We start from the raw sequence: 68,164 nt of genomic DNA, 5'->3' as shown, positions 1-68,164 counted from the left end.
AATATACGCAGTTTTTCCCCCGAAATATAGCAGCTATCTGTATTTATTTAATGATGGGGTAATTTCTTCAAACACCCTTCTAAAATGTTGGAATTTCACAAATATTTCTTCAAATTTAGAATATTATTGGCCCCTTAGGCCTTGAGTTTGGTATTTACGGGGTATTTGTGATTTGAACGATAGATTTGTATGTTTAGATGGATATGAATAATATTTTAGTTTCTCAAAAAAATTAAAAAAAAAAAAAGATTTTGAAAGAATATCTATGATAATTTGAAGCTTTAGTGGGTCATGTTTGAAATTGCCTCCCCTTAAAAGTTTGATTCTTCCTTTTGATGATTGTATTTGGTGTTGTGATAGTAAGCTGGATGCTTGAAATTGCCTCCCCTTAAAAGTCTGATTCTTCCTTTTCGTCTAACTAAACAGGATTAGATTTAATCTCACCAACATTTACTCTCCATTTAACTATATTTAATAAATCTAATTTGTCTATAGTAATAAAAGTAAATATGCGTACATATTAAAAGTTTAAATGGTTTTAAAACTTTTATGCATTTAGGTGGGTGATGGAGATTCGGATCACTACTGCTGGCAACGGCCGGAGGATATGACAACGAGCCGCCAGGCATACCGCATAGACGCTGAGCATCCAGGCTCCGACCTCGCCGGTGAGACCGCCGCGGCCATGGCTGCTTCGTCCCTCGTCTTTCGCCAATCCAACCCGGCCTACTCGAACCTGCTCCTCGACCACGCCAAGCAGGTACGCTCAGATCGAACCGAACCGAACCGAACTGAACCAAATCTATCACTTTTAAGTGAGTCTTTGCGTGCAAGAGTTAAAGTACCACCTAATAAATATAGGGCGGTACATGGTCGAAAATTTTAATTTCAATTAGGATTATTATTGTGTGACAATATTTAGTGATAATAAATATAATTCGGTGCCCATGTGAAAAGTTTAATTGCAAAAAAAAAAAAAAAAAAAAAAGGAATACAATAAGGCAAGGCAATCATCTATCACTTCAGACTATTATACCCTTCATTTTTTTAACCTTCATTAGATTGACGGCATTTTGGTCATCTCAATCGAAGCATCCATCTCTCGACGAAACTTTCTTTAATTTGAAGGTCAAATTAATTTTTTTTTCAAAATTTAAATTTTTTTTCTTTTGATTTAAATGCTGCAGTTATTCAATTTCGCCGACAAGTACAGAGGAAAATACGACGGCAGCATCATCGTAGCTCAGAGATACTACCAATCCTTCAGCGGATACGGAGTAAGTTCCCAATACCCCGCTTCTTCCGTGGACCAGGTCCACTGGGCCGGACGGCCGAGATCGTCTTACGTGATAATATTTTAATAAATAAATGGTTGTCGATGGTGCGATCCAGGATGAGCTTCTGTGGGCCGCTGCGTGGCTACACCAGGCCACCGGCGACCGTTACTATCTGGACTACTTGGCCAATAACGGCGACGCCCTGGGCGGGACCGGGTGGTCCACCGCCGAGTTCGGTTGGGACGTAAAATACGCCGGTGCACAGGTTCTCGCGGCCAAGGTAAATTCGCGACGATTGCACGCTTTACGAGACTAGAAGTTGTTACGAGAATCGTAAATTTCTGTCACGTCAGATTTCTGTAGAACGAACGAAAATATGAGAATTCTCAAAATGTTGTGTGCTCGTGCAGATACTGCTTCAAGGCAATGCAGCAGAGCATGCATCAGTACTGGAGAGTTACCAGCAAAAGGCAGAGTACTTCATGTGCTCGTGCCTCGGAAAGGGGCCGCAGAACGTGCCGCGAACCCCCGGCGGTTTGATGTACCGTCAGAGGTGGAACAATCTCCAGTTCGTGACGAGCTCGTCGTTCCTGCTCACCGTCTACTCCGACTATCTCGCTTCCGCCGGAAAAAGCATTCAGTGCTCTTCGGAAACCACCCAGCCCTCTGAGCTTCTCGCTTTCGCCAAGTCTCAGGTAAATTTCACTTGATCAAATTCGCAAATACAAGAAAATTTGAATGTGTTACTGTTATCGATCTAATTCGCCTTCGTCGTGTCATCGAATTGTGTCTTACAAATAGTACTGTAATGTTTTTAAGTTGATATAATATATGATTACGTATACAAGAATCAGAGATTCAAATTTAACACAATTTAAGTGTTGGTGTAATGTTTACACGGCCCCTTTTCGTCGTTTTTCAGGTGGACTACATTCTCGGCGACAACCCGCGAGCCACGAGCTACATGGTCGGCTACGGCGCGACTTACACTCAGCAGGTCCACCACCGCGGCTCCTCCATCGTGTCCATCAAGGTGGACCCTGCTTTCGTCAGCTGCAAGGGGGGATACGCGACTTGGTACGGTCGTCAGGCGAGCGACCCCAACCTCTTGGACGGCGCCATCGTCGGTGGTCCAGACGCTTACGACGACTTCACCGACGAGAGAGATAACTACCAGCAGACGGAGGCCGCGACCTACAACAATGCTCCTATTCTCGGTGTTTTGGCTCGACTTAACGGCGGAAGCACTGGATTGAGTCAGTTACTTCCTGGTAAGTTCACAGGCATTAGCGCCATGAAATATATAATTGAGCTCGTGACAATCACGTGACTTGTGACTTATTAAAGTTTAATGATTCTTTTTTTTTCTTTTTCGGTTCTCTTCGCTCCTGCAGTTGTAGTTCCTACACCTTATACCAAGCCAATCAAAAAGGAAGATCCAACTCCTCTGCCGCATCCAAATCCATCTACTTCTCCAGGTAATAATATGCATGAACTGTGCAGTAACACAGCTAGTGCATGTTTTACTTTTGTTTAACTCCTCCATGCATGCAGTTTCCGAAGAATCCTCGCCAGTTACAATAGAGCAAAAGGCGACGGCGTCGTGGGTCTCCAAAGGCAAGACATACTACAGGTACTCAGTCATAGTGACCAACAAGTCGCCGAAAACGGTGAAGGATCTCCACGTCGGGATATCGAAGCTCTACGGCCCACTGTGGGGTCTCGACAAGCACCGGTACGGCTACGTGTTCCCGACGTGGCTCGAGTCGCTGCCAGGTGGGAAGAGCCTCGAGTTCGTGTACATTCACTCGGCCTCTCCCGCCGAAATCTGGGTCTATGGGTACAAACTGGAATAAGAAAGTGAATGGTTTGGTCATCTGATATAGCAAATGCAGTGTTCACAAGAAGGTGTTTTTAAGGCCTTCTTTAGTACTACGAGCATAGTTAGTGTTGTTTAGTTTAAGCACTGGTGAGAGTGTGTGTATGAGAGGAGAAAGGAGTGAAGAGACAAGAATGGAAGTGCTCATCCTCTTTCTCCTCTTCAGGGATTTGGAGAGATGGAGTGGAGAGTTAAAAAGTGCTCATCCTCCTCCCTTATTTTATATCTGGTCATTTATTTTTTTCCTTTTTTTTTTCCCTACAATTCGATCAACAAGCTATGGTTGTGTACTAAGTATATGCTTTTGATTTCAATGAAGATGTTGTGTGGTGGTGATGCTCACCATCTTATGGTATTGATATAAATTTGTGAAAGTTTATGGAATTTTCTCTTTATTGTCTGATTAGATGAATTGGCCAATGTTTGGGTTGTACTAGTTTACTCAAAACAAATTGTAGTTACTCCTCCCTTGTTCAGTTTTTTTTCTTTTTTTTGGGTCAACCCCAAACTAACAAGTATCAGAGGATGTTCTGGAGCAGAGCTTCGTTGGAAAATTCCCTACTACTTTTTTTAATTAACTTTTTACATCCTAGTCTATCAAAGACTATTACTTTACACGCTTATCTTATCAATTTTTGTTCAATATTCAAAATCGGGTTTTTTTAGTGCAATAATCTTCTCATAAAATTTAATCTAAAAATAGATTTGTTAAATTTTTATTTATAAATATGGTCTTATAAAAGTGGTGAATGGTTTACTGCTTTTAAATACGATAAATCATTAACCGCTTTCTTTCTTTTTGTCACTTTTTTTTTTATTTTTATGATGGTAAAAGCGATGAACAGTTCACCACTTTTATTTTTTTTACTCCTAATGAGGAGTTATGAATGCGATGAATCATTTATCGCATTTAGAGATCTATTTTTATAATTATTTTTTTAAAAACTTTATGTTTACAATTATAAAAATCGATACGATTATTTATAAAAAAAATTCTTTAAAATCTGAAAAAAAAAAACTTATAAGATGTATATTCTATAATAAAGTATAGGGAGAGTATTTTTTCTAATAAGATTTTAATTTTATTTCGAGAGTTTACTTCGAAATTCAATTTCGCGCCCTAAATTTTAATCTGGTTTTTTTTTAATATCCCGGAAAACTTTAATTTGAATAAAAAGCAATTAACTATTTCTTTCAAACACAGCTAAATTATTTTGCTGAAAAACTACAAGCCCAAACTTGAAATCAAAGTTCAAACTTTCGGAACCAAATTCCTTTCGGCTCCAAATAATTTAGGAATATTTTTATGAAACTGAGGGACGAAAATTCAATATTCAAAGGGATTAGGGACTAATCTGCAAAAAGCTAGGTAGTGGTCAACGTTGATATCGCCTTGTAGGAAAAATTCTAGAATGTAACGGATATATTAATGACGTGGTGTAACAAATCAATCAAATTAATTTTTTTAAGAATATATGTCCCATCATGATTGTAAAAAAGTATTTTTTATTGTACCTTTGTTTAAAAAAAAAGAATGTAATTGGCTTGTTATTGATGACGTGATGCGAGTGTGACAGTGTAGAATTCCTCCGCCTTGTAGCCCAAGTTGCCATTCGCTGTTTATTTTCCCCACCCCTCTTCTGTTTTTGACATTTTTGTCTCCCATTTTCGCTGTAGCACTCACCACCCCCATCGTTTTTCCTACTATAGAGAGAGAGAGAGAGAGAGAGAGAGAGAGAGAGAGAGAGCGAGAGAGAGTGTGGTGTGGAGTGTGTTATACGATGTTTTCAAGTGATAGTGAGCAAATGAAACTCTCATTCTTTCTATTCATAAAATTCGGGAATAAATACTTAGGAATTGCTATTATAGTGTGGATTCTATCTAAAAATTATAAAACTTGAATTTTAGATATATACTTCAAATAGCGCAAATCATGTTTAAAAATCATGAACTTTTTTTTTTTTTTTGGTGATATGTTATGGTTAGAAGGTTATCTTCGCATCGGGATATTAGGTACGAAATTAGCTCTGCNCGGGGGAGGGAGGTTGGTGGAGATGTGCATCGCGGCGGCGAGCGCCTCCGCGGAGAGCGTGGAGAGGTGGCGGCGTCAGCGGCGGACCCTCGATCGCCTCCCCTCCCACCTTGCCGACGCCCTCCTCCGCCGCCTCCTCCGCCGCCGCCTCCTCTACCCCTCCTTGCTCGAGTCCGTTCCCCAAACCCTAAACCCCCTCCCCGCCCCCTCTCCCTCTCTCCTTCTCCCTATGAACTCGATCCCCTTTTTTTCCCGTGATTTTTGTGCGATTTAATAGGTCTTTTGGGGAATCCGTTGTGGTAGGTTGCTTAAATTGACGATCTTTTGATCCAAATGCCCTAATGCTTGCTCAATTGGCGATTTCTTAACAATTTGGATTATATAATTTAGAGTATTATGAAATAATTCGACAATTATTGGTACATCATGTTCTCTTTTGACAGATTTGCTTGGAATTTAGTGAATAGTGGGGGAGATAATTAATCGGCGCTTACTTAGGCCTTTGATCGTTGTGAGATTTAAATGTTTGAATTTTTAGTTGTTAGGATTTTGAGATAGTTCTTGTATGCTTACTGTTCTTACTCACATTTATCTGTTTAATGGACTATTCTGAGAATAAGTTTCAGGAATTTTTTTTAAAATAATATCAGAATTGTAATTTCTAAACGTATCAGTGTTTTGTTTGGAGGGTGTTACAGATAATTTCTAAACTCACACATTCAGATAACTTTTCCGAAGAAAATTATCCTGTTTTCCAGTTCAGAGTGATTACTGAGCTCACCGATCAATTTAATAGGTTTTTTTTTTTTGCCTGTCGAGATGTATTGATTAGAGTTGATGTGCAGAGTCTTCCAGTACTCCGTCGAGGAGGTTGACTTGAAAGGCGAGAATAGTGTAGATGCAGAGTGGCTAGCTTATTTAGGATCATTCCGTTACTTGCGCACACTAAAACTCGTGCATTGTAGGGGCATCAACAATTCTTCTATTTGGCCTATTTCTGGTATGTTCTATTTTCTTGCATAAATAGTGTGATGTGATTTTGTAATATACTTGATTAATTAAGTGTAGCAATAACATATTCGTGTTTAATTAGAAAAGACAAATATGGAATTTCAACTTATTTTACAAAATCTACATCTCACCAAATATCTCAATCACTTTTTTATCACCCTTGTTGTTGCGGAGAGAACTAAAATCTAGACACTATCCGTAGGAATGAGCACTTTAAAAGAGTTAGACTTGTCGAGGTGTTCGAAAATCACGGATGCTGCAATCAGAAATGTGATTTCAATCGAGTCTCTAGAAAAGCTATATCTCGCAGAGACTAGAGTGACTGCCAATGGAGTGATGCTCCTATCTTCTCTTAAAAATCTGTGCTTGTTGGACCTGGGAGGTATTCCCGTCACTAATGAGGCACTATCATCATTACAGGTACGCCCTTTGGTTTCTCTAAACTTTTTTCTTTTAAATGCATGTGGTTTGATAGCTAGCCATAACTTTATGTTCTATTTCATGTTTCCAACTTTCCATGTCATTATCTGTTACTATATACTATGAAGTTTATCTACTGGTGATGTTGACTCTCAGTTACATCTATTGGATAAATGCTACACTCAGAATCTGCTTACATGAGTTTTTCTTTCATCGCAAGTTGTAATTTCTCATTGATTATGTGTTGTAGGTTTTGACAAGAATCGAGTACTTGGATGTATGGGGTAGTTCCGTTACTAATGCTGGTGCTGCAAAACTTACGGCGTTTCCTAGATTGAATTTTCTTAATCTCGCTTGGACTAATGTCACTGTTTTGCCATATCTTCCTTCATTAAGGGTCTTGAACATGAGTAATTGCACCGTCCATTCTATATTTGATGGGGATCATAGAACTAGTATTCCTTTGACGAAATTTCTTGTTTCTGGATCTACTCTTACCGATATTGACGAATCATTCTCCTATATTGAAGCAAGTTCTTTGACATTCTTGGACATGTCTGGATGTTCCGTTAGCAACTTCAGCTTCTTGGAAAAGCTGAAAAGATTGGAGCACTTGGATCTCCGCTCCACTAAAATAGTTGATAACACAATTGAACTTGTTGCAAATATTGGAGTGTCTTTGCGAGATTTAAATCTTAGCCATGCGAACCTCACATCTTATGGAGTGAGTGCATTGGCTGGAGCTGTTATGAACATAGAGTCTCTTTCTTTAGGACACACAGGAATTGATGATTCTGCTCTCTCATATATCGGCACGATGCCTTCTCTAAGGACGGTTGATTTAAGCCACACGCATATTAAAGGTAACGATCTTTCTTGCATGCTGGTTTTACTTGTTTATTTACATTAATATACCCCTGCAAAACTATCTATTTGATTTTTCATATTTCCATTTGGAAAGGTACTTCCATACATGCATGCCCATACATTAACTTCTTTAAGAAACTGGTAATACAGAACTGATTTTCCCCCAAATTTATTTTGTAAGAAGTTGCAATTTAGAGGCTGTATCTGACAATTCAGATCACAAAGTGTAGATGTAAATAGATGATTTCGCAGAATATGTAAACTAAAAAGGCCCTTACGACAACTATGCTTAAAGTGTTTAATATTCTGTTGGTATGCCAGGTTTTATTTACTGGGGTAGGGACAATAGGGAGAGAACATTGTCGCTCTGTGCTCTTCAGAATCTCAAACATTTGGAGAACTTAAATTTGGACGACACGCAGTTGAAAGATGAAGTTGTTCAGCCCTTGTCTTCCTTAAAAGAGTTGAACTCTTTGTATCTGAAGAGTGATTACTTGTCTGATATCACGTTGCATGCCGTGTCTTCTCTCTCGAACTTAAAAGTTTTAGGGTTTCGGGGGACTGTACTGTCCAACTCTGGACTTCTCCTCTACATGCCCCCACCCACGCTTGAAGTATTGGATTTGAGACTATGTTGGCTTTTAACTGAGGACGCGGTCCTAGCATTCTGTCGAGGTCACCCTCAAATCGAGGTGAGACACGAACTCGTTGAGAAGGTTAATGCAGAACGAGGTGGATCGGTTGCTTCCTCCCATCTCAACAAAATGACCCAAATTCGATCAAAAGGGATGAATTTTCCGCAAGTTGCGAGAGGAAACACAACTGCCAATTTTGTAGGTGAGTTTATATAACTCTAGTTGATTTTTTTGTTCTTTTCTTTTTTTTTTTTGTTTTACCCCTGGTATGTTCAATGTCCTTTTTTATTTTGGGGGGTTGGGGGTGGGGGGTGGGTTTTTGTGAAAGCAGATGAAAGGGTTAAATATAGCATGGAGGAATTGATGGAGTTGAAGCATCTGCCAGTATCAAGCTCTTCGTTGCATGGTACACAGATTCCACCGGAGTTGCGGAGAACTGAATTATGTATGCATATTCATCTTGAGTAGTTCCAGTTCCTTTGCAATTTAGTAATGATGTTCCACACGTCCGCTTACGAAAGTATTTGTGCTGTCTTACTCGTTGATCCAGTTGTTATTATTCACACAATAAGTTTTTGAAATATAATGTTTCTTCGGAGATTTCAATGTAGCATTTTGAAGATGTAATTAATTAGAGTTAGAGAACAGTTAGATAAATTCTTATTTAACTAGATTCACCTGTTTGGTGGAACTAAAATCTGGCTAAATGAGTGTTTCAATGGTGTGTGTTAGTTTTGCAGGCTTTTCCAGGGGGAACAAAATGATTTTGGATCATCATCAAATAGCTATTTTCAAATACACTGGAAAAGGAAATTCAAATCTGCGAATTTCGACTTTAGATATTTTGTGCATATTGTTATCGCACTACATCGGTTGGTTTATCACACTAATTAAGTTGGTTCTTATCCGTTTGTCAAGTTAGTTTTACTTTGGGACCCAAATCAATGGGAATGATTTGAAAAGATGATATTGGATGCAGGGTGAAAAGCGACATCACGGTCATCAGAAGAACAGAAAATTTAGTAAGACGCGTTTTATAGGACAATCACTATATGTGACTCTCAGAGGAAGGTTGAGTACTAGCGGATGGTTCATGCCCAATCATCTTATAAGATGCATTCTGCGTTCTTTTTTTATTTATCCTCAAGATTGCGCCTTTCTCGCCTCCCTCCTTTTGTACTTTGATTAGCCAAGTCTCTTTCTTTGTATTGATTTATAAATGACTATTGGGTAATGATATCTAGAGAAATGTCTTTATTGTAACAGTTGCACCACATAAGATTTATTCCAAATTAATCTTCTTGTGCTATATAGGATGATAAAAAATTGGGAATACAGAGAGAAAAGAAAAGAAACATTCCAGGACAGCCAGCGCGCCAATTCTGACGGTAAAAATTGGAAGGGAAAACTTGAAAATGCAGGCTATTACTGTGCACGCACAGTAAGCACTAAACTACTGACACCGAAACATCGGTCACGATTACATCCTCGAGCTCTAACTATCAAACTCCTGCTCCATTGTCACGATCCGTCGTTCCCACAAATCTGACTGATGGTCGATTATGGTGTTACGGCAAGCTGCATGAGAAAAAAGGAAAGATAAACAGAATTCATTTTCGTCATGAGAGAGAGAGAGAGAGAGAGAGAGAAAGGGAGGGAGAAAGGCTCGTTTCTATAAGTGAATTTGTTTATTATCTAGTACGTAGAATTTTTTTAAAAAAATCAGTCTGATCGTACCGTCCATCTGATGACCCACCTGCTGCAATCTAAGTTTGGGGAGATGGTGATGTTGTGCAGCACCACGCCGCACAACCGCGGGAGGGCGGCGGCGCGCTTGAAGTCAGCTCGGGGGAAGCGGGGGGCCGCGCCCTCGAGGCAACGACATATGGTGACGCGGTCTTGCCGGGTGGACGCCGTCCGGTTCAGCGCCACCACCTCGTTGCAGCACGGCCCAAATGGCACCGCCGCCCGGTCGGTGAGGTACGGCACGCACGGCACGACCATCTGTACGACCTCGTTGCACGGCAGGGCTTCCGCGCGAGCCGAGAGTGACAAAGATGATGCTATAAACGCTACAAAGAAGGAGACTGTGAGGTGGGCCATGAGATAGAAGAAGAGTTAAAGCAACGGGGAAGTGGGATGGAACAGTTGAGGGTTTATGGTGTAATTTATAATGTAATAATAAAAGAAAAGGAAAATGATAATGGTGGAAAATTTGATTCAATTAGGACAAGCATGTTTTCTCCGTGGATAAAGGCGTTAAGCCATCGAGGACGCGTGAAGGGTTTTTCCTGACCTACTACTACTAAAAATAAAGTGCTAAAAAATTTAAAATTTATAGGAAAAATTGCAAAATAATATTTCATAAGAATGTACAAGGGTTGCACATAACACTACCTTGTTGAAATGAGTTTGTTTTGTAGTTGCATAAACCAAAGAGGACCCCTTAAGTTGTGTAAATGAACAAACAGTAAAAGAATTTTTCTTTTTTTCTTGCAGAATGCCAACCATAGACATTTGTATAACCCAAAAATTAAAAGCTAGTAAAATAAAAAGCTACTGTGTAACAGATAAGATCCAAAACATATGACTACACAAAAGCAACTTCATTCAACTAATAATTGGAGATAACAAATACAGATGTAGACCCTTTCAACATCCAAAAACTCATCTCTTAGCATTATAAATAGCTGTTCATATGAAGTCCTTGAGCATTTCTTATAGCTACACTAAGTTTACCCTAGTATTACCCCACACAAAGAACAAAATCCAAAGGATTTTGTTATGTAGATGATTTTCCAGTATCAAGAAGGAATTATAACAAGTTCTTTGTGAACGCAATGGACCCATGTTGGCACCTTATCTGCACAAAGAACAATAAAACAAGGTAAAAACGTACAAAACTTATTTGAACTATAGACCATTTTTAGTTGGTTACCCAACCTTCCAAAATTTTGATTTTACTACCAAACCTTTCAATTTATTTGATTGAATCTATCAACAACAATTTAACTTGAAAATTCAAATGCGTTATTTATCTTTACAGATTTAGTTAGTATATTTCATACACTTCTCACAACTATAAATTTATTAAAGTAAATAATTAGTTTAAATTTTGTAAACAAAGTATCGCGGACCGGCTCAAATCAAACAAATTGAAAGGTTATGTGGTAAAATCAAAATTTTTGAAAGGTTGGATAGCTGATTTAAAATGTCCATAATTCAGATCAGTTCTGTACGTTTTTATCTAAGAATTTTTTTAAAAAAAGAACAAGAGAAAGTTACGAAGAGGATATCTTTCACTAATCAGCATTAAAAAAGAGAGAGGTAACTTCTTATCCAAATATCAATTAGATGAGCTTGTTTGATGGGCCGTATACTCGTATATATAACACAATGGCATGCATGTGTTGACCATGCAAAGTTCTAATCTCTCATTTCGGATCACTAATCGATCTTCTGAACTAATCTTATACCATATAAGCAATACATACAAACATAAACCTGCATTTGCAAATATGTAGATAGATATAGAGGCACTTTATTCTGAAAGGTTTGTTTGTTTCATCAAGGAATATAAATGTGGCTCAAGAAGAAAGTACAATGAAGCGAAACAGAGTCATAAAGAATCATAAACAAAAACTTAATAATGGAAAAGGCACCTTTCACATTAGCTATAAGTAACAGCATGCTGAACATGATCATAGTTATGGAAATTAATGAGAGCTATGGTGTTTCTACTACCTGAGCACCAGATCTATCAACTTACTCTTTATCTTGCATAAAGTTTTTCATTTGATCAGCATACCAACAAGGAGCTCCTCAATCTAAACTAGTCGTTTCTGAGATCGAAACACACTAAAAGAATGAAGAGTAAAGTCTCAGGTTATCCATGGCCACAATCTAAACTCTTCGCTCACGAAGTAATTTGTATTGCTCCTTTCACATCAACTGTTTGACACACTCGCATCTAACATCACCTTTCATGCTTTTACCTCTTCCTCGCCGCGATTTCCCCGTAACAAGTTCAGCATGTATTTTAACTGCTATCGACAAACATAATTTACAAAGCATAGGTTTCAGATGCACATAAGACAAGGTTTTTCTTTGTGGGGAATTTAGTAAAAATACCTAAACAACCATACTCTTTATCAGATTGAATCCGACTTCAACTTGTATAGTTAAGAAGAAGAACATAAATTTTGCACTATTACCAAAACAATTTCAATAAGGCTTTCTCCCTTCAGATCCTTCAAAAGTACAAACTCAATAAAATTGTTATAAAAATCTACTCAAAATCTAATTTTTGTTTTTCCCTTCCAATATTAACTAAATTACATCACAACAATCCATGATTATTACTAATTGAATGCAAACATACTGTTCCAATTTCCATTAAAACACATCGAAAAGGATTAACCTAGAAAAATCATAAGAACAAGATGCTTAGAACAAAAATTACTACCTCGTTTTTCTCTTCCGCTTCGATCTTAGTTACGCAATTAGAAATCCGAGCACCGCCCACCGCGCTCCCAATCCCCGTACCGCGTCGGCTCCGGGCCCTTTGGGCCCCCAACCTCGCCGGTGAGCTTATTCACGCCGTCGTCCTCCTCCCCCTCTTCGCCCTCGCTCTTCTTCTCCGCGGTGTTGTTACCCTCTTCATATTCATATTCCTCCTCCTCCTCCTTCGCCGGGGGGGAAGAGGCGGCTCTGGAGGACTCCAGGGGTTGGCGATGATCGGAAGAGGAGAGAGATCGCCTCCACCGGGCGGTCGAAGGGGAGAGGGAGGTGCGAATGGGTGATGAGGGCGAGGTGAAGCTTCGATCGGCCATGGCGAGGGAGGGGGAGAGGAGGCGGCGGAGCTTGTTCGCCATCGAGGGTTTCGGTTTCTCTACGGGGAAGGAAGAGGAGCGGAGGAAAATAAAATAAATAAATAAATAAAACAAAAAAAAAGGACTTGGAGGCCCCACGTGGCGTTCATCTGAGATGAAAGCACACTGCACTGCTACGTCACTACTTTTTCCGCCCCATGACCTGTGTTGAGTCGTTCCGTAACTTAATTCATTTCTCAATAAATAAAACGGATAATATGCTATTTATATTTTTTAAAAAAATATTTTAAAAAATTTCATATATTTTTTTTGTAGTTTTATTTTTTTCATTTTATAACTCTGTGTTTTAAAGTGTATCAAGTTACTATCATGTGGTTTTTCACCTTTTCACTTTCGTACCCTGTGGTTTAAAGTGTATCAAGTTAGTACCCGGTGGTTTCGCACTTTATCACTTTTGCATCCTGTGGTTTCGCACTTTATCACTTTAGTACCCGATGATTTAAAAATCACAGGATACTAACTTGATACAAAAATAAAACCATTGGATTCAAAAAGCTCGTAACATCGGTCGGGATTTCTTGCTCTAGATATGCTCGAATGCAGCTTTCTTGATTGCCTCCACATCAGGAAAATTTGGTTCTCGATGCTCGAGTTGATCCTAAAGAGATATATTTCTTTATTTTTGGATCCAATCCATAATTAATCCTAAGGATCCATTGGACTACAGGGTACTAATTTGATACAAAAATAAAACCATAGAGTACTAACTTGATACACTTTAAACCACAGGATACTAAAGTGATAAAGTGAGAAATCACAGAATACTAACTTGATACATTTTAAACCACATTGTACTAAAATAAAAAAATACGAAATCACAGGAAATTTTTAAAGTTTCCCAAATATTCATAATTTTATATGTATTATTTAAATATTTGTAAATAATTTATATCACGGCTTTTCTTTCGCATCTTCCTCGTTCTTTTTTTGTTAAAATTTGTTTAAGTCGTACACGTGTGTATCGTACATCATCAATTTTTTTTTAAAAAAAAATTTAATATCACTCGTGTGATTTCATACTTATTAATTTTAATACTCTGTAATTTAAAATATATTACTTTATTATTCTATAGTTTTTTGTTTTTTTTGTTAACCTCTTTTGTTATTTTTTCAGTAAAATTAATGATAAAGTTAAATCATAGGTACTAAAATAAAAATTTGATAATTATATATTACTAACGTGAATTTTGATAAACCATAAATGAATATTGAAGTTTTTGTATATAATTTAATGGAAGTTAACGAATGTATTGACAAAAAGAGAAAAATAAAACTATAGAATACTTAAGTCATACATTTTAATCACATGATACTAAATTGAGAAACCAGAAATCATAGAAACGATAATTAAAGTTTACCTTTTTTTTTTTTTAACTATTGAAGACTCTTCAAAAACGATTAGCATTAAGCCCTAATAACACATTATACTAAATGAAAAAGAAAATAAATAATGAAAAAGAATATTTAAACTTTTTATCTTTATTTTAACAATAAAAAAAATATAAATTAAAATTAAAAAGAAATGAAAAAAAATTTAACAATAAATTATACTTTTGGTCCTCCAACTATGAAACTTGTGATATTTTTGAATCTCAAATTTTTTCACTCAAAAGTTATATAGTAGTGCAATTAAATTTCAAATCCAATTTAGTTGCGTACTAGCTATTAGGTATATGTCGGAAGTTTTTAAAATTTACTTTTTTAAAAAAAATTATTTGAACACATAGGAGTTTGGCATCTAAAGACGGGTGCATCAAATTAGTTTCATTTAAGCTCCGCTTAGAATTGAAGAACGATTATATTATTTATGATCAAAAGGTTTGATAAAAATATTTTTTATTTATTTTCGCATGTAATATAACATTCCACATATCACAATGAAACGATTACAATAAATTTTCTATGATTTCATTGGAAAATATAAAACCATATTCTTATATACTTTCGCCTCAACTTACTTTATTCTTATTGGAGCTTTAGTAGTAATCGCTTTCCCATTTTTGCATCTAGTGATAAGCTGCACTGTGATTTGGTCACTGACGAAAATACAAATCAATACCACGTGTTTACCAACTCAAGTTCAGGTAGAGATGTCAACGGGTCGGATTCGGGGCAGATTTTTTAAAAATCCGAACCCGAACCCGACTCCAAACCCGAGACCCGAATCCGAATCCGAATCCGACGGATTTTAAAAATCCATATCCAAACCTGAACCTGGCCAAANAAATTCAAATATAACATCAATTTTTTTATATATATATTATATATAATACAAAATAAATTCGGGTTCGGGTCGCGTACAATCAAAATCCATATCCGAATCCATATCCGTCGGATTTTTATTTTTTATATCAATATCCGAATCCATATCCATATCTATCAGATATTATCTGTTTTATTCGGGTTCAGATTCGAATAAAATTTCGGATATCCATACCCATTGACATCCCTAAATTCAGGGCTATGAGTTTCCCCAGTAACATCTCAAATATACAAAAAATAATAATAATAATAATAAATCTTAGTATTGTATCAAACAATGCCCAAACTGTTTCAAATGAATGAGCTAAACTACTTACATATATAGGTGACTAATGCACAAAAAACCTCTTTACTAGAGATTCAAAATAAACTCAAATTAAATATTTTGGTACAAAGCATAGCAGGATACAATTGCAAGCTTATAGATAATTTGTTTCGATATATTTCAATTTTTTCCATGTAAGAAAATATATGGGTATAAAATAATCGCAATGCCGATGATATGTTAATACTATAATGTATAAATAATTTTAATTAATTTATATACGCAATCTAAAAATTCATATTAATTCACCACTTTATTGGTAATAAATATATCATAGCATTATTTTAAGAATTCAAAATATATTTTTTANTAAAAATAGTATCTCACACTTTTTATTTATTTTTACTTTTATATTAAAATCTGGTATGTTACATCCCTCTTCTTTACATAATTGCATATTAGTCCATGATTATCTCTATAAATAGCCATTTTTGTAGCTGATCAAACTTAGAATAATTCAAATTTGCTACTCTAAACTCTCTCTCTCTCTCTCTCTCTCTCTCTCTCTCTCTCTCTCTTTCACGGTTTCACCCCGCTCCCTCACTCTTCGCCCTAACCCTTGCAAAACCCTAGCCATGGCGGTTTCCTAAGATCTAGGGTTTCCCCTTTCCCCTTTTGGTCCCCACTTCTCTTCCCCTCCTAAGCTTAAATCCCAAATCCCATCATCTTCTAGGGTTTTCATCTTTCCTCATCTACGATTTGTCCCTAGTTTCGAGCTCGAATTAGAACCCTAGGATCACGATATGGACGACGCTTTCGAGGATGAGGCGGAGCCGACGATCACGATCGGAGAGTACATCGACGAGATCGAAGCCGCGGAGCGGGTTCGAACCTGTCGTGCTTTTTTTGGGGTTTTTTTTTCGGGGGGTGTGGGCTAAAAAATTATGATATTTTGAGTGTTTCATGGTTCATTTTGTCTCTAATTGTGCCGTTGATTTGAAACCCTAGGAGGCCGATTTGGTGCTGGGAGGGGACGAGGGCAATGAGTGCACTTATGCGAGCGGGTACATGAAGAGGCAAGCGATCTTCTCGTGCTTGACTTGTGTTCCTGGTGGAAACGCCGGGGTTTGCACGGCTTGTAGCCTAACCTGCCACGATGGCCATGAGGTAGATGAGATTCCCCATTCCTAGCTGCGTTTTGTTGTGAGAAGTTCCCATTCTGATGGGATACATTTTGAAAGAGCAATTTGTTTTGGAGAAAAAGTTCAAAATCACATTTTTATGCGTTGTGAGTAGTTAAGATGGTGAGTTGTGTAGCGGATGATTTTAGTCTGCTTATGTTTTGCTTAAAAGTAGGAGAGAACAAGGGTTTTAGTGGCAACCAAATGTTTGACCTGCGACATCATATGTACATTCTGGACAAGGAAAGCATATTTAGGCACTCCATGAAAAAGACCCTTCAATTCGATGATTGCTCCCGTTTAACTAAGCCAGTTTATCCGCACCACGAGCTTAAGTTATTATCTGATTTTACTAAATTAGTTAGGCTCACTTATTTAAAGAAGCTCCTTGAGTTTGGTTGATCATATCTTTGAAACTTGGCAGATTGTTACATGTTCTAAGTTGGTTGGTTAAATCATGGAAATTCTAGAGTATGCATGTATTTTTATGCTTCATTACGGCACTTAATTTGTGGAACTTGTAATAGGCCATAATTAGCCTGGCATAGCTGATAGCTGTGTTGGCTATTTATGTGGCTTAATTATTACAGAGTAGCAGTTCTCTGTCAAATTTGTTACTTTCAGAATATTGTCTCCTTGGCTAATGACAATTTCTGTCAGTTGTGCAAATTGTTCATGCTGCTGGTTGCTAAGCATCTGAAGATTCTCCTGATTAGCCTGTTTATTCTTATCATCTCCTGCACGATACAATGCGGAGTATGTGTTGTCGATTGTCAGGCTCACTTCTGTCTAGACTCTAGACAAAAGGAATTAGAATAAAATATAATGCCTGGGAAGGCCTTTGGGAGTTTCTAAATGATTAGTTACTATTGAGTTCTCTTTTGAGAATTTTTTGGTTATTCTGCTCTTGTCAGAAGTAATATGTTGTCCGTTTGTCCACTGCCTGCATGAGTTTCTATATATTCTTCACAGAACTGATGCCAACAGCTAACTCATCGATGCGCTTAGTGAGTTGTTGTTGTCATATCCACATTTTCTTGGTTCTCAATATGATGCTTTGAATTTCTTTTGCTGGTTCTTGATACAATGCTTCGAATTTCTTTGAATAAATAGTTGCTTAATTGGATGAAATGTATTTGGACGAGCATCAAACCACATGCATTCACTTGCATCCTTCTCACCTAGTAATGATTGTTATTTAATTATTCAAGTGTTGACCTGAACAGTTATAGACTACAGATGGCACCATATCTTTACATGTGTTTGAATCTGTTGATGATGACGATGTACTTCCGATTTATTTAATTCTGATCAATTGAGTAGGTCCTGGCAAAATGTTATGATGATTGCTCGCCATTTATCACAAAGTCTACGATTCTATGCTCTACTTTATGAAGATCATAGTGATAACCCTAATTACAGTTGATTGAATATATTACGAGATAGACAACATGTATTTATTGAAACAATCATTAGATAGATTGCAACTTGTGCTAGTCAGTATCTACACTAGATAAATGCAATAATGATCGTGTACACTGACATTGAAAAATAACAGTGACCATTCTGTTATAGCATTGAAAATGTTCCAAATAGCAGAAAAGGTTAGAAAAGGAGGAAAAGGAAGACAAGAGGATAGTGTGCAAAATTTAGATATTAGAAGTGATAAGATAAGTTTCTCTGATCTGACGCAAAATAATCATGGGACATTTTATTTCTGATCTGATTGAAAATGCATAAGGTGGCAGAATTCAAAGAACAAAAATGGTAAGATGCAAGAGCGGCGTATAGGTGGAAGTTAACTTGAGCGGTTCATTTATTAAAAACTGTGAGCTTTATTTTTATCTCTACTTGCTTGATGCTGATATTGTTCATATTATTTTTCAAGAGATTTCAGATATATATTTAGAATCTTTTATGCTCATTTCTGGATAGTATTTCCTTTTATGTTCTAAATGGTGGCCTTGGGTGATCGCTAATGTTTAATTCCTCTATTTTAATAAGATCGTTGAGTTGTGGACCAAGAGAAAGTTCCGATGCGATTGTGGTAATTCAAAGTTTGGGGATTTTGTTTGCAAGCTTTATGCAAATAAAGACCCTGAAAACCCAGAGAACTCCTACAACCATAATTTTAAAGGCGCTTACTGCACATGTGGTCGCCCTTACCCTGATCCAGATACGGAGGAGCAAGTTGAAATGATACAATGCTGCATTTGCGAGGATTGGTTTCATGAAAATCATCTTGGCCTCAATAGTATTGATGAGGTAATTCGATATTTACTCCTTCTGTGTGTATGACAAAATTGCACATTATCCGGTTCACCCTCTTTGTTAGATGTAAGATCTGTCCTGCATGGAGTTTCTGCCCAGCTCCGTGCTGAAAATTAGATCTTTTGCTTCTGAGCTCAGGAGTTTTTTTTCAGCTTTCCACCAGAGCAAACATCCTAGATGCTTTACTTTGCCAAACACTTGGGTCTTGCTTTTTAAAGTAGAGAAGTTGTTCTAAAAGCTAGGCTAAGCATCCGAATAAGAGCCTATGATATCTACACCCAGTTGACATGCCTTTTTGGTAAACCATGCAAATGAGAATACCATTGGATTAATGGGGATATGGAACTCACTCCTCTCTTTCATATTATACAAATAACTCCGCATGTCAAAATTGACACTAAAGAAACTGGAAACTGCAGAGCGTCCAACTACTGATGATTCCTAACACCTCTCATCTTATATCCTTATTGTCACCTGTTTCCTATTCAACACTATCAGATATGCTAGAAGGCTACCATATTTTGTGGCCTTGATTACAGTTCTCAGCTCTTCTATACTACTTGTGGGAGTCCACTATAAGGTGGCCTACAAGATTTGTAGGTAGTCATTACATTGCATAGTGCATATAGGTTTTGCATGCACTGGCATATGGATGCTGTATCTTTAATCGTTGCATCAATTTGACTTTGCCAACTATTGTATATATAGTGAATATATAACCATGAAAAGATATCAAGAAGAGGAGGAAATAAAAACTGCATTTTGTGTTTCTTTTTCCCCTTTATTTGTTATTCATTTTCTTTATTTATTTCATCTGGGTGGGTTGGGAGGGTTGGTGACTCAATTAACTGCTAACGTGCTCTGACTTCATAAACCATGAGTATAGGCAAACCCCATCTAAGAACATTACGAAATCCAAAGGTCCTGTGTGCACTTATCAGCTCCCATAGTTTGTATAACATAATGTCATAGATAATATGGACAGGAGTGATATTTCCTTTTCCACTTTCTCATTCACGTGGACTTTGTATGATACTTAAATATTAATTCTAAATTAGACGCTGTTTTGCATAACTTGATGGTAAGTTGGTTATTACTTGCTATTTGTATGACTTCTGTTAGCATCATCTTAACAGCTTGCTTGTGTCACAGATCCCAAGAGATGATGAAGGGGAAACGCTTTATGAGGATTTCATCTGCCAAAAGTGTGCAGTTACATTTTCTTTCTTAAAACTTTATCCTCCTTCAATTTGGGCTTCTCCGAAGCAGAAAAATGCACTCCACATAAGCAGTGATGACCCAAATGTGCTGGAACATGGATCTTCATCTTCTTCTAATCCAGAAGATATCGACAATGGTGTTGTAGTCTGTAAAATTTCAGAGAATGACTTAAATACTGATTCTAAATGTGAGAATGTTTCTAATGAGGACTCTATTTGTAGTAAAATTACAGATAATAATACAACCTTGATGGAGCCCAAAACAAGTGATCATAATGTAGAGCTAGATTTGAAATGCAGTCTTGAAGTTGATATTAATGCGACGACCCTTGAGTTGGATAGAGAAGGGCCCTTGTTTCTTTCTAGAAAATGGAGAGATGTTCTATGCAAATGCCAGGCTTGCACTAACTTCTATAGTCAGAAAGGTGTTGCGTATCTCATAGACCAGGAAGACTCAATTGAGGAATATGAGAAAATGGCAAAGCAGAAAAGGGCGAAAACGTTGGAGCAGCAGAAAGGAGCTGAATTAAATTTTCTCAACAATCTCAACCATATTCAAAAGATAGAGATCTTGGGTGCCTTAACTGACATGGAAGACGAGTTCCGGTCCTTTTTGGTATGACCCTCTTTTGCTTGTAAATTTGTCCTTATAAACAAACTTCCTGCTGGATGCTACTCTATTTGTAGTAAACATGTTTTAATAGTTCTAGTAGCATCTGCTTTTAATGTTCTAAATTGTTATGTCTGCTTTACTAGCATCTTTGGATGATATTAACATCCATTGCTATATGGCAATTATATATCTGTGCTTTGCTTAAGTTTTTTTTAACAATCTTATATTTGTTTCATTTTTTGTCCTTTGCAGCAATCATATGATTCATCAAAACCGGTCACATCTGAAGATATTCGAGGCATTTTTGAGAATCTTGCGAAGAAGAAAAAACAAAGGTTCTCATAAGTTTTCTTCCATCCCTCATGTTTCGAGAGTATTTGCTGCACCTGCTGTTAAGTTGAATGTTGGGCAGTAAGTTCACTAATCAGCAGGTTGTAAAGTTGGTTCGAGATACATGTTGTGACATCAAACATGCTTCTCTAGTCTATGTTGTGAGACTCCTTTTCATATTGTCAGAGTTTCTCTGTTTTAAGTATAATGACTATTTAGTTATGTTTAGAATTAGATCTGCATATACATATCTAACTTAGTTATATTCTCCGCATCTTTTGATAGGTGTCAATAGTGTGGAAGTTGATCATATTTCCTACTTTTGAATTTTTAATTTGACATCTCTAAGCTAGAAGTGTTCTGCACTGTTCCTTAATGCCTGAATGCCATAATAGTCGCGTCTTTGATACAGTGGAGAATGTATATTATATATACTGTATCAAGGATCCTAGGATAAATCTATGCTGTGGATTTTGATACACAAATAACTAGAAAATCTTAATATATTTACAAATAAAAATGTCCTGGAATTTTGTGATGCTATATTTGATTTGCATATACTTAATTCCAAAATTGCCTAGCATAATTTTTTATCTTCATTGGACGTGATCAATGTCGTTTAGTGTGCTTGCCTTAGGCACCTGCCAACTGACTTCTTAGGACATGGTATTAGTAGCAGATCAAGTCTATGGCCATTTCATCGACCACATTGTTCCCTTTGGAATTTTTGACTGAGAATCAGTCATTCTCTAGTCTTTTCCAGGGAAGCTTCCTTTTCACCGCACGATAAATCCCGGAGTACACTTTGGACTCAAACCATATTTTCAGGGATATAGGCTGTCGGTCATCTTTGGTGCCCATGAGAGATATGCTACAAATTTTTAGTATAAGATTGGAAAGTAATTAATTATGAAGGAAACAACAATTTGATTCCTTCCAGATAGAAAATGCTTTTTAGTTGCTTGCCTGCTGAAATTACTTCTAAGAAGTCTCTCTTTATTTCTTTCTTCTTTTTTTTTTTTTTTTCCTGTGACACGAAATCTAACCTACTCTGAGGTGGTCTAATTATCCAGTTGCAAACTTTTGTTTTTTCTTTCGTATACAACTTACGACTGTCAGATACCAAATATAGGGATATGTTATAATAGCACTTTATATAATTGTATTAGTCGTGAAATTTAGTTTTAGGACATGTTCTACCACCTGGTCCTCTTGTCCTTCATGTAGAATTTGAACAGATCTGTCTCCTCTGATTTATTTTCTTAAGCAGCACAAATTTATGCCTTCTTACGATGAGTTGGTAATCGCACTCATCACACGGGCCATGCTATTTTTCTTTGCCTATTGTGATCGCGACATGTTAGCTGCCAATTTTGTCTGTGTTTAGGGACTAAGCACAACAAATTGGACTGGGTGGACCTGTGATGTACTTCTTAGCACAGCACTTGTCCTAATGCTCTGGTATGTGTATTTCTTTTTGCCGGTGGATTAATATAGAACTCACGTTTTGGACTTTGCCTTGACTCTTTGTTCTCACGAGCGTCATTTTGTGCTTGTGATTGTTCATCATGCCCCCAAAATATTTGATAATATAATGCGTAAGTACATTTCTATGGATTTTATTTGTGTCGTGCTTATCATTAGTTTCTCGTGATAAGTGTCTTATACCGTTTGTTTCATTGTATGTTAGGCTTAATTTTGTGCTATTTACAGGCCTCTTACTTTTCCTGCCTAATGCGTTCACACTTTCTAGTTAGGCTCTTGTGATTTGACATATATAATTTTCGCAATGGCATTTTTGAATAGTGGGTTTCTTACTTGAATTCTCTTAGATTGGAAATTACTTTGTGGAAAATTGTGTCTACAAAGATAATTGTGACATGGAATTAGGTATGCTTTGTCCTGTTATTCTTGAAGGTTACATTGGGTAGTCACAATGAAACAAATCATCTCGTGTTCAGTCTAAAACTTCAAAACATATTTGGTCTTTTTACTGCACCTCTTTTATGACTTTTAGAGTCCTTCCTAATTTTCATTTTCAAGCTGCCATGAAATTCTTAGGCTCTCAGATTCTACCCGATAGAGATCTAGCAGGGGACATGACCCAACATTATCTCTATTATACGTAGCATAACGTACTTCCACTGTGTTAATAACAATCCAACCTCAAAATGATGAGATAATATCAATTCTATTGCATTATTTTATCTCATTGTGCGCGCAAGGAAATTATTTGAACCCAGTCAATAATCATACTCATGTTTATTGGCAAGTGAAAGAACTAGACGGTCCAAAACAGTGGATCCTATGATGCTTTCGATTTTTCTTTTTTGAGAGATAGGTAGCATGCTATCCGTTTCGTTTATTTCATTTAGAAATAAACTTAGCTAGAAATATAAATCAACTAGGATTCGAACATGATACATCGGGTACCAATTATAAAGTTCTTTGTCACTTGCTCTAGGAACGATCAGTTGTTTCTGAATTTTTTAATTGATATGTAAGATAAATGAAGTGTAAGATGTGCACTCTACTTTTCGTACGCAATATGTCAACTAGTATTGGTATTTGGCACCTCTTATACTCTCCATCTGATCTGATCTGATCCTTACTCTGTTTGCTTTTTGGTGGTCTTGCGTAAGGCTCGTGTCATGTTTACGTCACTTAAAACAGGAGGGCTTTTGCGATCAATCAGCCTCCTCAATCTCCGGTCGGGTGCTTAAAAACACGTCGTAGTCGAACAATGTTTTTGACCACACCTGATTGCAGTTTCCAACAATTGCATTGATGGCGTCCAATCTTGACTGCTCTACGTTAACAGATTACTGATTATTTACCGTCCTAGGTTGGTCCCCCTTTCATTTATCATTTTCAATCACTTTATATTGATGGGAAAAAAAAAAAGAAAAAAGAGTAAGGGGATTCTATTTTTTCTCTTTTTTGAGTCACAGAGCATTTGATAGTGATCAGAATAATCCAAAATTTCTGCCGCATTAAATGCGAAGAAGAAACGGAGTTTCGAGTCTAAATTAGTACACATTTTGTTTATCATTCTTAGTCTTCATACACAGAAGAACTCTTATTAAGTATTTTCCTGCCTCAGCTTCGGCTTTTACTCTCAACAGTAGTGAGTTTCTATTATGTTAGGAAAGAAAAATAATTTTGATTATTTTTTCTAAGAGCATTATTCAAGCAGTACTACACTCTACAGTCGAACGAACGAATTAGAATTTAAGAAAATTGACCGTCGCGCCGACGGTGGAAAAAAGATTAGATAACTAGGGTTTCGGTTAGAAAAAAGTCGGAAAGGGACCTGAGAAAAGGGTTTCCACATGGCAAGCTTAAATTGCTTAATCAATTGATTTATATATATAGCTAGTTAGTGAGAGCAGGTGAGAGGCTTTTAATAGTGAAACTGTATACATACTCTCTCTGATGGCTCCCTCGTGCCCGCTAAGTCCAAAACATCATGAATCTTTATTGTGTGTACCCTCATTGAAAATCTCCTCCTCTTTGTCTCATACCTATATTTTATTCATTTAAGTTAACAGCATCAACATATTATGTGTTTGTGATGAGTTTATATATATAGAGTACAAGTATCAATTTATAGAGACAACATTAGCTTAAATACTTTCAAAAATATATACACTTTTCGGTGCTACTTTTTCGCATATTTAATTTGCTATGAGATTTGTGCTCGTATATCTTACTGACAACATGTACGAATCTAAAAGCAGATCTTATGCATGAAAGTGGATAGCACTGATTTTCCACTATCCTAACTTTAGAATCAGATTATATTACACATGTTTTCCGAATTCGCTGTGCATGCTTCTCCACAAGCGTGCTACGAAATGCTTTTACAAAAAAGCCATTTTACAAAAAAAAAGTTCCACACCACAACACACACATAGGACCACACAACCAAGCTTGGCCTTGATATGGTAACACGAAAATTAATTATACGCAGGAGTTGGCACTTAGCGCGTTCACGTGTAGCTATATTAATATCTAGCATGGCCCGGTGTCCGTGAGATGTGGTTCATGTGACACGAACAATTTTAGTGTAGGCCATATATATATATATATATATATATATATATATATATATACAAACAATTATGTGATGTCACGCATCATATAATACTTATTATTAACCTTTCTTATATATCGACCACCGCAACAAATTAATGGTGGAGAAAAAACAAGATCCCACCCATGCTTCAGCTTTAAAACGATTAAAAATTTTTTAAGCTGGTTGCTTGTATATTTTTACAAACTAATTAAGAAATTGCGTAATTGATCGTCACAAACTTTGGGTTAATTTTTGTCTAACCTTTTGTTGCATCTGATTTCACCATCTACTAGATATTAGGTAGTATCGATCAAGCAAAATAATCTACCATAATGTTACAGAACATTTCATGGATTATTTTTAAATTTTTTTTTAAGAGAAAAGCATCATGACTAACTTATGATAGGAAGATGATCAAACCAAAAAAAGAGAGTCTTATTGTTAAAAAATTATAAAAGATCATATATTATATTTCGATTTTTAATTAAAGCTCAACTACGTATTTCCAAATGCACTATACATGTAGTGTACGTCTAATTTGTTTTTAATTACTTAGCTGTTTTAACTTATTTGCTGTAACATTTATATATGTACTTTTCATTATTTAACAATAAGACAATACTATGAAAAGTGACTTGTGGGTGATGATGGTGAGGTTAACATGCATGCATGTGGGTCTCTACGTGTGTGGGCCTCACACTCATAGCTTTTTCTACGAGCTTTAAAATAAATCACTTTTTTTAATCCATTGCTTGAAATTAAAGCTGACGAAAAGCTAAGGATCAACTACTCTCTTAATTAACATTCAACATTTGAAGATTCTCTGCACAAAAAGTTGAAGTGAGAAGTTTTATGGAAAGGAAGAAAAATCAATCAATAATTGCATGCAAGCCTGTTTAATCAACTTAGTTGGAGCTATTTGTAGAAGCATTAATAATTTCATTAGTGTATATTCACTACAACAAAAACGGTTTATAGCGACACTTTTAAATATCGGTATAGGTTAAAAAAAGTGCTGCTAGCTAAATTACCGACACTTTTAAAAAGTGTTGCTATATGTGAGGTCGCTAGATATATAGTGACAGTTAAAGAGTGTCGCTATAACCTAAAAAAGTGCTGCTAATTTAGCAACACTTATTTAAGCATCCAGCAACAGCCGGAACTCTATCTCGTTGGCTGCGGTGACGAAGGAGGACGAGAGGGAAGGGCCCTTCGTCTAGAATTTCAGTGGATTGAGTAAGGGGAGAAGGGGAGATGGAAAATGAATTTTCTTTTTTTTTTTTCTTTTCTATTTGGAATCGGGTCAAATGGGCTGGGTTGGGTGGGTTGAGTATAGTAACATTTTATTTTTTGTTGGATTCGACTTTATATTTAGGCATTAGTAGATGCTTTTTAAAATTTTGACATAAATGGGACACTTAGACAAAAGTGTCCCAAACATGTGTCCCGATAACCTAATTCTGTTGTAGTGATTTTAAATAGATTCTCACTACACACTACAACAAAAAAGGTCTATAGCGACACTTTTAAATGTAGGTACATGTCAAAAAAGTGCTGCTAGCTAAAATTACCGACACTTTTAAAAAGTGTTGCTATATGTGGGGTCGCTAGGTATATAGTGACAGTTAAAGAGTGTCGCTATAACCTAAAAGAGTGCTGCTAATTTACCAACACTTATTTAAGCATTTAGCACCGCCGAAACTCTATCTCGTTGGCTGCGGTGGCGGAGGACAACGACAGTAAAGGCTCTTCGTCTAGAATTTCAGTGGATTGAGTGAAGAGAGAAGAAAAGTTGGTAATTGATTTATCCTTTTTTTTTCTTTTCTGTTTGTAATCGGGCCAAATGGACTGGGTGTGGTGGGTTGAGTAGAGTGATCTTTTATTTTTGGTTGGATTGGGCTTTATATTTAGGCATTAGTAGATATGTTTTTAAGTTTTAGCATAAATGGGACACTTACTCAAAAGTGTCCCAAACATGTGTCCCTATAACCTAATTCTGTTGTAGTGACACCTGACCCTATTTAATTAGCTTCTACTAAGTTTTGCTTGTGCCAAGCATTTGGGTGGTGTTATTGATATTTTGTTGAATTTTCTAAATTTGATTGAATCTATTCAAAATGTTATGTTAAAAGTTACAGAAAAAAAAAGCCCCCTCCATGGTAGGAGCCTTATATAGTTTACTTAAGTGTGAAATTTATACTCCACTAATCCAAAGATTATTATTTTCTTACTAATTTTTTTTATTCTTTTTAAATACTTAAAAAATTTGTAAACTCCTAGGTAGGAGACTATAAAATTTATACCTATATATAAAGTGTCCATATATGTGATACTCCAATAGTTTTATATCGGATGAAAAAAGAATTTTCTGCTGGTGGTTTGGATCCAACAAATTATTAATACTAGCGTATAGAGTCGTTATATTTAGTATCAAAATCGAATATTAGTAAAAAGTATAAGAATTTAGTTCTATGCAGGACAGAGTCCTACATTACGAATTTGGTGGGAGCAACGGTTCAAAAGCCCCCTTTAAAATTTCACATTTTTCGATAATTCTGATCTATATATATGATTAAATAGTCCCACATCGAATAAAAAATAAATTATAATAGGGATATGTAATATTTTGATTCAAATGAGCTATTAGTATTAGGTGGTTGGATAGTTACAGGTAGTATTTTTCTGATTTGCTAGAAAGTTGTGAAAGAGGTCATAAATGTCGCTTTCAAAATGTAATGATGAAACATTAGCGACAATGTATGCCATCCATCAAGGAATTATTTTTCATCCCTCCCACCCATTAATTAACAGTAACCTATATATCATTGCAGAGTCATTAATGGACAACGGTCATGTGTCCCCCAGACAAAATAGGTGGGCCCAAAGAGGAGAAGCGCATAATCACAATAAAAATATGTCACACCCTTAATTTCTGAATCGTTCGCTCAATTAAAATAGATAGTTGAACATTGAATGATTAAAATAAACTATATATATACGAACTTCATTTGCAATTGCGTCGATCAATTACCTAGCTAATCCTAAATTTCATTAATTTTAGCGAATAATATATCTTCGATCGCATAAAAGCCAAATGAATCAAAATGTTATGTTCTTTTACTGTTAAATATAAAAATGTTTAAACACTGTTCTCTAACAGTTTAAGTTTTTAGAGTACAACGGTTGTTTCACATGGTATCAGAGCAGGAGGTCCTGAGCTCAAGTCATGCCAGACCCCTAGTATAATTAATTTCCTCCCATTTATCAAGCCCACGTCATGGGCCGACTAAAAAGTCTCGAGCCCAGACGTGAGGGGGAGTGTTAAATATAAAAATGTTTAAACACCGTTCTCTAACAGTTTAAGCTTTTAGAATACAACGGTTGTTTCACATTTACACTCGGAGATAGTTTTATAGATATTTGAGTAGTTCAGTTCTAATCAATAGAATTTCTAATTTCATATAGCTTATCGACAATGAAATTCATGCTGTTCACTTTAACATTTGAAGATTATTGGATACTTGTACATAAAAAAAAAAAAAGAGTGGATAATTATATGTTATTAAGCAAATGTTCAAATGGGTCTAGCATATTTTTTCCTCTGTGTGATCTATTCAAAAGTTTATACAGTTGCTAGCTGTTAGTACTAACCAGCAGGATCCGGATCTTCCCTTCAACCCTGCAACAGTGTCTTAAACACCCAGCAGGTCACTCCCTTCTATTATAATTTGGACAGAGATCTAGAGAGTAAAAATTTTTTGAGAAAAAGATAACAAATTATTCGTTTTATTTATTTTTTTAAAAATTTTTAAATGAACTTAGCTAGAGAAGTGTTAAGCACCTAGGCTTCAAACTTGGTTCAACTTCAAATACCAATTATTAAATTCTTAATCAACTATGCTGCACCAGGTACGGCCTAAAAATATGAAATAACTAGACTTTGAACTTGGCTCCACCTCAGATACTAATCATCAAGCTTACTGCACTACGTCAGGTAGTGTCAGTGGGAGAGAGAGAGTAATTAGCTTTGAGCTATACATATATTAATAAGAGAAATCATATCAAAGCTCTCTTCTTGGGAGACCACCACCTACTAAACCAAAAGAAAGTAGGATTCTCCCAAATTCCCTTATTAGAGCCAAGTTAGAAGAGAGAGAGAGAGAGAGAGAGAGAGAGTCATGGGCAACTGCATGGGGTCATGTGCAACAAGGAAAGAAGAGAGAGAAGAGAGAGAAGAGGTGAAGATCATGGAAGAAGGGGTAGAAGGACACACTAATATTATTGGTGGTGAGAAGGAGAGTGGGTGCAAAGTCAAGATCTTGCTGACAAAAAGGGAGCTTCAGTGGTTGGTGCTGCAGATGAAGAGTGGGGAGAGGAGGGTGGAGGATGTGTTGGTGGAGTTGAGTGAGGAGAGGGAGAGAGACAAGGGTAGTACCAATCACTACAAAGCTCATGAAGGGTGGAGACCCAGTTTGGATAGCATAATGGAGTGCCCAGAGATCCAAACCTTTGTTTGATATTGACATATTAATTTTAACTTGGCTCCTTCTTTTCTTTTCCTTTTTTTGTAGTAATTTTGAGGTACATCTCATCTATATGTAGATTTTGCTTCGATTTATATGCATGATGTTATAATTAGCTTGCAAATTTTGAGCACCAGTTGTTAGTTTTCTCTTTTCTACTTAATTCTCTCTTCCCATGCTTAGCAGTTAATTAGAGAATTCAACTATAAAGCTTTATAATTTTTTCTTAATTAGAGAATTGCATTGGTGGTTCCTAATTAAATTATGAGGCCAATGACATTTTTATTTCGCCTTCAAATTTGAATTTTTTGTTACCAGGTAACCATCTCAGTGATAAGGCAACTTCGGGTGAGTTTGGAGGGGATTTTATTTAATTATAGTCTTAGATGTAGTGACTTTGGGACAAAATTTATAAAAAAAAAAAAAAAATGCTTCACTAATTAAGTAACTCAAAATTTTCCAAGTGCGGCATTGGCAATAAGTTTTCCTCCTAGTGTTGTTGTGTTCACGTGGTCATAACGTAGCAGTGACTAATTAAAATGTCACATTAATGCTATATTAGTACACTATAATTAGTCAAAACTTGAAAAATATGATTTAACCGCACCACATTAAAAAGTTAATTGAGCTTATTAATATAGCAAATTCAAGTTTACCGAGCAAAGTACAATTAAAACAATAGTTTGAGGATATATAGTCAATTTAATTTTACCTAATTATTTTTTGATTGGTAGAAGCAGGGGCATATATGGAGTACCTTAATTAACCATGTATATATACTTTTGATAAAGACATTTAACTTGCTACTTCTCTTTCAATATTTTCCAATTAATCCATCATTGCAAAGGGAAATGATAGGTCTGTGTCTTAATACTGCTAAATTTAAGTGAGGTAGGTGATCTTTTTTTCTTTTCTTTTTTTTTTTTCAAAAAGATAGGATTGCACCTGTTTTGTATTAAAGACAAATATAATAAATAGAACAACTACAATTTATCCAAGAAAAAACACTCACAAGAAAATGATAAAACTAGCTAGCTAATTACGTGGCGCAGAATTTCTAAATCTTTAAGAAGCGCAATTAAAAAAGAAAAAGATCTTGTTGTTGGAAGGACTCTGCAAAAAGATTCGATATCAAAAAGCTTTTTAAAATTTAAAACTCAAGATACTACTAAGCCCGTTACCATATGCCGAAACATCGGTAATAAATGGAAGACATTGAGGTAGGTGATTTATATTGATGGAACAAGCAATCTAATACATACTACAAATTTCACAAGAAAATTAACCATGGATATTACTTCAATTTCTTGCAACACTTTTCCTATATATACTGATAGTAGTGATGGCTCATGATCTTTTGACCCATGCATGCATGCTAATTTTAACTGCAAATGATGATTGGGTTACCAATATACAAACATAGGAGAAAAGTCCTAAAACTGCCTAAACTTTGTTCAAATTAGAATTTAACATATAACTTTAGTATGTTTAAAATTTTTTTCAACACCAGACTTTTGAAGTGGATGACCTATGCAAGATGTTATATATTTTATTGATATTTGCTTTTGTTTTAAGCCTTTACTATATCCTTTAGATGCTGTAATGTTGTTGACTAGAATATTGTAGTTTCTAGTCATATTCTTGGAGCTTAAGAAACTTGTACATGCAGTAGAATGTACATCTACCACCAACTTCAACTGTATATCTTAAATTCGAACTCCCAAAATTAATAGAGAGGGCTAAAATTTCATGGGCAATTAATATGTGTGGTCCCTTTGACAAACTTTTGACACAAGGTAGTTAAGGGACTATTGATCCTTTCAAAAATAAAAAAAAATTGTTATTTGAAATTTCATTTTCTCTAAAAAAAAGGTCTAGATCTTGATTGAAGGATCAAATTAAAAAGGGCTATACATTAAAGTCTTTGGCCATGTTGTAAAATAATAGTATTATCTGATGAAATATTGCCTAAGTAGCGCAATTAATTATAAAGAACACTACATATATCAAAATCTTTCTAGGTAATAACTTTTCACTCTTTATATATAGTAGAATTAGAAGAATCAAATTAAAATTTAGGGATCTCATTTGAACTTTTGATTATAATGAAAAGTTTTATACTTTTGTTTCGCCAAACATTCTACTAAATATGCCTACAATTAATTGAAAGTTCTTTTTGAAAATCCTTCTAGGGTTCTTGGAAGAGCCCTACCCAAAATGTGCCCTATATAGTATTGAGCTGGAATGATTTTAGAAGCATCAAATCCTTAGTTCTTATAAATTTGGGGTCATTGGATCAAAAGTTAATAATAATGACTAGTGATGGAACCTCCTACTATATGTATGATCCATAATCCAAGGGTAAAAAAGTTGATAGCATCAAAATTTTTATACTTCTAAGAGCACCCCAGATGGACTCGATCGTCAAACAAATTTAGATCCTTGATCGAAACATGGTGTCATCTCTAGGCCCACATGGCTTGTCTCTTTGGAACAAGGTCTCACATGGTTTAACTAAAAGAGATAAACATGAAAGCTTCAAATCCACCAAACCTCACACATTTTCAGGTACACTGATGTAATTCATTGCATTGAACCACCTAATTTTGTTAATTTCTCCCAATCAATAGCTCGTGGTTAATATAACTAAAACCCCCTCTTGTTGCATGCTTTGTTTGGTTTATTGATATATACAAGACACTAACATCTCAAATGTTGATATTTTCACTACAACAGAATTAGGTTATAGGGACACATGTTTGGAACATTTTTGAGTAAGTATCTCATTTATGCTAAAACTTAAAAAAATATCTACTTATGCCTAAATATAAAGTCCAATCCAACCAAAAATAAAAGATTACTCTACTCAACCCACCACACCCAGTTCATTTGACCCGATTACAAACAGAAAAGAAAAAAAAAAGAAAAAATTAATTATCATATTTTCTTCTCTTTTCACTCAATCCACTGAAATTCTAGACGAAGAGTCTTTCCTGTCATCCTCCTGCGCCACTGCAACCAACGTGATAGAGTTTCGGCGGTTGCTAAATGCTTAAATAAGTGTTGGTAAATTAGCAGCACTCTTTTAGGTTATAGCGACACTCTTTAATTGTCACTATATACCTAGCGACCCCACATATACCAACACTTTTTAAAAGTGTTGGTAATTTTAGTTAGCAGCACTTTTTTGACATGTACCTACATTTAAAAGTGTCGCTATAGACCGTTTTTGTTGTAGTGATTGTAGTAATTAAGCCACAATTACTTAGTATAATAACATATAAGCAAAAGAATCATGCAATATAAATCACCAGTGTAATTATTTCTCCGCAATGACATGACAAGGCGTGCGTAAGAAAAAAAAAAAAAAAAAGAAAGCAAAGAAGCAAAAATAAGGATATTAATTTCTCTGCAAATAATTTTTAATTCATCAGTTAATACTCAAAGCTAATCAAAATGAAAAAGACTAATGCAACTTAATCAGACCTAAAAATCGGATTAAATTATGGCGCCCCTTTTAATTACCAATTAAACCCTTTACTTACTAAGCCCAAATTAACCAACTATATATATATATGTAGTTCGATATGGCCCATATTTTGACTTGAAGTCACTTACGTCAACTCTACGTCAACATTTTTTTTAAATTTATTTAATCCTTTTTCTTTGAAATGGCAAGTCAACAACTAAGAGATAGGTGGAGAAAGAAACCCCCTCCCTCGTTCCAAAACACATCCTCTACGTGACATTTTTGTCCTTAATTTAAGCACATCCAAATATTATCGTAGTTTACTCACAGAAACAGAATTAAATTGTAGGAACATATATTTAGAATATTTTTGTGTAAGTATTCTATTTATACCAAAACTTTTAAAAAAATCTACTAATATCTTAATATAAAGCTCAATCCAACCAAAAATAAAAGGATATTCTACTCAACCCACCCCATCCAGCTCATTCTGCCCGATTACAAACAGAAAAAAAAAAAAGAAAAATCGATTATCATCTCCCCTTCTCCCCTCACTCAATTCACTGAAATTTTGGACGAAGAGCCCTTCCCTCTCGTCCTCCTCTGCCACCGCACCTCCGCTACCGCAGGGAACGAGGTAAAGTTCCGACGGTTGCTAAATACTTAAATAAGTGCTGATAAATTAGCAGCTTTATTTTTAGGTTATAACGACACTCTTTAACCATCACTATATACCTAGCGACCCCACATATAGCAACACTTTTTAAAAGTGTCCGTAATTTAGCCAGCAGTATTTTTTTAACCTATACCGATATTTAAAAGTGTCGCTATATACCGTTTTTGTTGTGTACTATTTATATTCCCAATTAAATAAATAATGAGGTCAAATTAAAATAAGAATAAATAAATAAATAAATAAAAGACAAGCAACTACACTACGTCTACAGAGAGGCAAAAATTGGATGGCTAGAAAAAGATCCCAAGACGGTGACGGAATCGTTCAGCAGCTGCGCCCAAAAGCATTTGATCGTGCCAACCACCTACTCTTGTGCTCTTGCTCCAAATATTCTACTAATTCTCCAAACAATAACTAATTTAATTTATATAAGAATATTATTAACAGAATTATTTTTACCATTAATAAAAAAATTATTATTGGATAGTAAAAATGAATTTGTTAAAAACGACATTTATTAAGTTTAAAGTGATAAGATCAGCAGAAAAGATATTTTTAGTGATGAGGAAAATAAAGAAATCAGTCTATTCGTTCTAAGTTGACCGGACTGATAGCCTGTTGGTGGGTTATTTGGAATGCTGGAAGCGATACAATTTTTAGAAAAATTAATGCGAATCCTTTTTCAACGGTCAATAATATCAGGTACTTGAAGAACTTGCGGGAGGAGTTCACCTCAGCAAAATAGCTACTTTACATTTTGTTAAACCTTTTTCTTTTTCTTTTTTGTCTCGATTGAGGTCGTACCTCAACCCTGTAGCCTAGTTCATAATTTTAATGAATGAAGCAGTTGATAAGTTACCTTTTTCTCAAAAAAAAAAATAAAGAAAATAAAGAATGAATAATCGTTGAATTTGATCGAATTCAATGAAGTTGTCGGTTTGAATGCTGATATTAACAAATACAATTTTGATAGGAGCAAATAGATTATTGAATTTGGATTTTATTCACTGGCTGAATTTGGCTAGATTGAATAAATTTGTTTTTTTTTTTTTTTATGTATTAACACTTCCCAAATATCATTATCTATTGATTTACTTAGTTCATGAAATTAAGAACCTTACCCACCCGTCCCTTCAATTGATTCACATTTCTAGCCAAGTTTATTTCTAAATGAAATAAACGAAACGGATAGCATGCTATCTTTCTCTTAAAAAAAAAAAAATAAAAAATTGCATCTCCTCCACTGGATTGATTTTGTTTTGTTGCAAAGGGAGTTGCTAGCTACTAGATTCTCCTAACCCATTAGTTTGTCTAATTAGCATGTTAGCTAGAGAGAGCGGACAATTGCACATGGGCAACTATATATGTATATAGGTGCCCTGGATCCAATCCATTAAATTTGTGATGAAATTATTTATTGCCATAAAACCTTAAATTTTATATATATATATATATATATATATATATATATATATATATATATATATATATACACTGAATATAGGAATTTGGAATGGTTAATGCATAATCATATATACCAACAATCTATATATATCATGAGAAAAGAGAAACTTAAACTAAAGCAACAACAAATAGAAAGAAAATTTATCCTAATTTCCAAGTGTTCAATTGGTACATATGATTAATTACACAAGTCATTGGCACATAGAGAACATCTCTCTCTCTCTCTCTCTCTCTCTCTCTCTCTCTAAGCATTCAATGGGAGGGGAGCACTACTTTTCTTTTCACATCTCCTCTCATCCCATATCGATCCCCCTCTTTCTCTCTATCTCTAACAACTATTTCCTGTGAGCGCGCAAAAGCCTACTGTACGACCCGAAAGATCGATCTGATAGGAAACAGCTCAGAAACAGTCGCGTAACAGCATTACTCCCACTCCTCAGGGATGCTCGCAAGCGCCGGCCGCCACCCCATGCGGCGCGGGACTCCGCTCGCAAGTCTACTCATTTCCATCGATCGCTTGAGCTCGCTCGCGATTCTCGACACGTCCTTCTCTCCGTGGACGCACATCGAGAGCAGCTGCGCCGCCTCCTTCTTCGTGAGCACCACCTTCACTCTAATGATCCCCTTCTCATGACCACCACCACCACCATCATTCATGTGTTGATCCTTTGAGAGAGCCATATTGGAGCCATTATTTGTCTCCTTTGCTACACGATGAGCTTTTGCCCTGGGCTTTTGCTTCAACTTATGGAGTTGGTTGAAGAAAACGGTGCAACCATGAAGCTTCTCCTTCGAAACATTAGGAGTAGCTCCATGAGCCATGCAAGGGAATGAGTTGCCCATGTATGTAGAGAGAGAGAGAGAGAGAGAGAGAGAGGGGGGGGCGGAAATGAATGGTAAGTGCTAACAAGTGAGAAGGAGGGGTTTATATAAATATAAAATGAGGGGAAATGATAAAGAAAGAGGTATTAGGTTTAATTTGCAAGGCTCAAAAAGTAGGGATATATTATATTTATATATATAAATATATAATAGCCAAAGGTGGACTGGTTGGTAACTTAGTCAAACGTAGGTTATTTTATTTTATTTTTATTTTCTTTGACAGTCACCATCGAGCAATAAAAGGAGGAATTTAACAAACTAGCGTGAAATTGAAGGATCTGAAATTTGTCACTGGGGAGTCCAAAAGGGGCAAAATATTTCTTAAGCTTTATAGAAAATATTATAAGAAGAGAGTGGATGCATGGTGCAAAGTGTCCTTTGATAGTTTTTCTATTTTGTTTTTCCTTTTTTGTGTCATGCATGAATAAGAAAAATAACCTAGTTTCAGTATATTTTAATCAGTACTTGTGATTACTATTATTTTATATAATTAGTTTGGCAATTGAGAGAGATAGGTAGCCCGTTATCCGCTTCGTTTATTTCATTTAGAAATAAACTTAGCTGGAAATGTGAATCAACTAGGATTCGAATATGGGTCTCGGATACTAACCACCAAATCTTTTGCCACTTGCTTTAGGGACCGTCGGTATATTGAATGTACTTGTTGGACAAAATTTCTCATAATAATGGAGTGATTCGACCTGACTTGGGCCCAATATTATAAAGCTGGCTAGTCCAGTTTCGATCAATTCGGCCATATTTGGTTGGGCTCGGTTCAGTCCAAACACTAATACATTTTAGAGATTTGCTCTTCTAAATTTCTAAAATGGTAATAATAATCAAAACCAGAAACAAGAACATTCTGAATAATCATTTCCACCGTTATTTTATAACACGACTAAACTATGAACGTTTCAATGGTGCTCATACTAATTTTTCTTTTTTTTGAGAGATAGGTAGCACGCTACCCGCTTCGTTTATTTCATTTAAAAATAAACTTAGCTAGAAATGTGAATCAACTAGAATTCGAACTTGGGTCTCGGGTACCAACCACCCAACCTTTTGTCACTTGCTCTAGGGACGATCGGTTACTCATACTAAAATTTGATAGCAAAAAACAACATTATATATATATATATATATATATATATATATATATATATATACTCAGTAATAAGTGTCTCATCAACCTATCTCAAAATATCTCTGGATTTGAGCATGTACATGTGAGATATATTGTGGATAAGGATTACGCTTCGTAAGCTTTGTTTTTAGCTAGCATTAGTAGCATGTTGTGTAGCCCCTTGTCACATGCATGTTACCTGAATTTATGCATCAAAACATGTGCCTGTATAATATGGTCTCATCCAAAAATTTAAAAAACAAAAAAAGGCACCTAATATCGCGGGTGATATTTTATTGGAACCTAACTAATCCTGTCTCGTGTGAAATAAATAGAGGCCAAGTTGTTGACATGCGTCCTCAAATTCCGGAACAATGTGTAAATTACACTACAAAGTTTTGTTTAATTAATCAACACCTTTTACTTACAAAAATCACGGTAGTAGGTAAGGGAATGAGTGGTGTGATAGTTATAAGTAAAAAAAAAAAAAAAGATTTTTATTCCAAACCGTTCATGGAGTTTGCCTGAAAATTTAGGAAAATGTTTCGAACTTTTTAGATTATAGAAATCAAGTCGTGGTGAACAATTTGATTCACTGATTTGGTAATGATATGATATTTTAGTCCTTGTTTTTCTATTAATTGTAACACTGTCATGTTATTTTTATATTAATGTCACATCATTATTCAATCAACTAAATTACCTTGTGAGATTTTATCATAGCAAGTTAAAATTTTGCGCAAAAAGATTATAGTAAGTTATGATTTCAAAACCAAATTACCAAGCATCTTATTGTTTGAAGATGGAAAGTGTAATTTATGGAAGCTAAAGAAAAGAATAAAAATGGACGAGTGGCCAAAAAGGGCACATGGCCCATAGAACGAGTAAAGGACTAAAAGCCCAGAAATGGAAATGGGCTAATATGAAAATATATTTTAATGTGAAACACTTTATATTGTTAGTAATAAAAATTTTTCGTAATATTAAACATGTGTCAAAAAAATGGAGAGGTCATCTACAATGTAAAGAAATTTCCCTGCACTGCTTCGTCGTTTAAGAAATGTTATTTATATAAGAGAGAAAAGGAAAAAATAAAAAATACCAAAAAGGGCATGAGTTCATGGTCATGGTTCATGAAACCATAAACGGTAGGTTACAATGCTGACGTGGTGCACCGGGTGCACCCGACCGCTTAACGGGAAACAAGAAATCGTGCACGCAATCTCTCTCTCTCTCTCTCTAACATTGAATTAGTGTTGTTTATTTTTTTAGTGATTTTTAAGCTAATGATCTCTGTTTAAGTTTTATTTAGGATTTGCTGCTTATTCGGATAAAACAACAATCTCCCAATCAGGTAAAAAAAATTGCTTATCTACAATTTTTCTAGTATTATCCTGCAAATCGAATAGGTTCGCTTCGCAATTCGATCTTGTTTTGTCAATTTTGTTCATATTTACTGAAAAGATCTGATCTTTTATAAACATGTTACAGTATTTACGTTAATCTGTGCTAATTTTACTCATGCAATTTTCTTTTGTGCGTGCGTGTGTAAAAGCCCGTTCTTACATATCAATTGCATGACCAAATTAATCAATATCGTTGTGGGCTAAATATAAGTATATAACATTTAAAGGGTGTGAAGAGTAGAGTTTGATGATAAGTTTGAATGACTCTTCCTTAATTTATTTCTGCACTACATACGAGATTCATCCTATTTGTATATTTTTTTTAGGAAAGAAAATAAAAAATTAAAAAAATAGTTTGCTTTTGATGCCTCAATGCAACCGTTGTTTCATGTCTCACATGACAAATTGGTCATACCATCTCCAAATGTGTGCCTCATTTAAGCGTGACGTAGACTCGCGACTGAACTAACTGCATGGTACTTTCATGCTATGTATTATCAGAATGTCTATTAAATTCATTATTATATCCATTAATTTTGACCAAAATGATCATTTGAACAGCATCTATATATCAAATGCAGTGAGTAATACATTGAGCTATTTATTTGTGCTAACTTTGCTGCCAAAATATGTCATCTTTACAGAATCAAAAAGAAAACTAAACCTCCACCTAAACATGATATTTGGATTTCCCTCGTATAGGAGCTGCATCGCAATCGAAGAAGGCATCTTCAGCATCTGTTGACAAACCAAGCTATAGGTTCCGATCAGATCATGTCCCGCCTGCATGGTTCAATACCGTCGCAGGCGGATCGAAAGGCCTCCCTCTTACCAAAGCGCACACCGCTCACTGAGGAAGAGATTGAGGCTATTTTGGTTTGTGAGTTTCTTTTTGTTTTTCAATACCTGTTTTCTTATTAAGGTCTAAGCTATCACGATTTGAAAGTTTAACCATTGGTTATTAGCGTTTTCTTGCTGCTTCTTTGCCTGGGATAATTAAAGGCGGGTTTTTTTTTTTTATTTTTGTAAGATCACTTGATGCTCTCGATCCGATCCGGCCTTATGATGTGGTTGTGGTTGGCTCATGACGAACACTTCGTTATCAATAAACCACATACACTGTTGTTCCTCTTGATTTGCCTACTCACAGTGACTCAGTTGCGCCTTTCTGATGCTAGATCACCTTGATGTCTCTCATTTATAACTGTTGAGAATTAATGTGGATTTTTTTCTTCTTCTTTGTCTTTAAGTTGTCTTTATACTTCACTTGTTTTTTTGTTTGTTCATTTCTGATGATTGGTGACGATGGTTCTGCTGTGTGCTATCGAAAAATTAATAAAAGAACTAAGCTGGTTTTAATATTTATGTTCACTTTCAGCTTTCGATGAGTCGATGATTATTTGGTTTTATACGAATTTATGTTTCCTCTACCCGAATTTAGACCTAATTTGTTGTCTAGCCACCGTGCATTTATCCAATGTTGCCGAGATACGGAGGGTTTCACCCTTCTCTTAAATAGTTAAGTTTCTTATGAAATTTGGCGTAAGGAACTTACAACTCTCTTGGACTAAAAAATGCCCAATTTTATTTACTAATTATTGGCAGAGGAAGCTACAAGAAAGAAGCACCGATAAAAAAAAAGGGAAACATGTAAAGAAGCTGTAAGTTCTCTTGATGGAGTGTAACAGTTGATTATAAGGGGGTGATTAACTTCCATTCCAAAAATCCCCTCGCCAATGTACTAACTTTTCTTTTCTTTTCTTTTCTTTTTTTGTATTTTGTTATCTTTTTTTTATGGGAGACAAAATATACTAAACATATGCGAAAATTAATGCAAGTTAAGAACGAACCTAAATTTGTTTCTGGTAAGAGCTCTTAAATGAGCTGCTGGGAGATTCTGATGGAAACCACCTCTCCATCTCCGCTGCCGTTCCTCATAGCTTGAAATCTCACGTGGAGTCCTGTTAGAGCGCGTGATTACTCTATTCTAACTTATTAAATTAAAAGTGAAAGAATTGAAAATATTTGAATTTAAATTCATTTTGTTTTGATGATATTTTTGAGGTTGCTACCATCGTTGGGCTGCAGATTGGTGTTGACGGCGACGGCGTGGATGGCCAGCCTCGCCTTCGGCTGCCAGTCGTTGGGCTGACCAATCCACGACTTCCAGTCCAAGACCCCTGTCCAAATCCGATGCTAGTATTACAATATTATGATTTACTGTAAGGATTTGATTAAATTTTAGGGATAAAATTTACGGAGACACCTTCATTTTCACTACGGATTCTAAATTTAATTCTAGTAACATTTTTTCAATGCAAAATTCGGTCAGCGTCAATTAAAAGCCACTGTTTCTCATAACATGATTAGGAAGTTTTTGAGCCGTTTAGGTGAATATAATTATAAATATAATATAGTTAAAAATACAATAATTATAATTATATATATTTTATTTAATTTGATGTTATAAAAATTATTTCAACTATAAATAATTTATTTGATTGTATATAGTTGAGAAATGCAATTATAAAATTTTATTACTTTACATATGTGGGTGGTGAAACTACCAACTATATAGAAAAATATTTATTTTTTATTTAAAAGTTTATTAGAGAGGCAAGTTTATATTTGGTTTAAAGTTATTCTCTCCTACCATTGCAGTTGAAACTGCAGTTAAATCGAGCCCTATTGATTGACTGATGAAGAGACTGAAAGCATTATTTTTTTGAGAGATAAATAGCATGCTATCCGATTCGTTTATTTCATTTAGAAATAAACTTAGCTGAAATATGAATTAACTAGGATTCGTACTTGGAACCTCGAATATCTACTACCAAGTCTTTTGCCACTTGCGTTAGAGACGATCGGTAGCTAAAGCATTTTTAATTTCAAAATGGTCTATAGTGGATCAATGAGGGTGCTTCGGTATAATTTTATATCGTAACTAATGAGAATAGAACGAAAGAAATGGTTAGTATGGGCATATACACCTGCGGTGGAGAGGGAAGAGAGATACGTGAGGTCGAAGATTCCGCCGACGGCGGCGGTCGATGGCTTCTCAATGCGGTGGAATGCCAAGTCCTCGTACTCCCAGCTCCCTCTCCTGTACCCTTCCTCCAGGAACAGCTCCGCGTGCCTCGCGTCCAGTACCTGCATCGTCCCTGCACCGCACGCAAACAGTGGTGATGCAATATAAAGCGCTGATTAATTACACCCCAATTGTCCAAAGTTGTTAAGTAGCGATATATGGTAGGACTCGTCTTCACCTTCGCACGTATTGAGGTTGCACACGGGGCACCGCACGAGCTGCAGATCTGAAGCGTCGATCGAGAAGACAAAAGAGATCCAACGGTCAGGAATAATTGTCGATGAATCTGATTACCTTATACATGCTTAATTGCACCACTTATTCCCAAAATACACCTGGTGTTCTTATTTTGATCCCCAATCTCTGAATTTTCTTAATTAGGTTCTTAACATTGATTAGTTATATGAGCATTGTCGCTATTACAATTAAGAGACCTTTTAACCAAAAAAAAAAAAAAAAAAGACGTTACGCACCGGCTATCCAGATTCCCGTGCGGGCGTTGGTTAACAGGCACGTGCCGGTGATCTGGATCGACCGCTCCGGATCGTCCCCGGGCTGGGGCAGCTTCTTGGGCAGCGCTAACGTCTCCGTCAATAGCACGAACGGCGAGTCCAAGAAGAACGACCCGATCCGCATCCAATCTACGACGGCCACATTAACGGCGTTAGAGTTCACAAATACGGACCAAGAGAGCTTGTAAACAACGATCATAACGATTCCTCACCGAGGTGCTTCTCCCTCTGACGGAAACAGTAGGAGTGGCTCCCATCTACAAGAGCAACCGACACGTGTCAGTGAATAGCTAGCGCAGGGGTGACCGTGTTGGCGTTGGTGTGAAGGAGACGATACCGAGAGCGGAGGCGTAGATCTGCTTCCAGGGGAAGGACACGTGTTGGGGAGTGGGGACCTGGAGATCGCGAAGGCACACGTGTTTCCATATGGTCTCCTCGCCGATCAGACGGTGGAACCAGCGGTTCACCAGCGCCAGGCGGATCAGATCCTTGCCGTCCAAATACCTCGCCACCTCCGTCCACACGTCCAACTCGTACCTGTTCTCACTTTGAAGTTTAAATTAAGGGGGAAAAGAATTAAAAAATGCCTATAATTCAATTTAATCCATCGTTAATTAGAATTTGAAATCGAAACTAGGAATCTAAGATGTAAGAAAACGGATCTATGTTTGAATAGAAGAGTACAGATCGGAAACAACTCTGTTACTACAAACGAGAGATCGAAGCTTGCTAAATGATCAGAGGTGGACTACGCAAGAGGTACATGTAAACAAAAGAAGATCATCAAGTGATCTCGATCTCTTTGAACCGTTTGATCTGTGAGAGCTCGAATTAAATCACGTAAGAGAAGAGAGATAAGATTCAAATCAGAGTAAAATTATCATCAGGTGCTCTGAAATCGGTGGTCTACGAACGGAAAAAGCATCTACTAGATCTGAAAATTTGGAATCAATTCAAGCTCAATTGCAGAGAAGGAGATTGAATTCCATAAGAAAATGCTCCTTAATCGGTTTGATTTCCCGGTCGCCAGGCTTGATCTACTCGCGCAGAGAATTTGAATCAAATCGCGAGATCCGATCTACTCTGCGCAAGTAGCTTGAATCAAGTACACGAATCCGATCACGGAGAGAAAGAGAGCGAGAGAGGCGTCACCAGTTGAAGGTGGGATGGGGGGAGAGGAACGAGAGGCGCGGGGAGGTGCAAGAGGAGATGGTTCGCTCCCTCTTCCTCGATCTGTGGATCGATCCTCCCCCTCTCTTCCTCGACGTGTGCTGCATCTCGTCTCCCTCGCACCTCTCTCTCTTCCTCGAGTCTCTCCTCTCTCCGGAAATCGCTGGAGCTCGGGGACGAAACAAGCAGCGCGATGGAGCGAGACCCATTCCTCCGCTCGCTACTTATATAGCCGCGGGAGAGCGAGGGTTTTTGAAAATTTAAATGGAGCGGCAGGTGCTGTAATTCGTGGGTTTTATAGGGGTACTTTTGTAAATTCGAAATCAAGCCTCTTTGTTGCCACGTGTCAGAAGCTAGGCTCCTTGTTAGATGTCCGACCTTTGCATATTCATGGAGGAAAAAATCTTATTATATGCACAAATTTTGTAGGGGCAGGATGATTTTGTCCCTCACTAATAATAGAAATGATTTTATCCCTAGAGCAAGTGACAAAGGGCTTGGTGATTGATATTCGAGACCCAGTTCGAATCTTAGTTGATTTAGATTTCCAGCTAAGTTTATTTACAAATGAAATAGACGGAGCGGGTAGCGTGCTAACTATCAAAAATAATAATAATAATAATAGAATAAATTATATTTTTGGTTTTTAAATTATACATATTATGTTTTCGCTATTTAACTTTAATTTATAATAATTTTAGATTTAACCTTTTAAAAGTATTACAATCAAGTCCCGCAATCTAATTTAGTTGACTAAATATTAACGCGTTGAAGTAATGTGATAGTGTTATGATTAAGGACGCAATAATAATTAAAATATTATATTACTTTTACGAGTTAGGCTAGAATACTATTGATAGCAAAAGATTCTTTTTGCTATTAAGTTTTTAATTCTTGAATGAAAAATTATAGAGTTAAGATGATATTAGTCCCTTAGAGTTAAGTGATCCCCTTAGGATTTAGTGGTCTCCACTGTGTTATAATATTTAATTCAATAGTTAGAAATGATAAAAGAAATTGATAAAAAGACTAAAAACTTAATAATAAAAAAAGTTTTTTGCTATCAATATTATTCTAGCCCAACTCTTACTTTTACATCATTAATATATTAATATTTAATCAATTAAATTGAGTTGTAGGATTTTATTACAATAATTTAAAAAGTTCTAACCAAAATTATTAGAAATTAAAGCTTAAAGACCAAAATTATAATTTACCCTAAATAACAAGATATTTTATATGTAAACAAATTTATGAACATGGTGAGCTAAAGAACAGATTTGGTGTGATTGAAAAAATAAAGAAGCAAATATAACTAGTAATGAAGCACATCCTCAATTTTGGAACAACTTTGACAACATTTCATTGTGAATAATGTTAAATTTTATTATTTGAATTGTCATCTTAGAGGTTAGAATTCAACCTCTGCTTATGAGTTTCAAATATAGGACTCAAAACTCTGGACTTCTGGGATGTTAGATTGTAAGTAGTTTAAAAAGTGTTATACCTCACACAATCCATCAACACATACTAACAGAACAAGATAGAGTCAAGTTCATTTGGCAATTGTTATTTGAGCCAGAACAAATGAAACAATAAGCCATGCATGTCAATCAAGTTATAAAAACAGTAGTGTATGTCATGCTTAACACCCTTGAAACCAAAAAGGAGAGCAGGAAATAAAAAAGGAAAAGCAAACAGGTTGAACAAACTCATCAATCAAAAGAATGAGAACAGGAAAGATTGGTACAGACTACAGATATATGTATACTTTCGGTACCAACAACCACTAGAGTTGCGTGTTTCATCAAGAAGAGGCCTTGATTAACATTATAGTATCAGCATCCCCCTAAAGCTCAGTATCACAAAGCCTTACCATCAAGTCCGAAACCATTCTTCGAGCAAAAGGGATGTAGCTCAAACTATACCTGAAAAGAAACAAAATATGTGACAAAAACTGTAAAGACCCTGCGAGAAAGTTTCAAACCCCCTTCCCCCTCAGAGTTCTCATCAAGTAGACTGGTGGAATTAAAAATGGGAAAAAAAAAGGAGGCTCATCTTTGCTGGGGAACTAAAATCTGCAGTTGTATTGACTGATAAGTGATAAGATGATTTTGGGGAAATATACTGATCACATTGATAAATATGAAAATGGGTCTATAATGCCAATATTAGAATAAACAAGAGTTGGCAACTTACGTCCAGAAATACCAAATCAACAACCCCTAGATATTAAGGTAATGCTTTTGGAAACCTGAGACACCAAAAGAGATCATTTGATGTTCGAAGGATGGAAACTAACATCTTGTGACAAAGTGAAATCCAAACTTACAGTCACACCAAGAATTTAGAGTAAGAAAATATACACAGCTATACATTTAGTCAAAAGGACCACAATCTGCAGGCAATATTTTTGGTGTAAATGATAATCCAAGATGGTGAGGCGAATTAGAATATTAGTTAACACAATATTAACCCTCTAGAAATGAGTGAAAATGGAAATTACATACTGCATCCAAGAGTTGTCATCAGAAAATTACTATAGTGGACGGAAAATTAATTTAAATAAATAATAGGTGCGTCAAATTGAATTTAATGGATGTCATCCTTGTAATTTAGAAACTTGGGCATTCCTCCTCCTCGGTCCTTATGACAGTAACCTCAAAAAGACAACTAGATTCAGGATAAAGGAAGAGAAAGGTCAAACAAAAGAGAGAGAAACAGAGTAGGAAGACACAGCTAGTCTAAGTTTTCTTGAGGACCAGTGAACGTGTCACATGATATTCAATAGATTAGCAATAGGAACAGATACAAAGCAGCTTGCTTGAAGTAACTGTCAGAGATGTTAGGTCTACTAAAGTGTAACATAAGATGCGACATGGTGTCGTATGAAAATGTCATGTAATGTATTATGTACATGCGATAAAGTCCAAGTTGTAGTCGAGAACACTCTTTAGGTTTTAGTATCTATGTGGCACATGTAAGAGCCAAGATGGTGTTTAAACTTTTTTTTTTTTTTGAGAGAGAGAAAGGTAGCATGCTACCCGCTTCGCTTATTCCTTTTAGAAATAAACTTAGCTCGAAATGCGAAGGAACTAGGCTTCAAACTTGGGATCTTAGATACGAACCATCAAGCCTTTTGCTACTTGCGCTAGAGATGGTGTTTAAACTTAGTTGCACGTTCACCTTTGTTTATCATTATGCATTATAAAGTAAAATATATGACCTTCAAATGAACTATAGCATCCAGAACATCAAGATACAGTAAAAGGCAAAGCAACTTACCAAATAAGAGCACAAACCTCACAAATAATTGCAATCAGTGTCAGCAGTTTGTTATGAATCTGCAGAAGACAACAATACATAATAAAGACAAATAAATATCAAGTATCAATTAGTAGATAAAAAGAAATTTAAAATTGAATGTCATTTATGAAATAAAACCCACCAGAAGAGCACAAAAAAGAGCCAGAACGACACATCCAATGTAAATAGCCGTAGCATAAACACGAACCGGGTCAAGCATCATCCTTGCTTGTTGTCCTGGTCCAATAAGGAAGGCTGTGCTGCCACAGAAAAGCTCAATTTTTCTTATAAGATTTCCAACTAAATCGGCAATAAAGGAAAAGGACAGATTAAAACGAAGTGAAAAATGAACTTCTTTTCCAAATTTAAACAATACTCTCATGGAATGGTTTAGAAAAAACAAGTAAACTTCTTTTCCGAAGTTAAGTTACAAGCAATTAGCTCACCTTCCAACCGCCATTATGTTCCCAAAGGTGAACATTACTGCAAATTTGATAGGTCTGGCAAAAACAATAAGTGACTGCGAAAGGAACATGAAACAAATTAGCATATTGCAACTGCCGACATACGCCAAAAGCAGCAATTATTGATGATTAATATTGTTTTCTTTTATCTGTAAGCTCAACTGGTCACGCTTTTCTCTTCTCTATGAGTTCATACAACTTTAACATCTCTAAGAAACATTTCCAATTAAACAGCAAAATAACATTCCTAAGTTTGTGTTCTGGAATAGTTTGTCAAAAGGGGAACCAAGGAAAAAGGGAACTCTAAATTAATAAAAAAGTACACATTAAATAGTAAGCTTTGTGCATAACATCCTTTAGCTGGAAAGCCTATGGGTGTAATAATTTGTCATATTGAGATAAAAATTAGCATCAATCCATGTTTCCGAAACAGCAATAATGCCGATTAAGTAGTCATTAATCTTCAGAAATTACCCAAAAAAAAAAATCAAATCACCTCACCTCGAACAACTAGAAATTATAAAAAATATATATCGAAATTAAAAAAATAAAAGAAAATTTAGCTCGATACCAAGAGCATAAAAGCCAATCCAGCAACCAAACACGCCGCAAACCCATATATCCTCTGCAACGAAAACAACAAAACGAATCAAAAACTACCATAATTACACCGAACAAAAAAGGAACACATAATCTAATCCTAGGTTCTTCTCCTTGAAATCGAGCTCTCGTAGGTTATACCTGAAGCGGAGAAAGCGAGCACAGGCCCTCGGATTCGCCTAAGAAACCCTCCTCATCTTGCTCTTCGTCCCCTCGGAGGAGGGATCGATGGAGCCTATTGATCGTCTCCATTGTCGACGCGATCGAAGAAGAAGAAGAGTGGGCGGAGAGGAGAGATCACGCCATTCCCCGTTGTTCGATCGATCATGGGGGGCGGGGGGGTGAGGGAAAAGCGAGTGAGCGACCTCGCAATCGCATTACACGGTGTTTCTGCGTACTCGCGATGAAGCTCAGCGTTATCATGCTTCGCGTTGGAGACTTTGTGAATCGATCTCAACCGTCCGAATAATCTTTTATTACGGTTTAAAAGAGTGAATAATAAAATCAAAATTTAGATAATTAAATTTATATTAATTTTTAAAAAAATTGTTATATAACTATTTAAACTGTTTATATTATTAATATTAGTATATTAATGATGTATAATAAAAGTAGAATTAGCATACGCAATTCAAAAAATAAATGGAAAAATTCTTCGTCCGCAATCAGATCGACGGCGCACTGTGTACGCGCAGACACCGTGTAAGTATGTAACGGATCGCCGACACCCAACGCTAGAACGGTACAACAAGTCAAATTACGATCATACCCTTATCCTCTCGTTGCGAGGAAAGCATCGTAACCGCAACACGGCAAAATTCGTAAGGGCATTTCAGTCACAAAGAAAATATAGTTATCCCAATACACGGTGGAGTCGTCGTACCCATCGTCTCCTTCCCTGAACACAACACACCCACCCCCCCCCCCCCCAACCCTTTCCCTTTCCCTCCTCCCAACCTCTCATTTCGATCTTTTTCGTTTTTTTATTTTATTGTTTTGATTAATCTATTTATTCTCCGCAATATTCCTCTTCCGCTTTCGATCTCGGTGTCCCTCAACGGCCTCGATCGATCTTGTTTTCCTTCTTTCGATCGGAGGAGGCTTCGAAATTCGGCGATTTTGGGTATATTTTTCCTGCGATTCGGTCGATTTTTTGGGGTCGAAGGTGTGAGTTTGATCGTCTCTTGCGAGGGATTGTTGGTGCGAGTTTGGGGATTCTTGAAACTAGGGTTTTGAGGGGTCTTTGACGCTATGCCGCGGAGGCACAGATCGCGCAAGCACGGGTCTCGGGACGAGAGGGGGCGGTCGGAGTCTGAGGAGGATAGGGATTCGAGGGAGAAGAGGAGGAGGGAGGAGGAGAAGGGACGTGGCTCTCGAAGTAGGGTTTCGAAGGATCTGGAGCCCGAGAAGCGGAAATCTTCGTCATTGGCGCCGTCTCCTGATGACAGGTACCAATTTGATCCGGGTAACGGCGATGCCTCGGTTGAGCGTGCGAAGAAGCGGAGGGATAGGGCCGATGAATCTCCCGCCATTGAAGGTCGGTGGAGTGGAGGTGGAGAGGATGATGGCTTTACTGTTTTCAGAGGAAAAGGCGAGACCTTTGACTTTGGAGAGTCGGAGAAGTTGGTAGTGTCCACCCTTGGCGATGATTTAAAAGGGAGGGCAAGAAGAAGGCATGAAGTTTCAGTTGAGAGGTATGTGGAGACCGCCGAGAAGGTCAAATCGGAGAAGCGGCAATCGGAGCAAGATTTGACCTATAAAGAGGATAATGTCAGTTATGATGAGAAGGCAAGGGGCACAGAGCATGGAGCAGAGAAGGGAGAGGAATCGCGGCGTGAGAGCTCAAAATCTAAACTACGAGTCTATGAAGACGAACGATCTTTGAAAAAGAATAGGGAAATTAGCGGTAAGGTAACTATGCCTTTTGATATTTTTGTAGGTTTTATGCTAAGATTATTTGAATTTGTTGTAACTGTTCATAATCTGTATTTCTAGATGTAAAATTCTGTTCTCTGTTTTGTTGTTTGTATAGTTTACCTTAGGTGTCTGATAAATGCTAGTACTCCATTTTACTACAGAAGATTCGCACAGTAAGTTACTTTTCCTGCTCAAACAAAAGGTTGGACAAGGTTCTTGACCATTCTTTTTTGACATATCTTTCTTTGAGGTGTCAAAGTTAACATGTAAAAGATTGCTATTTTGTCTGCCAGCGAAGCTCTATATGTTTGTTTTAGGCTTTGGAAGGAGACAATTTTGAAATACCCTACTGCAATGCAGGCTAGATCCACACGATTGACCATATAGAGGCTAGCTGTTCAGTTGTGACTTTTTACTTTTTTCGTCCTTCCACTTGCTTGATGCCTCTTCTTTTCTTTATATTTCTTTATCTGAAAATTTTCCCAATCAATATGAAGAATATGCTCCCATGTGCTGCTAATTGGTATAGCTGAATCTGCTTTCCAGAAACCTCTTCTTGCTTCTAGTTAATTTTTTGAAAGTTTAAGGTTAAGGGCGGAGCATTCAGTCAGTTCGGCCGATTTTCACGTGATTTCTGGGCCGAATCAAAATTTTGCGGTTTTGGTTTATTAGGAACCAAACCGGCCCAAAATTCGACCAAAACTGCAATTGGTCCGAACTGAAATTTTCGGTTTGGTGTGGTGGGTCTAACCGGTTTGATGTGAGAGAATAGTAGATGTGAAGAAGAAACCACAAAAGGGATTGTACCTATTTCTTGGATTCCGGTGAAGAGAGATGGAGGAGAGTAGTCGAGCTAGCGATCGACGGCAGGGAGAACTTTGCTGCTGTTAATCTCCCTCATATCCATAAATATTATTTACAAATCCTTGTTTATTCAGTTTTCTTGGTCTGTTCGGTTTCAGGTTTATAAACCGAACCGAGCACCAAACATAACCGATATTCAAAATTAATCGAACCATAAAAACCAAAATGCATCTGTTTGGTTCGTTTTTTTTGGTTTCCGCCTAATAATGCTCACCCCTACTTCAGATAGTTAGGATTTTGTTTAGTAGGGAAACTCGTAGTCTCTGATCACTTGCTAGATAGTAATATACTAGATGTTAATAAGATTTATTCTTGTAATTGGAATAAATATTAGATTGTTAAAATTTTTCAACATATAATTTTGTCAAATGGCTCATCATTGATGCCAATCATTTCTAGCCTGCCAAGTCCTACATGGATTCAAAAGAAATTTAAGTATCCAAGTTAAAGTATCCAAGTTAACATGAAAGTAAATGTTTTCTTACTTAGGTGCTCTAATGGTTTTAAAGTGCCTCATTACTAGAAATTATGCCATACAGACTTGACTTGAAATACTTTGTTAATCCCTAGGGGGCATTGATTTAATGAGCTGTAGATTCACTTATAAACATTAGGGAAACATACAAACAAAGCTTCTGCATAAATCATATGGGCTCTTAACTTCGGGCTTTAAGCTCGTCTGGGTTGTTAGATTATCCATCCATTATGGTTGCTTTTTGTTTTTCTTCTTTTTTGTTCAGAGACATGATTGCTGCCGCTTATATTACACTTGAAACTTAAAAGCCTGAGATGTCCATGCCAAGACATCAAAGTAGGCTAGCTATTCTGATTTCAGGAACACCGTTATTATGATTCTTTGTAGCTAATAGTGATATTTAATGTATAGGATGAATGAAAAATGATCAATTGTCATATCATTCAAGAACTTTGGTCAGGGCAGTCTAGCTGGAGGTTTTTATCTCCCTGATCTTGGTCAGGCGCAAAGATATCTACATTCATAGGTCGAAGCTGGTCTCAACATTAAGAAGTTGTAGCATACTTGTCATTAGGTGCATGACAAAATTGGTGTCATTTTTTGCTAATTAAAAGATTGAGCAGATTTTCCAGTTGCTGCACAAAGTTTGAGCAGATTTTCCAGTTGTTGCACAAAGTTTGAGCAGATTTTCCAGTTGTTGCACAAAAATTTAGGTTTCACTTGTGCTGATAAAAGGATCACATATATACTTTCTTTTGGGTGTTTTGGACCATCTTTTTTATTATTTTATTCTCATATACTACGTTAAGGCCAACCTTTATGCAATGTGAGTTAATATGATCTCAGACATTATTTTCTCGTGTTGTTTTCATCCAACTCTGTAGGCACTCTTGATACCTTTTCCTCAAGAGTTGCTTTTTCTTTTCTATTCCCCATGTCAGTTCCAGCTATTATGGTAGAATGATCTGGAGCCCTAAGTCAACACAAACCGAATGGTGAGTCTTTGATTATCTGAAGTTTTTGTGCTTGGCTTTCCTTGGAATCACCTTATTCGCATGGGAGCTTCAGATAGTTGATTTTCATGCGATGATTCATATTTAGGTTACCGGCCTTAGTTGCGATGATTCATATTTAGGTTACAGGCCTTAGTTTTTCAGCTTAATTTTTGCCTAAATTTACCAGAATAATATAGTCGACTTGTTACCTAGATTTGTCAAAAAAAAAAAAAATCATCAAATTCCTTAATAGAAGCCACATAGAACTTTTTAACAAGCAACTTCCACTGACCAAGAAATCTTCATATATCATCCAAAATACCAGGTTATCTTTTTATTTTCTTTCTTAATGATGTGTTTGTAAATTCCTAGCAGTAAAGGGGAATATATAATGAAGAGAATAAAGAAAAGGGAAAAAGCACTCTCCTGTCACTTGAAGAAAGTTCAGAAATCACACTTTCCTTAGAAAAATGGGGAACAAATCAGCATCTACCTCTCATAAAATTAGCCATTAACACATACTGTTACTTGTTTGGTGAAGGTTCAGTGTTATCCTGATTTTCCCTGTTGATTTACAAAATGTGCGACATGTGCCCTTTTTTTCTATTTCCTGTATAGTGCACTTGAGTACTGATATATCTTCAATATTTTGTTGCCATTGGGTTTAACCTTGTTTTCATTTTTTTTTTTTTTTTTTCTGTTACTTCAACCGTCTATATCCCATTTGTTTTGTGACTCTGTATGTTCATTTGTCTCCATTTGCAGAAGATAAACAGAAAGATGAATTGTGCAACTCTGAGTCAGGAAAGGAGCTTGAGAGACATGAGAAAAGGAGAAAACGATCTGGTGATAAAGATAAATGGCAAGCCGATATCTGGGACACTGAGGATAAGCATTTGTATTCCCATAGATATGAAAGGTCCAGAGATAACAAACATAAAGATGAAAGATATAGAGATAAATACCGAGATGATATTTACAGAGTTCATCGCAATGATAGAAAACGAGATGAACACTCATCAAGGAATCAGACAAGTGATAGGCCTTCAAATAAGCATTACAGGGACGAACACAAGCATAGAGATGATGGTGGTTCCTATATAGAGAACCAAAGAGCTAAGTATAGAGATGATAACAGAGGAAGGAAAAGGTCTTATGAGGAAGTCAGGGTTTACAGCGATTTGAAAGATCGAAATGGAAAACAGATACATCTGGGAGCAGAAAACTATAAATCAGATGCAAGTTTTCTGTATTCACATACCGACAGAGCTAGGACTGATCATCTGAGACAGGACAAGGTTGATTCCAGTTGGCACGATAATCGCCAAAATAACTCCCCCAGACACAGTACTCTTTCCATCAAAGAAGAGAGCAGGTACTATGTTTAATTTTTCTTCCTAGTTTGTAAAGTTGTATGTTGTAACCGCTATTGCATTCAAGCTACACATATGATCTTTTATGTGATTAATCTGTCAAATAATGTTTAGGTAGGCATCGTATAGCTTCTTTTGTGCATAGTTAGAAAACTTTATTTATGATTTTCTCATCTATTTGTTCTAAGAAATAGAAGGAAAGCAAATTTGTGAGGTTCCTGAAATTATTATCCCTATATATGATCAGGCGCAACTCGAAGCAAGAAGAGAAACTCCGTGATGCAGCCTCCATGGAAGATTTTTCTGGCCTCTCTGGGCGACAGGAAAGAGCATCTGATTCTCAGTCAGTGGAGAAGATTAAAGTAAAGGATGACTTTACTGAAACAGCTACTTCTTCGAAATATAACAGGACACCAAGATCAGATGACTGTTCTACACCAAACATGTCTACTGAAAAATCACCGTCATCTGCAAATGGTCAGCGATTATTAGAAAAAGGTGGTGTGAATAGTGAGCATGTTCTTGTTGATCAAAGCAAAGGGCAACTTCTCCCTCCACCGCCTGTGAGATTTGGGATTGAGAACCCATCAGTTTTGGGTTCTTATGAAGAAGATAATCATAGAATTCAACCAATGGGAGATCGTAAACCTGGAAGCCGTTTCAAAAGGAACAGTGGTCCATACAATAATTCCTGGAAAACTGCCCCAACTTGGCCTTCTCCTATTCCTAACGGCTTTATACCTTTCGAGCAAGGTCCACCACCTCCTGATTTCCATTCAACTATCCACCAATATCCTGCTCCATCCCTCTTCGGAATAAGACCTCCTTTGGAGATGAGCCACACTAGGGTTTCTTATAACATGCATGAAATAGCAGGCCAATATTCTGGTCACGCACGTCCATTTGGATGGGGTAATACAGTCAAAGATTCATACCCACCTCCGGATGCAAGGCCAGATTGGGGTAAAGCGAGGCATCCGATTGATACCCCAATGGTACATGATACATGGAAGGGACAAAACATAAAAAATACGAATATTGATTTTCATCAGGCTCGTGCTAACGAACATTCATTAGTGCAATCTCTTCATCGAACCCGAAGCGGACAATCCCTTTCGGCAAGCACTGAAATAAAGAGATCCAGTGAAGCATCGCCCTTAAAGAGTGATGCGGACGCTCCATCTAGTAATATACTTGACAAGTCATCGCAGCCTTCGAAAAGACTTGAGAATGATAACCCTCCCTTTTGCTGTAGTTACCTTTCTAAGATTGATATTTCGATTGATCTTACCTCTTCCGTATTGTATAAACATTGCGTAACTTTGCTGGGTGGTTGTGACCCACCTGACGTATCTGATGCAGCAAAACATGAAGATTTGCAGGTATTAATTGCCCATTATGTATCTTTATGTGTAAGCTTGATTATGTGTTGGTGTTGATTATCGAGATTCTTCTGTTTCAGAACACTAAAGCAGTGAAGAAAGTAGGGAAGAGTTCAAATTTCATCTTAAGATCTCTGTTCCCTGCAAAAAAGGACCGCGTTTTTCAGGTTAGTCATCGTCAATTATCTTGTATAATTGAATTTAGATTTCCTAGATTTTCATTCAGTATGTTGCTTTAGTTAAGATTTTCATTTTGAAGTAGCAATCCTAATCTTTCCTGATAAGATTAACGTCAAATGCTTGTACATTTATTGAACTTTATGCCACACTCACTATCTTTTTGTAATTTTATTTTGTCATGTTCTAATTTCCGGCTTAATATGCACAGAGAGCCATGTTAATCTCCAAGATGCGTACTGAGTTTACAAAGGTGAAGTGCCCTGTCTCACCTTCCTCAGAAGCTTCTAATAAAGAGCAAGTGGCGGAACAGAATAATTTCTCCCCCGATAAAGATGCATCGCCATTAGCTGCTAATTCTGGCAACACAGGAGGAGAGGGACAAAACCCTAATGTTGATACTGAATGTGATCACCTTAATATTGCCATGGAACAGGAGAAAGCCTCTACCATTTCTGGAGACAGTTCTAAAGATGACCCTAAGGAACATCATAGTCCCAATGTTTGTGTTGAACAATTTCCTTATGAAGGCAACCTTCCCAAAGTTGAGAAAGAGCCGCAGCAATGTGATGCCATTTCCGAAACTGTTGTTTTTGCTTCAGGTTCTCAGGCATGTGACGCCGTAATGCAAGAATGTAGGGTAAATTTAAGACGGATACCTTATTCTCCCGAAAGTACACGTTGAAACATTTTATATTCGTCGGCTTTTTGAATAAGCAAGCTTCTTCTTGCGTCTTTTCTATGAACTATGCTTTATCCTGTTTTCTGTTTTTAACTCGGGTAAAGTGCGTGGGGTAGTAGTCCGTGTACTATACTGATATTGTGATTTGGCCCTGGTATTTTCCGCCCGAACATTTTCGTCCCCGAACCTTTTCATGTTGCAATTCGATCCTTGATTATCAGGGATGGAATCGCAATGTGTGAAGAAGTTGACAGCACCAAAAGTATTCTAAGTTAAAAGGCCGAGCAATGTCAGGATAGTGCATGGGCTATATCTATCCTTTCAAATGTTTTCGACTAGTTCTTCCATGCATTCTAGCTTTCAAGAGTGTTTTTACGCCTTTTTTCTGGGACTAAAATCAGTTATCATATAACCATATAGTTTATGGAATGGATCTTAAACCTTTTTACCTTTTATCTCTGCATTTGTAGTCAGGTTAAGTTACTAGTTGAAGTCTTATGCAGCACAAGAATCTCTTATGCGAGCTTTTATATGTTATAATGCATCTGTAGTACGTTGATGCTTAACCTAAGAAATAGTGTAAGATGATGATGTGTTCTCAAGTTCATTTTAGTACCATCACTGGTGATCGCATCAAAAGATTTGTGCGGTCAAGCAGTTTTTCATCTTACTTAACCAACTTTTGAAGGAAAAGAGACTTGATTGCAATAATTTATAGATGGGGGACTAGTGATGGAGAGTAACTCTCTATTTTTTGGTTCATCTTGCTTATTATATTTTAGATTAACTCTTGTTTTTTTAGTTTATTATCTTGTATAATTGTTTTGGACACTAAAAGGCCTGTGCGCTATTTTGTTCCATTTGTCTTTTTCTTTCTCTTTCTTTTTCTATTTTTGGGTTTCTATTAGGGGGCTGTTTGGTCTCTCCGAAAAAAGAGGGAAAAAAAATTGAGAAAAAAAGGTTTCATGGAAAATTTTATTTTCTAGTTTTCTGTCTGTTTGATTGAAAAAAAAAAAAAAGAAAAAGAAAAAGAAGAAGCTTTTTTAAAAAAAAAAATCACATTTCATCAAAAAAATGTTTTAAATTTTTTTGAATTATTTTTTGGAAAAGAAAAAACACTATTTTTTTCATGAAATTTGAAAAAGAAATAAAAAAGCTAGTTTTTCTATAAATCAAACGGACGGGAAGCTTTAAAAAAAAAATCATGAAAAAAATTATTTTGAAATTTATTTTTTTGACAATTTTTGAGGAAATAAACAGCTCCTAGCCAAACCAAAGCTGAATGTGGATATAAATCGACCCAGAATAAATGACAAAATTGGGCACAATCTAACCTTTTACGTCATGCTTTGTTCGTAGCACTTTTATCTGTTTGTAGTGGTTAAGCACTGTAGCAGTTAAATTGATCACACCATCTAACAGCTAATTTAAGTAGAAGGATGGATATATTAACACCATCATAAACAATGTTCATAAACAATGTCTAGAACTAATTTGAGTTCTCCAACTTTGTGGCATCCGTCGTAAATAATTTGAGTTCTCCAACTATGCTCTTATGAGTATGATCGTCTTCGTACTCGTAAGTTGTTTTCTAATGATAGAGCCTTCGAATCGACGATCCATATTGTTAAATATTATGTAGAGCATTTAAAATTTCTAGAAATTAAATTTTATAATTTTTTGATATCATTTACCTTATGATCAAAAGCTCACAAAATTGATCATTTTTAACGGCCGGTATAAAGTATTTACTAGTTTAACGGTGAAAAAGAATCGGAATAGGTTTAATTTTTGATAGAAAATTCTATTCACTACCTAAATAAAGATCAATAACTCCGATCTTAAATTGAAGAATCCGATCATCCATTTTTAGGATATCGTTCGATTTTAACCGTTCATTTTTATACCCACTTGATAGACTTTATAATGATTTCGTAAAATTATGAAATTTATTTTCTAATTGTTTCAAATACTCTAAATAATGTTTAAGGTGTGGATCGTCAATTCAAAAATCCCAACATCGAAAACAACTTATGAGTATGAAGGACTCTATACTCATAAGAGTATAGTAACCCTACTCTATATAGGCTGGAACTACTATACTCATATGAGTATAGAGCTCTTTGTACTCATAAATTTTCGACCGTTCAGATGAAAAAATGTGGTTAGGATGAAAGTAGTTACGGTTAGGTTGATAGTAGGCCCTCTAAGGTTGAGTGGGTGGTTGGTTGAATAGTATAATCTAACAAGTGAAAATGATTAAAGGATAGATCTAACGGCCAAAAACTTATAACTACAACAGGCTCTATACTTATAAAAGTACAGTAGCCGGACTCACTATATATATATATATATATATATATATATATATAAAATTAAGCTAAAATACTATTAATAGCACGAAGCCACTGGCCAAAATAGACCAAGATTTCTATCAAACTAATTTCCCCTCTCTCTCTCTCTCTCTCTCTCTCCCCCCTCGATAGAAACTCAGCTGAGAAAACACCTTTTAAACTCCAGATCTTACCAAATACCACTCCAGAATTACTGGATGGTAGGGTAGATCTCACCAACTTCAAAAAGTAAACTGACAATTGAAGTAGCATTACATAAATCTTATAAAGTAGAAATCTAGGAACTGATACAACAGCACGGACGGTGCAAGTGGCACAACAATTCTTGCTAAATGCAGATTGCTCTGCATTTTATAAACTTCAAATAATAAAGTTTGACATTTTCAAACAAAGATCAGCAGGTCAAAGAAGCTAAATGCATTTCAATAATGGAAAAAAATAATGATACACAGGGAGCTCATCAAATGGGACAGAGAACCCCAGTGAAGCAGAAAGAATGAGGTAGAAAAGAAGAAAAGGACATTTTTCCAAAATTAAAAAAATACATATAAAATAAGAAAAATAGCTGTGTCGTCCGAATCTCTCAATTCATATATCCGCGGCAATTAGGAGCATTGCAGAGACAGGGGACTCTACATTCCTCAGCCTCATCAGGATCGAATAAGTAATTGTATCTATACAGAACAAAAATTATAATTAGCATAAATTTGTAAGCTAAGCCACACATCTAATTTACAAGTGTCCACTAAACACTATACAATTCAAGCATCTTAACCAGCAGATTAAAAAACATATTGTGAGTATAAATATTCATTTAAACTTGCTTGATTTGCTAACACGTGCTTCAATAATTTTAGATGATATTTGAATATTTCATGATTGTAACATTTCAAACCTTAAACCATCTATCGTTAAATAAGTTGACAATGTGAAACTTATTCTATCTGAAGTAATTAAGGAAGGACTAAGTAAAGAACACTCATGACAAATTTAGCATATTATTTGGTGTCTAGTTTAGATATAAAACTAATGAATATAAGAACCAAAGCTTGAGTGTCACAAGAATTTTGATAAAAGAATAAGTGAATAGTTATATAAGTGCTTTTCGGGATAGCATTGTTTTGCTTGAAACAGGCCTCATCTTCTATATCACTCTTTTTCTGAACTGAATAAGGCAAAAGCTTTTAACTCAATCATGTGAGAAGTTTGAGTTGGTAGTAAAGTGCCAATACGTACGTTAACTCTTCGCCAGCAGAAACATCTCTTTTAGCTATAAGTACAATCCGATTGTTTTCATGACCAACACTCATAATCCTCGCGTAGCAGTTGGGCATACACTGCACCAAAAACCCATTCAAATTTCAGTACTGGGAATCGCAGAGTTAAACCATACAGGATAGTTAATATAGGAAAGACAAAAGTCCAATAACGATGGTCTACCGAGTGGTTTATTAAACGAGCTATATTTCCTTTATCTGTAGCATCTACCACAACGTCTTCACTTATTTTAAAAAGCTGCAAAAAGAAAAGAGATAAACAAGTTATTAATGAGATAAATACCAAAGAAATGCAAGTATATTTAGGGCTCGAAAAACAAGTCATATTGTACTAGGAACAAATTAACTACACTGGAACCAACAACAGTATGAGGGCAAAAGTTAAATGGACCAATACTAGCAAATTAACAGGTCAAAAAATAAGTTTAGTTCATGATTAATAGATTCTGTTTGTGGCTCTAATTGGGGTTTCTGAGCTTTGCTGATTCTTTGATGCAGGTTATGAGATGAAACATATTTTTGCACCACTGATAATTGCCTAATTATAAAATAGCAAAACAATGATGTAAAATATGCATCTAGCCTTCCTGCACTGCCAAAAACAAAAAATTCAAAAGGAGGGGATATTGAAGGGCCAGATGCAGGAGGATAACTCACATAACAATCCTTCTTTGCCAGCCGATAGTGTGCTTCTCTTAGATCTGCAACACTGCGCCTGACTTGCTCACCACGATACTCGATTACCTGATTATAGAGTTCTGTAAGCTCTCATTTTAGAATTGGAATATCCTATCAGATATACAAACTAAGCTAAATTTAGCAAAACTTACACAATGAGATATTTTAGATCCCTAGAATTGTATGATAAAGAGTACAGACGAAAACCCTATAGTGAGGAAAGGAAATGTAGTATAATATTGCAGATATTTGATCATGTAAACCAGCCTGGGCTAAAGTAGTTTATGAGACTCAATTTACATGTGGATAATTATAACAGCAAATAATGAACTCGCAGAGGCTATAGGACTCTTTTACAAATGCTAGATGAGATAGATAGCAATATTTCTCAAAAAGGCAAGTGAAAAAGCACGTAAAAACACAATAAATTGAAGTGTCTTCTCCCAGCTGCTGAAAAAAACATCGAAATCAATGTTTAGGACTATTGTTGACAGCTAAAAGAGGCATAATTTAAAGAGTAATATGCAGTTAGAAATACCATTTCTCCTTCCTGAATGTTCCTACGAGCAAATAGGCCCCATCCATGTATTCCAGACTTTCCAAAGCAGACTCTATACTTTTCAGTTTTCTGGAAGTGCAATCAACATGGAGCGGATATAATCTCTTAGTTATATCCAATAGAAAGGGAAAAAAAAATTGATAGCACATATATTACCTGCAAGTACTTAAGTCGTTCTCTGAATGTAGAAAATGATTCAGAATTTCTTGCATCCTATAGGAAAAGTATATATCTTAAGGTTTATAGTAGTCAACAATATTCTGAATAGAGAAGTAATGTGCAGTTGGATGGAAAAATTACCACAGGCGGATTCAAACTTTCAATTGCACCCCAAGAATGATGACGAGGCCCCATTACACGGTGGGCAATAGCCTCATTCTGCCTCCTCTGGAAAGAAAAGACAATATGAGTAAGAATAGCTAGAAAGACCAAGATGTTGTTATGAAAGGACATATATTCAAAATCAAGATGATAAACCATTGAGGAATATGGAAAAGAAATTCTATCTGAACAAGTCGAGTATCGACAAAATTAGCAAGGAGGCAACTGTAGAAAGCTTTTCTTCCACACAAACCAGAGGCCATGTGCCCATAGAATTTGGTGGCAACACCATGGCTTGAAGAACAGCAGATCTCGAATTTTGCTACATTTGCCACTAGCATTTAGAAATAAATAAGTTTTAAGTGATTATATCTCTATAATTTATCCAGAAGAAAGCTGACATTTCAAAGTTGCTATTTCACCCTCACCCCCTCTTTGGCCTCTTCTTGGATTTTCTATTTTAACTTTTTCAAAAAATAAAGAGGTTTGTTTACTAACAAGCCAAAAATTGGAAATCACGTAAAAAGTGCTGCTGGAACGATTTTATCAAGGTAAGATCAAATTTCGAGGACAGCTGGTTGGATTTAAATTATACATAATAAAAATTGCCAGGTATATAGATCCAGATTAGTGTTATTTAATCTTGTGACAAGGACAACTAGCCATTATAGCACAGAAGTTAGTTGCATTTAGGAGATAACCCTTAGATAAAAAAGGATTTTGCATTTATACACCCCAGCAAATACTCGAAATTGCACAAATACGTCTTCAAAATTTGTATCTAAGTGTGTGCCCCTAAAATCGTATTTATTGGCACTCATGCACCTGCCAGCCAGGGGAATATATATAAAAGCTGTAGTTTCATAGATACCCCCTGACAGGTTAGATTAGATACACAAAACACAATTTTCAGGAGGACATGTCCAAGTACTAAGTTTGCTGGGATTCTGCATATTTAAAGGGTATCTATAAACGAAGCCCAAAAGAAAGAGGCAGATAAGGTGAATGTTATGCAATCTGAACAGGTTTTCAGAATCTATGGGGAGTACACTGTAAGTATATACCTTAGGTTCTGCCTTTCTGTAAATTAGGCATCTCATAGCTGAGGAAGCTTCAGGGTGTTCAGCAGGTAAGATAGCCCCATTAGAGACTTCTTTATTAATAAGCCTCCCAAAGGCCTGCTTGTCATTATTTTGGAGCAAAATTTTGGTAGAGAAAACTCCATTTGGAGTATGTACAATTAAAACATTATCTGGGTTTGGAGCTCTGCAGGGAAATGAAGAATATATCAACAATTTGCTTTCGTCAAAGTACAAGAGACACAAAACCTTACAAGAGGTGAATTGTTGCATATCATCAAGCATGGAAATTGAAAAACCACAAAGAAAGTGTAGCAGATTTTGAATGAAGAGCGACCACGGTCCATTAGATCTTACCCATGATCCGTGCAGTATGAAATGAATTTTGTTATCTGTCTGCCACTTCTTTCCGAGCAGTGCAACTGAAATTATTAAAAAAAAAATTAATCTCAAAACTCAACCATCTCTCTAAGCTAATTTAAGACCAGCCACAAAAAAATAAACAAACTAAAGCACAGCTGCTGCAAATTCAAACTGTGAGAAATAAATTAAAGTATGCATAACTGGCTCCTCAGAAGAAGGGTTGTGCATTAGGATATGTAAAACTAGCACATGACATAAGTATGCGGCTTAAGAACAAGTCAATCAGAAACACAAGCAAAAGCAGGTTAGAAGATTGCCATCTCTAAAGGCATAAATAGCAAAAGATAACACATATATACTCAGGCTTTCTTTGTTTCTAAATACTCAGTGTTTCTATGATAAATGAAAATATATCATTAAACATCCCATTAACAAGCAAGATGCCTTAAAGAAAGAAATCTCAGTTTCGCATAGCCATCATCCTGATCAACTCAGTTTCACATAGTCATTATCCTGATCAATAATGTACCTCCATGCGATGGCCTGCTCTTGATGCACAGACTGCATGGTAGTAAGTAGAACACTTGTAGCATTTTGTGCAAGAACCATGCATCTGCTTGCATATCACACATGTCTGAAAACAAAATGAAAAATAAAGTAAGAAGGCAACTAGACATAATTTTCATAACCTCTGAATATTCAAGTAATCAAGGTGCAGTGAAATAGCAGCAACTAAATACTCAAAAAACAGGAAGATATACACACTGGTTAACCTTCTTAAAAGACTCTGATGCTATATTTAATATGCCAATTGCAGGTTCCATTGTCTCCTCACTGGAAAATGTGACTTCAGGTCGGAACCAGGCACATGTGACATGAACCCAAAGTGAATCTACATCTGTTGGCTTGAGAGCACCACCTATGGAAAAAAAAGTTAACATGCAGACCTAATAAAAACAATTTAAGTAACACGGTTTAATGAGATACATGTAAATAACTAGAGCACTCAATCATTCAACTGAAAAACTATATCCAAGTGAAGGAAAAGAATGAATACCCCAAACTTGGCACAAAAAACAGACCAAGTTGGTGCCCATGAAAAGAAAGGATTACCTTTAACAGGGCAAAGACAACAGTCCTGCCTCTGTTGAGGTGTCGCACAAGCTCTGCAAACCCACGAAGTGAAATCCCGAACACTTCTTGCTCCATAGCATTCTTGGTGAACAGCTACTTGGCATCTGGAAAATATATAACAAAATTATTATGCAAGATTTTCCTGTGACTAGCCATTTTCAAGTTGTCTCCAACATTGCAAGTTCAGGGTAACTTACCTATTGCAGATAATCATTTTATTATATTCCCAATCTTCAACCCATCGACAAACAGCACATCGTTCAGTTGTCCATTTAGCATACACTGGGTCATAAGCTTCTGGCAAGATGTATCACAAATGAAGCTTCCAGTCAATGGATATATGCTGCACTCACTAGTAATTGGCTAAACCAATCAGATGGTCAACAAAATTATACCTTGAAGTAAGTCAAGAAGCTTTTCTTCCCTTTGTTTCGGAGAAACATGTATGGCAATATTTCCATAAGATGAATTTTCGAGCTGCAGGGTACCACAGAAAAGAACAGATCTCAGGAATGCAATCATGATGGAAAAAAGAACAGGGCTGAACTTGTAGAACATAGTTATACATCAGGAATGCATAAGTGTAAACAGCAGAGGTATATAACAAGCATAAAATAATGACATTAAACAAGATCTGGAAGAAATACCAGTTTCACTAGCAACTCCATTGTGCTTTTGACTTTAACACTGTTCTTCCAATTTTTTCTTTTGGAACCTGTATGTCTCTCCCACTCACTAAGACTTAGCTTCCTTTTCTTGCAGGAACTGCATTCACATAAAACCCTGAGAGAGAAAACAATAATTTTAGGTAAGGCAGTCAATTTAAAATTAACAAATAATTAAAAATGCTAATAATAAGTTGCTTAAGATACCAACAAAAACATTGATTCAAAAAAAAAAAAGGAAATACACAAAAGCAAGGACAACATACACTAAAAATAGTACATTTGCTGATCTTCTATAACATATTTCACATTATAAGAAGAGTTCAAACAAGTGAAATCATAATTATACCATGAAAATTTCAGTAGTGATTATATTTTATAGTCAATAATGCTTACACATGCTGCTCATGTAAATATAACGCCTCCATGCCGTGACACCAAATAGGTATTGCCTCAGGCAATCTTTTCTCCACACTGCTGTTACATCTGCTTAACAATTAAAAATGAAGCATTTCTTAGTATCCTGGACATGTATTTAATATCCTTTTCCAACTCGAGATGATTTCCCAACTATAATCATAGTTACTGAAAGAGAACTAACCGCGACTCACTAGATGAGTGCTTCTTTTCTTTCTCCGATAGTCTTTTAGTTTTTGCCTTGCAATCAGGACAGAAGTATTCAGTGTCTTCCAAATCCTTCAAAATATATGCTATATTTAGTTAAGCCTCAAATTGTAATGCCACAATATATTCATTCATATAGGCAACACAGAAAACCAAAACGGAAAGCAACAACCACATAAGAAAAGCAAACCTTTATGTTGCTGCATGTTCTGTCACATTCTACATGAACCCAAAGTTGGCATCCATCACAACAAACCTGATTTTATGAGCATGCACTCAATACTTTAATTTGTGGAGAGAAACTAATCATATAAAATCACACTTCTATTGATCTTACCCAATTCCCCCCATCGGTGTGATGCCATATCTTCTTGCATATGCTGCAATATTGTTTTGACTTTACCAGCTGCAAAAACCATAAGATAAGCAGCTGTAAGGAAGCAATTATTTGTATAAAGAATCTGCCTAGCTCTCCAGATGCAACTAACAGTCTATCGAGAAAAAAGAAGCCACTAAAAGGAGCCATCCGTAGAGAAGACGAAAGGAAAGTACATACCTTAGCACAAATTCTGCAGAGTAATTGTTCTGAATCTTCGGACTTCTTTTTCTTTGCACTTTTGGATGGAAGACTCAACCCACAACTTCTACAATGCAGTTCTGATTTGCTTACCGCCTGCAAAGGCAAACTAAAACTAGTAAACCCATATGATTAAGGGTTCAATCTTTGTTCAACAAATCAAAAGAACTATATCTAAAATTCAATTGCACGCCAAAAGCTCATGCCATTACTCCAGCCTTTAACAATATATTCAGATGAAATGAAACTGAGGATATAAGTAACTATTTCTTGCCTGTATCTGGGACTGGCATTCCTGATCATTGTTTGAATCAGTGACCTCCTGCAAGCTCTTAGGAATAGATTGGTTGTATGTTGGCTGCCCATCTGTATTCGGCCCATTAAATTGAACATCAAAAATGCCGTGTTCAGCAAGGAAAGCCTCCTCTATAGCCATCCGAAAACTGCTTGAGTTGGCCTTATACAATTGCTGCCCTTGAAACCTGAAAGAAGACAAATAGCTTCGATTAAAAAACAGATTGTTCAGCTTGCTTTGAGAAAATAGCTTCTCAACTTTGGTAAGCAACCCACGGGCATCTGACAAACAGAAAAAATAGAAAAGAGAGGGTTTTTGAGCAGCAGAAAACTCAAATGAGTGTTTGACAAAATACAGATATAAATAAATGCTCTTTGGCATGGTTTTACCAAGTAATTTTGCCTACAGGCATTTGGCACCCAAAAAAAAAAAAAAAAAAAAACACTAGAGTTTTTACAGTATTAGAAAAGAGAAACGAGCATTTAAGCCCTAAAAGCAAAAGCTTTAGTTTGAAGATTCTGCTTCTATAATTTGTGTATGTTAATGCTGCGTAAAACACAAATGCAGTACATACCGATCTAGATAGTCTATGAACGGAAAAAGCATCCCCTGTTTCACCCATGCATAATCCTGGGGACCAACAAAAATTGAAGGCTATTAAAATCAGTTAAAAGATAGGGCCAGATTTGTGAAGGAGTTCTCAAGACACATACTTTGACATTTTGAAACTCCAAAGGGAAAAAAAAAAAAAACGAAAGCTCTTTGGAGTTTTGCGCCTCAAATGATAAAAAATGACAGGATGCTTTCTCTAGTGAAAGTTCCAAGAGTCATATTTTACCAATGAAGGGGCAAAGTTCCAAAGCACTCTTTGAAGCTCTAAATCATCAAAGGGAATGCATTTGGTTAAGGCATTCCCAAAATAGACATAAACCAACATAGTTAGAAAAACACAAGAATATAGACAAAAATCTAAGGTTACCCTTCCGTGTCCATTGCCAGAATAGCCAAAGAACATAACACAAATAGCGCCAGGAATACAGAACTTGAGAACACTCTCCGGAGCCTGCAACATTGCATCGATTACCATCGCGGGCCAAGCAGGGCACTTCTTCCCCGACTTCGCCCAAACTATATCTCCCAAAACAAAATCTTCCGGCCAAAAGAAATCCTCTTTCCTCTCAACACCCTCCTTCCGTTGCCTGCATTCGATCACCGCTGGACCTGAATATACATCCATCGCCTCACCCACATCTCCATTCGCCAAAGTGAGGGTACTACAAGAGGTAGAACACTTGTTTTCGCCAAAATCGCCGCATGGTCGATAGCACTCACCTTCTCCTGACAATGCAAATGAATTAGGGTTCTGTTTGAGGCTAAAGGGTCGATCTTTCGCTCCAAGAAGCTCTTCTTTGTCCTGAGAATGGTTCTCAGGGCCATTTGCGCTGGGCTTCTCCTCCTTAAGAGGGTCTACGAGGACCGAATCCCTCAAACGCGAAGGGAGGACCTTCGCCCGCCCCCTCAACGTCCTCACCGGCGGCGCCCCCGCCGTCGCTGGCCCCGCCGGCCGGTCCCGCGGCTCCGACGCCATCTCGCCGGGGCCGAGAGACACCGACGACAAGGACGGCGCCCCCGCGGCGGCGGAGGAGGTAAGCTCCCCACGGCGAAACCCTAGCACGTCCCCGCCGCGTTCGCGGGCGATTCCCGCTTCGGAGAAGCCTCCGACCACCTCGAGAGTCGCGAATTCGCCCTCCTGCTTCCGCCGCTTCTCTCGGCCCTCCTCCTCCTGCGCCGCCGCAGCCTCCTCGCCGCCGCCGTCGCCGGAGAAGGAGGGGCTCTCCGCCTTGCACCGCTTTAGGGACTGCATCTGGGACCTCAGGGTCCGCTTAACTATCATCTTCCGAACCCAATCCGGGCGAAACCCTAGGCTCAGAAACCCTAATTCGCCTCTCAGAGGAGTCGTATGAGGAAGAGGAGAGGGTTCCAATTTGGGGACGAAGGGGTAGAAAATTGAAATTAGGAATTAGGGATCGCGCTCTTCTATTTCCCCTTCTTATGATTTGTTTTTATAGTCCTTTTTGTAATTGTAATGTAACAGTAGCGTTCTTTCGTGGAGTTCCCTCTCCTCTCTTTTTGGCTCCAAATCTCAGGCGGAGTCGAAATTTTCGAACACGATGCGCGAGAGAGAGAGAGAAAGAGAGAGAGCGAGGAGGTTGGAAACTTCGAGCGTCCGATTCGATTTCAATATATAAATATGTTATCATTATTATANTATATATATGCGTTACGTATATTTAACGTTTATTTTTAATCTTTTGTTTAGGCTCCAGGGAAGTAGTAGGATTTTTCTTTTTTTTTTCCATGGTGGCGGGAAAGCGAAACTGGGATGGAGGGAAGAGCGATTCGCGTGGAATATAAGTGGGCAAATGTGTATACTCGTTAAACCTCCGATTCCCATTC

The 68,164-nt window shown here is 36.5% G+C and overlaps 10 protein-coding genes and 1 long non-coding RNA gene across 21 annotated transcripts in view; 5 read left to right on the top strand and 6 right to left on the bottom strand.

Moving 5' to 3' along the window:
• LOC109716049 (endoglucanase 19-like) overlaps window positions 1–3,540 on the top strand; it is a 6,110-nt gene extending 2,570 nt beyond the window's left edge. Inside the window, exons 3-9 of the mRNA XM_020241328.1 lie at window positions 560–760; window positions 1,188–1,277; window positions 1,393–1,557; window positions 1,688–1,972; window positions 2,200–2,548; window positions 2,672–2,755; window positions 2,832–3,540. Coding sequence (XP_020096917.1) covers window positions 560–760; window positions 1,188–1,277; window positions 1,393–1,557; window positions 1,688–1,972; window positions 2,200–2,548; window positions 2,672–2,755; window positions 2,832–3,133 — 1,476 coding nt within the window. The 3' untranslated portion in view covers window positions 3,134–3,540. The remainder of the gene's footprint in view (window positions 1–559; window positions 761–1,187; window positions 1,278–1,392; window positions 1,558–1,687; window positions 1,973–2,199; window positions 2,549–2,671; window positions 2,756–2,831) is intronic.
• On the top strand, window positions 5,195–9,553 carry LOC109715958 (leucine-rich repeat-containing G-protein coupled receptor 4). Of its 5 annotated transcripts, none has more exons than XM_020241208.1 (8): window positions 5,195–5,359; window positions 6,034–6,188; window positions 6,402–6,619; window positions 6,870–7,482; window positions 7,808–8,323; window positions 8,453–8,566; window positions 8,862–8,993; window positions 9,101–9,261. In XM_020241208.1, exons 1-8 carry the CDS (start codon window positions 5,211–5,213, stop codon window positions 9,103–9,105), a joined length of 1,902 nt encoding a protein of 633 aa, XP_020096797.1. In that variant the 5' UTR covers window positions 5,195–5,210; the 3' UTR covers window positions 9,106–9,261. The 5 variants fall into 5 exon arrangements, with proteins under 5 accessions (XP_020096797.1, XP_020096796.1, XP_020096800.1 ...); XM_020241207.1 differs by having other exon boundaries at window positions 8,862–9,015; XM_020241211.1 differs by lacking the exons at window positions 8,862–8,993; window positions 9,101–9,261 and adding an exon at window positions 9,436–9,553.
• LOC109715964 (non-specific lipid-transfer protein 2-like) lies at window positions 9,376–12,711 on the bottom strand. Of its 2 annotated transcripts, none has more exons than XM_020241223.1 (3): window positions 12,587–12,711; window positions 9,859–10,193; window positions 9,376–9,699 (listed from the first exon to the last, which is right to left on the bottom strand). In XM_020241223.1, exons 2-3 carry the CDS (start codon window positions 10,123–10,125, stop codon window positions 9,682–9,684), a joined length of 285 nt encoding a protein of 94 aa, XP_020096812.1. In that variant the 5' UTR covers window positions 10,126–10,193; window positions 12,587–12,711; the 3' UTR covers window positions 9,376–9,681. The 2 variants fall into 2 exon arrangements, with proteins under 2 accessions (XP_020096812.1, XP_020096813.1); XM_020241224.1 differs by having other exon boundaries at window positions 9,878–10,193.
• On the bottom strand, window positions 12,330–13,060 carry LOC109715963 (succinate dehydrogenase assembly factor 4, mitochondrial). The gene has a single exon (XM_020241222.1). The coding sequence runs from the start codon at window positions 12,993–12,995 to the stop codon at window positions 12,624–12,626; it is 372 nt and encodes a 123-aa protein (XP_020096811.1). The 5' UTR covers window positions 12,996–13,060; the 3' UTR covers window positions 12,330–12,623.
• On the top strand, window positions 16,094–21,418 carry LOC109715959 (putative E3 ubiquitin-protein ligase UBR7). Of its 3 annotated transcripts, XM_020241213.1 has the most exons (6): window positions 16,094–16,424; window positions 16,549–16,707; window positions 18,726–18,986; window positions 20,145–20,349; window positions 20,446–20,828; window positions 21,078–21,418. In XM_020241213.1, the coding sequence occupies exons 1-6, from the start codon at window positions 16,344–16,346 to the stop codon at window positions 21,168–21,170; spliced, it is 1,182 nt and encodes a 393-aa protein (XP_020096802.1). In that variant the 5' UTR covers window positions 16,094–16,343; the 3' UTR covers window positions 21,171–21,418. The 3 variants fall into 3 exon arrangements, with proteins under 3 accessions (XP_020096802.1, XP_020096801.1, XP_020096803.1); XM_020241212.1 differs by having other exon boundaries at window positions 20,145–20,828; XM_020241214.1 differs by lacking the exon at window positions 18,726–18,986 and having other exon boundaries at window positions 20,145–20,828.
• On the bottom strand, window positions 35,589–36,239 carry LOC109715962. The gene has a single exon (XM_020241221.1). The coding sequence runs from the start codon at window positions 36,206–36,208 to the stop codon at window positions 35,789–35,791; it is 420 nt and encodes a 139-aa protein (XP_020096810.1). The 5' UTR covers window positions 36,209–36,239; the 3' UTR covers window positions 35,589–35,788.
• LOC109715965 lies at window positions 38,620–40,137 on the top strand. Its single transcript, XR_002217803.1, has 2 exons — window positions 38,620–38,724; window positions 39,479–40,137. It is a non-coding gene; the product is annotated as an uncharacterized LOC109715965 (long non-coding RNA).
• LOC109715960 (probable F-box protein At3g61730) lies at window positions 40,559–43,929 on the bottom strand. The gene is made up of 8 exons (XM_020241216.1): window positions 43,529–43,929; window positions 42,714–42,922; window positions 42,589–42,633; window positions 42,338–42,505; window positions 42,043–42,090; window positions 41,767–41,937; window positions 40,849–40,956; window positions 40,559–40,737 (listed from the first exon to the last, which is right to left on the bottom strand). Exons 1-8 carry the CDS (start codon window positions 43,753–43,755, stop codon window positions 40,652–40,654), a joined length of 1,062 nt encoding a protein of 353 aa, XP_020096805.1. The 5' UTR covers window positions 43,756–43,929; the 3' UTR covers window positions 40,559–40,651.
• LOC109715961 (vesicle transport protein SFT2B) lies at window positions 45,204–48,360 on the bottom strand. 4 transcript variants are annotated; one of them, XM_020241219.1, is made up of 7 exons: window positions 48,058–48,360; window positions 47,888–47,941; window positions 47,299–47,372; window positions 46,995–47,112; window positions 46,849–46,890; window positions 45,746–45,800; window positions 45,204–45,474 (listed from the first exon to the last, which is right to left on the bottom strand). In XM_020241219.1, the coding sequence occupies exons 1-6, from the start codon at window positions 48,166–48,168 to the stop codon at window positions 45,762–45,764; spliced, it is 438 nt and encodes a 145-aa protein (XP_020096808.1). In that variant the 5' UTR covers window positions 48,169–48,360; the 3' UTR covers window positions 45,204–45,474; window positions 45,746–45,761. The 4 variants fall into 4 exon arrangements, with proteins under 4 accessions (XP_020096808.1, XP_020096807.1, XP_020096809.1 ...); XM_020241218.1 differs by having other exon boundaries at window positions 46,832–46,890; window positions 48,058–48,359; XM_020241220.1 differs by lacking the exon at window positions 45,746–45,800 and having other exon boundaries at window positions 48,058–48,355.
• LOC109715957 (ankyrin repeat domain-containing protein 11-like) lies at window positions 48,846–55,845 on the top strand. Its single transcript, XM_020241205.1, has 5 exons — window positions 48,846–49,822; window positions 52,933–53,542; window positions 53,788–54,922; window positions 55,003–55,089; window positions 55,311–55,845. The coding sequence occupies exons 1-5, from the start codon at window positions 49,168–49,170 to the stop codon at window positions 55,782–55,784; spliced, it is 2,961 nt and encodes a 986-aa protein (XP_020096794.1). The 5' UTR covers window positions 48,846–49,167; the 3' UTR covers window positions 55,785–55,845.
• On the bottom strand, window positions 58,461–67,938 carry LOC109716731 (histone-lysine N-methyltransferase ATX4-like). Its single transcript, XM_020242289.1, has 23 exons — window positions 66,687–67,938; window positions 66,282–66,337; window positions 65,687–65,894; window positions 65,392–65,508; window positions 65,173–65,241; window positions 65,026–65,091; window positions 64,813–64,907; window positions 64,608–64,697; window positions 64,194–64,329; window positions 63,942–64,023; window positions 63,744–63,843; window positions 63,526–63,650; window positions 63,186–63,331; window positions 62,942–63,046; window positions 62,407–62,471; window positions 62,035–62,236; window positions 60,950–61,036; window positions 60,806–60,862; window positions 60,629–60,718; window positions 60,070–60,156; window positions 59,576–59,650; window positions 59,372–59,472; window positions 58,461–58,809 (listed from the first exon to the last, which is right to left on the bottom strand). Exons 1-23 carry the CDS (start codon window positions 67,599–67,601, stop codon window positions 58,719–58,721), a joined length of 3,165 nt encoding a protein of 1,054 aa, XP_020097878.1. The 5' UTR covers window positions 67,602–67,938; the 3' UTR covers window positions 58,461–58,718.

The sequence above is a fragment of the Ananas comosus genome, linkage group 10 (genome assembly GCF_001540865.1).
Source record: "Ananas comosus cultivar F153 linkage group 10, ASM154086v1, whole genome shotgun sequence".
In the NCBI taxonomy this organism is placed as follows: Eukaryota; Viridiplantae; Streptophyta; class Magnoliopsida; order Poales; family Bromeliaceae; genus Ananas; species Ananas comosus.
The sequence above is the reverse complement of the archived record's forward strand: the minus strand, read 5'-3'. Positions and strand labels throughout refer to the sequence as shown.

What these genes read in the sequence shown, in the direction of transcription:
- LOC109715958 (XM_020241207.1), top strand. Translation starts at nt 5,211, where the DNA reads ATGTGCATCGCGGCGGCGAGCGCCTCCGCGGAGAGCGTGGAGAGGTGG. An exon ending in AGGCACTATCATCATTACAG is followed by an intron (nt 6,620 to 6,869) that starts GTACGCCCTTTG and finishes TATGTGTTGTAG; the next exon opens with GTTTTGACAAGAATCGAGTA. An exon ending in TGGTTTATCACACTAATTAA is followed by an intron (nt 9,016 to 9,100) that starts GTTGGTTCTTAT and finishes TATTGGATGCAG; the next exon opens with GGTGAAAAGCGACATCACGG.
- LOC109715964 (XM_020241223.1), bottom strand. Translation starts at nt 10,125, where the DNA reads ATGGTCGTGCCGTGCGTGCCGTACCTCACCGACCGGGCGGCGGTGCCA.
- LOC109715963 (XM_020241222.1), bottom strand. Translation starts at nt 12,995, where the DNA reads ATGGCGAACAAGCTCCGCCGCCTCCTCTCCCCCTCCCTCGCCATGGCC.
- LOC109715959 (XM_020241212.1), top strand. Translation starts at nt 16,344, where the DNA reads ATGGACGACGCTTTCGAGGATGAGGCGGAGCCGACGATCACGATCGGA. An exon ending in AGATCGAAGCCGCGGAGCGG is followed by an intron (nt 16,425 to 16,548) that starts GTTCGAACCTGT and finishes TTGAAACCCTAG; the next exon opens with GAGGCCGATTTGGTGCTGGG. An exon ending in CCTGCCACGATGGCCATGAG is followed by an intron (nt 16,708 to 18,725) that starts GTAGATGAGATT and finishes TATTTTAATAAG; the next exon opens with ATCGTTGAGTTGTGGACCAA.
- LOC109715962 (XM_020241221.1), bottom strand. Translation starts at nt 36,208, where the DNA reads ATGGGCAACTCATTCCCTTGCATGGCTCATGGAGCTACTCCTAATGTT.
- LOC109715960 (XM_020241216.1), bottom strand. Translation starts at nt 43,755, where the DNA reads ATGGGTCTCGCTCCATCGCGCTGCTTGTTTCGTCCCCGAGCTCCAGCG. An exon ending in CCCCATCCCACCTTCAACTG is followed by an intron (nt 42,923 to 43,528) that starts GTGACGCCTCTC and finishes TAAACTTCAAAG; the next exon opens with TGAGAACAGGTACGAGTTGG. An exon ending in CACGGGAATCTGGATAGCCG is followed by an intron (nt 42,091 to 42,337) that starts GTGCGTAACGTC and finishes TCGACGCTTCAG; the next exon opens with ATCTGCAGCTCGTGCGGTGC.
- LOC109715961 (XM_020241217.1), bottom strand. Translation starts at nt 48,168, where the DNA reads ATGGAGACGATCAATAGGCTCCATCGATCCCTCCTCCGAGGGGACGAA. An exon ending in GATTGGCTTTTATGCTCTTG is followed by an intron (nt 47,373 to 47,887) that starts GTATCGAGCTAA and finishes TTCCTTTCGCAG; the next exon opens with TCACTTATTGTTTTTGCCAG. An exon ending in AACATAATGGCGGTTGGAAG is followed by an intron (nt 47,113 to 47,298) that starts GTGAGCTAATTG and finishes TTTCTGTGGCAG; the next exon opens with CACAGCCTTCCTTATTGGAC.
- LOC109715957 (XM_020241205.1), top strand. Translation starts at nt 49,168, where the DNA reads ATGCCGCGGAGGCACAGATCGCGCAAGCACGGGTCTCGGGACGAGAGG. An exon ending in CAAAACATGAAGATTTGCAG is followed by an intron (nt 54,923 to 55,002) that starts GTATTAATTGCC and finishes CTTCTGTTTCAG; the next exon opens with AACACTAAAGCAGTGAAGAA. An exon ending in AAAAGGACCGCGTTTTTCAG is followed by an intron (nt 55,090 to 55,310) that starts GTTAGTCATCGT and finishes TAATATGCACAG; the next exon opens with AGAGCCATGTTAATCTCCAA.
- LOC109716731 (XM_020242289.1), bottom strand. Translation starts at nt 67,601, where the DNA reads ATGATAGTTAAGCGGACCCTGAGGTCCCAGATGCAGTCCCTAAAGCGG. An exon ending in GAACATGCAGCAACATAAAG is followed by an intron (nt 64,908 to 65,025) that starts GTTTGCTTTTCT and finishes TATATTTTGAAG; the next exon opens with GATTTGGAAGACACTGAATA. An exon ending in CTCGTTTAATAAACCACTCG is followed by an intron (nt 59,473 to 59,575) that starts GTAGACCATCGT and finishes TTTTTGGTGCAG; the next exon opens with TGTATGCCCAACTGCTACGC.